Source organism: Coregonus lavaretus, assembly GCF_964263955.1.
Source record: "Coregonus lavaretus genome assembly, contig: HAP1_SCAFFOLD_4325, whole genome shotgun sequence".
NCBI classification, from domain to species: Eukaryota; Metazoa; Chordata; class Actinopteri; order Salmoniformes; family Salmonidae; genus Coregonus; species Coregonus lavaretus.
In genome coordinates, this window is record NW_028162052.1 from 1 (window position 1) to 51,533 (window position 51,533).

The following is a 51,533-nucleotide window of genomic DNA, read 5'->3' on the forward strand; positions in this document are numbered from 1 at the left end:
CGTCTGGGTATATTCCCTTAAGGGGATTGAAAAGGTGTACATGACAGTATCTATCAATCATTGGACTGTATTTTCTTCATGCTTCCTTCATACCAATTCCCTGAACTAACTTTGTATGTGTGTCTCTCGCTCTCTCTCTCTTCCCCCTCTCTCTCTCCCTTCTTCCCCTCCTCCTCTCTCTGTCCCCCCTCTTCTCTGTCCCCCTCTCTCTCTGTCCCCCTCTCTCTTCTTCTCCCTCTCTCTTTCCCTCTCTCTCTGTCCCCCCTCCTCTCTGTCCCCCTCTCTTCTCTCACTCTCTCTGTCCCCCTCTCTCTCTTCTCCCCTCTCTCTGTCCCCCTCTCTCTTCTCCCCCCTCTCTCTGTCCCCCTCTCTCTCTGTCCCCCTCTCTCTGTCCCCCTCTCTGTCCCCCCTCTCTCTCTTCCCCCTCTCTCTGTCCCCCTCTCTCTCTTTCTCCCCTCTCTCTCTGTCCCCCTCTCTCTCTGTCCCCCTCTCTCTCTGTCCCCCTCTCTCTCTGTCCCCTCTCTCTCTGTCCCCCTCTCTCTCTGTCCCCCTCTCTCTCTTCCCTCTCTCTCTGTCCCCCTCTCTCTCTTCTCCCCTCTCTCTCTGTCGCCCTCTCTCTCTTCTCTCCCCCCTCTCTCTGTCCCCCTCTGTCTCTTTCTCCCCTCTCTCTGTCCCCCTCTCTCTCTTTCTCCCCTCTCTCTGTCCCCCTCTCTCTCTTTCACCCCTCTCTCTGTCCCCCTCTCTCTCTTTCTCCCCTCTCTCTGTCCCCCCTCTCTCTTTCTCTCCACTCTCTCTGTCCCCCTCTCTCTGTCCCCCTCTCTCTCTGTCCCCCTCTCTCTCTTCCCCTCTCTCTCTGTCCCCCTCTCTCTCTGTTCCCCTCTCTCTCTTTCTCCCCTCTCTCTATCCCCCTCTCTCTCTTTCACCCCTCTCTCTGTCCCCCTCTCTCTCTGTCCCCCCCTCTCTCTGTCCCCCCTCTCTCTTTCTCCCCCCTCTCTCTGTCCCCCTCTCTCTCTGTCCCCCTCTCTCTCTGTCCCCCTCTCTCTCTTTCTCCCCTCTCTCTCTGTCCCCCTCTATCTCTTTCTCCCCTCTCTCTGTCCCCCTCTCTCTCTTTCTCCCCTCTCTCTGTTCCCCTCTCTCTCTTTCTCCCCTCTCTCTGTCCCCCTCTCTCTCTTTCACCCCTCTCTCTCTGTACCCCTCTCTCTCTTTCTCCCCTCTCTCTCTGTCCCCCTCTCTCTTTCTCCCCTCTCTCTGTCCCCCTCTCTCTCTTTCTCCCCACTCTCTCTGTCCCCCTCTCTCTCTGTCCCCCTCTCTCTCTTCCCCTCTCTCTCTGTCCCCCTCTCTCTCTTTCTCCCCTCTCTCTCTGTCCCCCTCTCTCTCTGTCCCCCTCTCTCTCTTCCCCTCTCTCTCTGTCCCCCTCTCTCTCTTTCTCCCCTCTCTCTCTGTTCCCCTCTCTCTCTTTCTCCCCTCTCTCTCTGTCCCCCTCTCTCTCTTTCTCCCCTCTCTCTGTCCCCCCCCCTCTCTTTCTCCCCACTCTCTCTGCCCCCCTCTCTCTCTGTCCCCCTCTCTCTCTGTCCCCCTCTCTCTCTTCCCCTCTCTATCTTTCTCACACACAGATGCTACAGGTGTCCTGCAGGTGAGAGCTCTGAAAGACTACTGGAACCTCCACGACCCCACCGCTCTCAACATCCGGGCCGGGGATGTCATCATGGTAGGCAGCAGGATCACACACACACACACACACACACACACACACACACACACACACACACACACTCTCTGCCCCCATGTTGTCTGTTAGGGCAGGTGTGTTTTCCCTGTGAACTGTCAGGCTCATTCTCTCTAACAGGTGTTTTAGTAGTAATGAGGGAGACAGGCTGGTGTTTATGTACGGGTGGCTTCACGAGCAGTCAGTAGGCACAGTATGTAGATATGTGTGGACTAGAGAAGGGATTTTCAGCTGTTCCATGTAGTTGAGCTATTCCACTGCTAGCACACCTGATTCAACATGTCAACTAATCACCAAGCCCTTGAATAGGTGAATCCGGTAAACTAGTTCAGGGCTACAACTAAATTGTGAAACGTCTGTGGGTCCCAGAGGATAGGTTTGAAAACCACTGGACTATAGGACAGTAAACAAACAAACAACCCATGTGTCCATTAATAGGTCTACTTGATGTGATCAACTTACAACCAGTCATACTGTAGCACATACAGTCGCTAGGGAAAGTCTACACACCCCTTGCACAGTCTTCACATTTTGCTGCCTTAAAATGTAATCTCAAAAGGGAATACATATCATTTTTTCCCTACCGATCTACACAACCTACTCCACGTTCCCAAAGTTAAAGACAAATTATATTATTTAAAAAATAAATAAAAATAAAATAAAAAATGTCTTGATTGTGTGTCTTTACACCCCAGAGTTAATACCTCATTGTAAAGCAGCAAAATGTGAAGACTGTGACAGGGTGTAAAGTATCACTGTACTGCACCTGATGTGTGATCTATCAATTAAAGGTCCCGTAGGTCCTTAGGGGTATGGCGTACAACAGGTGAACTTCACTACCCATATTCCTGAGGGGGAACTAGTTTATAAGGAGAGAGTACAGTGAGCCCCTATATCTGAAGGATGGATCTCTTTGAGCCCAGAGAGAGAGAGACGGGTAGGGACAGGCCCTGGTATTCATCTATCACTTCCTTTCAGCAATGACTTAACTAATACTGTCACACACTCATGGCTGTCTCTCACGAACCCTGGCCTGTTTTTCTTCTTGGGAGTGTGTCGGTCTATTCTGCTGCAGTGGAGTGTGAGGTTGCTTCAGTACCAGAGAGGGACGATTTACAAAACCTGCCCTCAGGTCATCCACCTCACCCATCAACAAGCCTTTAGCAGACGCTCTTATCCAGAGCAATTAGGGTTAAGTGCCTTGCTCAAGGGCACATCAACAGATTTTTCACCTTGTCGACTCGGGGATTAGAACCAGCGACCTTTCGGTTACTGGCACTACTACGCTCTTAACCACTAAGCTACCTGCCGCCCCAACACCTCACACACACATGTACATGTTAGATACTGGGCAAAAGGTTAGCTGACATCTTAGTAGGGACTGGTGCCGAACTAAAGCGCAAAACTCACCAGAAGCGGTCGGGCAGAGCAAGGCGGGTGAAGAGGACGGGACAGGCTGATAGCGATGTTGTGTTTACATAAGTGGATTCATTGGTCTAATTTAGCATGTATGGTAAAGCCTAAAATCTTAGCTACCTCTTCCAATTAGCAAAGAAAAAGTTTATAATTACCCCAAAAATATTATTTAGTGTTATTACAACACCAGCGATAAAAAGCAAAAATAGAGACACGTTCTAATTGAACGAGGTGTCAAAGCGGACAGCACGCCCGCCAGGCTTCGCTTGGGTTATTATCATTGAAAACAATGCATTCTAAAATAAATCGCATGCGTGCCTTGAGCGAGTTTAGGCCTTTAGAAAAAGATGTGTTGCCAACTTGAGCGGGTCAATGAATATCGAAGTATTTTTCTATAGCTGCCAATCTGGCCCATTCAGTACATGCTATTTCCCCCTCTACCCACAACTTTTACCAGACACACAACCCAACACCCCTCTTCTTCCTTCATACCCTCAGCCCCTTAACCCTAATGTCCCTGGCTTGTATCCTCTGACTAAGGCTGCTAAATTAGGGAGCAGAGACTATGGTCTTGGTATTAGCAGCTCATGTGGACAAATGGAACATGATCAGAAACACATGACTACTGTCATCATCTATTCATGTGCTTGACCTTTTGGTTCTCTCTTTGGTTTGTTATTGTGTGTCCATGTACTACAGTTGATCTCAGGGCTGCTTTTGTATCACCCTCCCAATTTATGTAAAGCGTCTTTGACATTCTGAAACCAACCATACAGAGACATAGATACACAGATTAAGTTGTTAACATACAGAATGTGTTTCAAGTTGGAACATGTACTTTCTGTCAATGTCCCCGATCTGCACACTCCTTTACACACGTTCATACACAGTGGAAATAACACCACGGTCTGACAGACCTCCTACCTGCCTCAATATGGAGAGACACTGGGTAATAATAGTCATCTGATTGGTTTAGACTTGTCTTAATGTTTGTTTTGATTGGCTGCCTGGCAGGTCCTAGAGCAGCACATGGACGGGCGCTGGAAAGGGCACATCCACGACAGCCAGAGGGGCACCGACCGGGTGGGCTACTTCCCCCCGAACATTGTAGAGGTCATCAGCAGACGCTCAGGTCAGTCACACACACAGTGTAATCATTAGCCATTCCCCCCTCCCATCTGAAAGCAATGGGCAAAGAGAGAGAGCCCTCTGACATTTGCCTCTTTCATTGCGTAACCGTGGCACCCACAACAAATGGAGGATTCGTAGCTTGTTGAGTCAGCATCCGGCATGTCGGAACATCTACACACAGACACACTCACACACTCATTAACTCACTCATCTCCCAGACATGTCAGCACACTCAGAATGCAGGATTAAGTTAGAGATGGAACTGGAAATGGCTTGGAACTGCAGGAGTCATCTGCTATTGTACATGATGTAAAAACTCCCAACCTTACCCACGCAGTCTACCTCTAATACCGGTTAGATTAACAGAAGGTGTCAGTTACCTACCTAACACCACAGAAGAAGAGAATCCGCCCCACACCACCTCTTTGATGTGCACTAGAGGGAGAAATCCCTGACTGAATAGGTTGGGGTGGTGACACTCATGGAGCAGCTTTGACAGAACAAGGAGCAGCTCTGCACTGCAGTCAGATGAAAATGACTCTCATGTTTCTGTCTTCTCTGCAAATCTGTCACCACAACAAAAGATCAGGGGAACGGGAGACCCATCTTAAATTCTCCCTCTGCACCTACTGTACCTTCAGAAAGTATTCACACCCCTTGACTTTTTCCACATTTTGTTGTGTTACAGCCTGAATAAAAAAAAGATTACATTGAAATGTTGTGTCATTGATCTACACACAATACCCCATAATGTCAAAATGGAATTTTGTTTTTAGAAATGTTTACAAATTAATAGAAAATGAAAAGCTGAAATGTATTCAACCCCTTTGTTATGGCAAGCCTAAATAAGTTCAGGAGAAAAAATGTGCTTAACAAGTCACATAATAAGTTGCATGGACTCAATCTGTATGTAATAATAGTTGTTAACATTATCTGTAAGGTCCCTCATTCAAGTAGTGAATTTCAAGCACAGATTCAACCACAAAGACCAGGGAGGTTTTCCTGTGCCTCGCAAAGAAGGGCACCTATTAGTAGATGGTAAAAAAAAAAGCAGACATTGAGTGACCTAGTTACAGTTTTGACTTAAATTGGCTTGACAGTCTATGGCAAGGTATGAAAATGGCTGTCTAGCAATGATCAACAACCAACTTGACAGAGCTTGAAGAATTTAGTACAATCCAGCTCTTAGAGACCTACCTAGAAAGACTGACAGTTGTAATCACTGCCAAAGGTGATTCTAACATGTATTGACTCAGGGGTGTGAATACTTATGTAAATGAGATATTTATGTATTTCATTTTCAATACATTTGCAAAAATGTACACTTTGTCATTATGGTGTATTGTGTATAGATGGGTGAGAACATTTTTGAATTCATGTAACACAACAAAATGTGGAATAAGTCAAGGTGTATGAATACTTCCTGAAGGCACTGTATCTCCCTTGGCTCCAGTGTATATGGTATGTAATATTGTGTTTAATGTATCTCTCACAGTCATCAATAAAGAAATCCCCCCTCCCCCAACACACACACACACACACACTGATTGGTTGTATTGCTGCACATCATCACTGCATTGGAAGAGCAGTGGTGGCCCCTCTTCATTACAGGCTGGCCACTCCAGAGAACACTCCATTTCCCAGACTGCCTTGGTTGGACTAATCCCTAATGCTTCCAATCCATCCCTTGCTCCTATTTGTCTCTCTTCCCCCTCCTCTTCCTCCAGCATCTCTCCATCCATACCATGTAATGTCCACCTCTAACCATCAGCTTGCGTTAACCTCCTTTCTGTCTGTGTGTCCTACCTGTTTGACCCTGTAGGGGGCACCCTGTCCCGACACGCCTCTCTGCCCACCCAGCGCCAGCAGCTCCTCTCCAGAGCCCCCCTCTCCTCCAGCCTGAGCTCAGCCCCCCAGATCGACGACTCCTACACACTGTACACCCCCAACAACCCCCACCTGGCCCTCCCCCACGCCAACGGCCTCAGCGCCAACCCAGGTATACACACACACACCCTTATACATGCACACAGAGGTACAGACACACATCGAAACAGGTATATGGTACTCAGCCCCCTAACCAGCCAGACAACTCCTCCACCACTGTGAACCGTGGTGAGGGCACAAGGACACCTATGTTCGCCCCTTCTAAACCCGTCTCATGCCCAGGCCCAGCCAATCCCCAGTGCTGCTCTGTGGACCATGGTACCCCCATGGCCCCAACAGAGTGTTGTTATGTCTGATAGGTCGGCCTCCCAGCAACCTCTCTCAGCCTGGTTGTCCCCTGGAGGACATCTGGGTGCTCAGGAACTCACACACCGCGGGTAAGAGTCCCTCCACTGTTCCCCAATGACAATAGCTGGCTGTCTCTGCCCCCTGTCCCCACGCTCTACCTTTGTCATGTGCCAGCTTCAAACTGAGCTTCCCATAGCTCCTGCTGTTCTCCCTGCTGCCACAAGATGGGACCACCACCAGGAAGCCCCTGTTCCAGTGACCAAAAAAAGTTACAATCTCGACATTCTACAGAACACTGCAAGCTTAATGGGTGCTCTGTGTACTCAGTGTCACTAGCTGTAGGAATTTTCCATTGTGTCCTACTACAGGACTGTAGTTGTAGTTTACCCCTGTAGTTCTGTACCCTTGGCTGTTGTTGCTCTATGCCTGCAGCTCCGCTCCGCTCCGCTCCACCATGCAACCATCTCCCTTGGCTTTGTATGGCAGCAAAGGACATCCTGCCCTGGCCTGTGCCACCCCTTGATCTATGATGACTTGGCTGGCTCAGTGACACAGTCCACAGCCCCAACCTCTGCCATCCTCTGCCAGCTTCAGTTAGAATCATGTGGATGTCTGTGTGACTGTATTGACGTGAGGTCTGGAAGGACACAGAGGGGAGGTACCTCATTTTGCTGTCCCTCTTGCTGTCTTTAACGTCCCTCACTTCTATCTCTCTCTTTCTCTTCTCCCTCTCTCCATCCTCCTCTCCTGTGGTCCTATCTAGCAGGTGACAGGAACAGTGTAGGGAGTACAGGCAGTGTGGGCAGCACCCGTAGTGCTGGGAGTGGACAGAGCACAGAGAGCAACAACAACACTGCCCCCAACGGACCACACCACCAGACCACTGCAGTCCCAGACACAGCCAAGGTACTGGACCAATTGTTATTTCAGGTTTGTTTATCCTGACTAGTCTTATTGAGATAATATTACAAGGGAGATCACCATGCAAAAATTATTGCAAATGTCACTCACAGATATGAACAGAGGAAATGTGATATCGTAATTTACTGTCTTAGTATGTAGTGCCAGTCAACAGATTGTTTATTCCTGTGCTCTCTGTGACTTGTCTTGCACTCTGTTTTGATGTGCAGCCAGCACCCTCTGCTGGTGACTCAGGGCAACCAGTTCTCAATAAACAGCCTGACCTGACTGCAGGTAGGAATACTAGCCCTTTCTCTCATTACTGTTGCATACCACAACATTTCTCCTGAAACTTTTGTGCTTATTGTTAGAAAACCTCCTAAACACCATTCATCTAATTCTCCATTGTGTGTTTTCCTGTGTAGTGGTTCTGGGTGCTCCTCGGAGGCCGATGGTGAACATACAGAGACCAGGGGAGCAGCAGTTTGTCTCCCAACAGTTTATACGTCCTCAGCAGCTACTGGAGGGCAAGGTGAGACTCAGACACAGGACAGGACAGACACAGGACAGGACAGACAGAGGACATAAACAGGACAGACACAGGACAGGACAGTCTATTTTTTGTGTTTGTCACACATTACAACTCATGATTGTCTTTTTCCGTGTACTCTGTATGCTACAATGAAATAAATGTAGCTATTAAAAGAAAGGAGGACAGTGAATAGGCCAGTGATTGATGTCAATGTGATACTCAACCCCTCCCCTCTGTGGTGTAGGATGGAGAGGCCATCTACCAGTGGCTGAGTGACTTCCAGCTGGAGCAGTACACCGGGAACTTCATCACGGCCGGCTACGACGTCCCCACCATCAGCAGGATGACCCCAGAGGACCTGACGGCCATCGGCGTCACCAAGCCAGGCCACCGCAAGAAGATCTCTATCGAGATAGGAAACCTCAGCATCCCTGAGTGGCTGCCTGAATACATCCCGGTAAGGTCTTACTGTATGCCTGTGTCTGTCTGTCTGTCTGTCAGCTTTTGTGTGCAAGTCAGGTTTTACATTACTTTCATAAAGGTTTCAACTGTGTAGGTCTGACTGTGACTCTTCTCCCTCCCCCCTACTCCAGGCAGACCTGGGGGAGTGGCTGAGTACCATAGGCCTGCCTCAGTACCAAAGGAAGCTGTCAGAGAACGGCTATGACTCCATCAGCATCGTACGGGACCTGACCTGGGAGGACCTGCAGGAGATAGGCATCACCAAGCTGGGCCACCAGAAGAAGATGATGCTGGCTGTGAAGAAGCTGTGTGACATCCAGAGGGCCATCCTGGCTGCAGAATCTGGCCAGGGCACGTTGCGCCGCAAGCCCCCTGGAGCCCTTCACCTGGTCACCATCGAGCCCCCCGACAGTGCCTCCGACTGCCACTCGCCCCACACCCCCAAGATGCTGACCTTCCAGGACAGCGAGCTGAGCGCTGAGCTGCAGACAGCCATGTCCAGCCACTACCAGGAGGGCCTGGCCATCAAGAGTGCCATGGGCATGTCTCGGAGCCAAGAGAGCATCGACGCCCGGTCCAGGGGCTCAGGGCGCTCCCAGGACCCACCCACGGCCTCCATCACTCCCCACAGCCGCTCACAGGAGAGCCTAGGCAGCAGCAGCACCTCCACCAGTCTCAGTGCTGACAGCAGCCCTGCCAAGGAGAGGAACATTCCAGAGGGCTGGGACCAGAGGTCCATACTGCAGCAGCAGCTGCCCAAGCAGGTCCCCCTGGGGGCAGCCACTGTGTTCAAGTACCCAGCCATCCCAGCCAAGCCTAAAGGCCCTGGGTCTCACTCCCTAGGCTCCTCTCCCCAGGGCTCCCCAGCCCAGAGGGGCTTCAGCTACCTCCACTCCCACTGTGGCAGCACCGACCTGGGCCATGGCTCGCCCACCAAGCCCTTGGCACACACCTACCACGCCATGACCCTGGCCCCGCCTAAGAAGCGCAGCCAGAGCCTGACACGCTACGCCCTGTCAGACGGCGAACCAGACGAAGAGGATGACGACCTGGCTCCGCCCTCTGGCACCCTAGCGTCCTACGCCACCTTGACCCGCCGGCCTGGACGCAGCCAGCTGGCACGCATGCAGACCACATCCGAAAAGTACGGCACTGTGGGACGCAGCCAGTCCTTCGCCGTGCGCGCTCGTAAAAAGGGACCCCCTCCGGCCCCGCCCAAGAGACTGAGCTCGGTGAGCAGCAGCCCCAGCATGGGGTCCACTGAGAATGTGGCGCCCTCTCCTGGGGGGGTGGAGACAGACAGCCCAGGGAGCGTGAGGAGCATCGCAGCCTGTCTGGAGGCCTCCACAGAGGGGAAGAGCCTGCCTAGGCCCAGGCTGGACCTCCTCCAACCAGAGCCTCCCCTCCCCAGCCTCACCCCCTCAGGACTGGAGCCCAGAGAGGCCTCCGCAGGGGTGAGGAGGAGGGTGCAGAGTGAATGTGTTCCAGCCCAGACCGATATCCCAGACCATTACCCAGACACAGAGCGAGGGGTGAAGTCAGACACTGAGGAGGAGGAGCCTAAGGCACCGGGGTTGGATGGCTCCTCATCCCCTCACAATAGCTCCAGCGAGTGCATCCCCTTCGCCGAGGAGGGCAACCTCACCATCAAGCAGAGGCCCAAGGTGGGAGGGCCCAGGGCCGAGAGCAATGTGGAGATCCCGGCAGACAAGAACCAGCCCACCAAGACAGCCCTGGAGGTGCCTGAGTTTAACCTGAAGGAGTCAGACACTGTGAAGCGGAGACACAAGACTAAAGACCATGCTGGCAGCTCTCCCACCAGTGACAGTGAGTGCCAGATAGGGTCAGACTCCAGTCCAGGCAGCAGGCCCCAGTCCCAGAGCTGTGAAGAGGTGAGTCTGGTCAGTCTGAGGATCAGTGAGGCCAGTCTGGACGGGCTGGAGAACCTAGCAGGGACAGGGACAGGCACACCCCTCAAACCTCCCGTCTCCCCCAAGCCTCACAGCTCCCACGGACCCCCCGTCACCGCCCCCAAACCGTCCCGACACAGTCTGGCTGCTGCTACAGGTAATGTATTACACATGTAAGCTCCTTATTATATTGTCATTTTGTTTAGGCTTTTATCATACATTCTGAGTTTCTGCTTTTGCTTCCTGTCTAACAGCCATAGTGCCGCCCACTGTGACTGTCAACGTGGTACAGAGTCTGGCCTTCTCAGCCCCACCATCACCCACACCCAGCCGGTGTCCCCCAGCCCCAGGGCCTCAGAGCCAGGCAGCTCAGACAGGCAAGCCCCAGGTCTGTGTGGTCGGCCCAGGCCCAGGGGTAGAGTCTGGCCCGGAGGTAGTGGTGGTGCAGCAGCAGAGGCTGGAGCAGACCAGCACCTCCCTGGAGGCAGCACTGAAGGCTGTGGAGCGAAAACTCACCGAGGAGGACAGCGCTGACTGGTAAGAGAACACGATAAACACCTCACCATTTCCAGTATGTACAGGCCATATACACTGTACTGTTTGTTATGTGAACTGAAGAAGCATTCATACAACATTGTATCTGTCCCATTATGGCGTCTGTGAGAGCATGGGCAGCTCCATTGAGGCCATCTCCATTTTGAAGTAGTCAACTTCTATGAGTTGGTAAACAAACTGAAAATGTGCATACTGCCACCTGGAGTGTGTTGTTTGAACAGGTATAAAGCCAAGGTTGGCGATTTACTGCCACCTGCCGTTATGGAATGTTTGCTCACGAGTATAATTCATTGGCTGATCCCTCCTGTTGACCTGGATGGAATTATGTGATCCTTCCTTAACCCATAGTTGACTACTTAAAAATGGTGAAAGTCCTCAGTGGCGCGCTGCCCATGATAAAACAGCCTTTTGAGCACTAGAGTCCTCTATCTATCTTACTAAACCCTGCTTCTTTTTCCACCTCTCCTGACAGTGGGGCTAACACAGTGAAGTCAGCGGGCAACATTCTGGATGACATTGGCAACATGTTTGATGACCTTGCTGACCAGCTGGATGCAATGCTGGACTAAGCCCTCTCCACCCCACTGACCAGCCCCCTGACCCTTGACCCTTCACCTCAGGAAGTACTAATGACCGTGAGAGGGAGGATGGAGCAGGTCACCCCAGCTCAGTGTTACCCCCAACACCCCTAAAACTACAGACCAACCCCCACCACCAGACTAACAGAAAACATATGGGACTACATTGTAGGATGTGCCATGGAGTGGGATGGTTTTAATGAACAGTCATGCAAAAGTGTGGATCCATCTCCCTCCTCCCTGCCTCCATGTTGCCACTTCCTCTCCTTTCAACACCAGCACTTAACTCTGCTCTACAGTGCTTTGCCATAAGTCACAACAAGCCTGTTGGTTTCAACACAGGGCCTCTGACTGACTGACTGTAGATACATGAGGGGTGGACAACATACTGTACCAGTACACCATTGTATTGGATCGTTTCATATTAAACTGTATTGTCCTTCTACCCATCATCCTCCATTTCTTCATCTTTGTTGGTGTGCCTTTCCTCCCCGCCTTTCTCAAACAGGATCCATCTCTGTGTGAAGTCATTGTTTGGCCACTGTAGCAGCAGAGAGAGAGAGACAATGGGGAGAAGTGGAATGTTTTTATACTGGCCTATAGAGAGGAACCATTCCTAGACATAATATTACCATACGATACCATTTGTATTAGACGCTGTATCTGTCATTTGACCTTTGTATTTTGCTATGTCTGACCATTTCAATTTGACCTTGTTGATATTTTCAATACTCTTGTATTTTATCCATTTTATACCAAGTGATGTTGACCACAATGAAACTGTGTTTGTGTCTTCCGCAAGGCATGGTGCCAGTACGTTTGTACTGTTAAAACAGTCATTCTTTAGTAATACAGAATGATTAGATGCTATGTTATTTCTGGTTTTATGAAGCTATGTAAAACATGTGCTCGATGATATTGTTTATACAAAAGGGAAGAAGACCTTTGCTTTTCAAAGCATATTTAGCGATCGTCACTGTCAACACTGTCAATATAAGGACTTATAAGTGCTTTGTACAGCCGAGGGATGACATGCAAGATATCAATAATGTACACTATTTTTGGAGAAAGGAGAAAAAAACATTTTAATGTAGATTAGTCCAACTAGTATTTAAATTAGAGTATCTAAATATGTATATTGTATACTTATAGGTATATCTGGGAGCAGAATCATTTTCAACCAAAGTTCTTTGTATAGATTTTGCCTAAATATTTTCATGATTTCCATAAAATATTTCCTTAAAATGCAGAACCATGGTTAAGGGATTCTGGTCTTCCTTATTGTAACATGAATGAAATGAAATAATTATCTACATGGTTTTCAAAAACTGTATAATACCTTTTGCTCTGTCTACCCAGCATTATATGGCTATGTTCCATATTTGGGCATGCTACAGTACTTCTAGCAGAGAGAATGAACTATTCTATGCTGTGTTTGTCTTCCTCATGAATGTTAAAATCACTCATTTGTATCATTAACCCTGACTTGTATGATTGTGTACTGTCCTCTGTACTGTAAATGTTTGTGTCGTTTCAGTGTGAACGTGATCCCTGGCTGTAACCTGGGTTTCATCTCTGTCGTTCTCAGGAATGTCCCACCTATTCCGTTCAAGCTGCTCTCACATTAAACACGTACACATGGCTTTGTTTTATGGAAGGGGGTAACAGAGGTTTTGAAGAGGAGGTGAAGGAGAGCCTTGTGTGAATGTGAAAGATGTGTCTGTCTCAGACGGCACTGAGACCTGCTAGATGCACCTTATTTAAGATGGATCTGTAGATATCTGTTATACTGTCTTGAGTTATCAACATCTGTCCTTTTCCATCCAGCTGGATCTTCATTTGTTTACAGTTAACCATTAAATATTCAAGTCTGATCCTGTTGACTTCTCTCCTTTATTTCTGGATTTAAATATCCAGAAGTCTTTAAGAGTGGGTGCATTTCATCTACGCCTTCATATCACAGAGATTCTTAACACTTATGTTACTGTAATGTTAATTTAAATGGAGAGTCGTGAGACAACAATGGTGTGATCTCCAATTTAATACAGTATAGAAATAAGAGTATGACACCCCCATACAATTCAATAGTCAAAATAGTGAATCTCATTCTCAATACTGAACATACACATAAAATCTAGTGAAGCGCAGACATATATATTCATATTAGAGAAACAAATTATGTTTAAGTACATCTACATAAACGTGTAAAAATCTCAAAGCATTTTGCCAATGGCAATTTAAAAAAAAACCACAAACAGTATCACAATATACAGTGGTAATGGCAATGCTTCGGTATGGACGTAAGATTTTCAGCCTTCACATTTATTGAAGTTAAGTAAGACTGGTATGGATGGACACTGCACCAACATAGCGTTCCCCAATGACTGACAGTGACTGTCAGAGTGGTTGTCGTATATCAGATTTTTGGTCCCTAAAAGGTTTGTAGATAATAGAGTCTACCGCACAGCCAGAGCTGATTAGTGAAGGTGCTGAAGGCAAAACTGGAGAAACATGAAAAGGTCTCCGCACACTTCCAGTCAGAAGCAACTGTCATTCATGTACCTGAGCTTTGGGTCAGTCGATCTTCATCAGAGCACAGTCTGATGAAGCTCGACTGACCTAAAGCTCAGCTACATTAAATACATTTTGCATCTGACTGGAAGTATTTGGTCCCTAAAAGGTGAAAAGTGATAGACTAGACAGGTAGCTGATTGTCAGGTATGTAAGTGGCTGGTCCCATTCTCGTTTAAGGCGAGAAAAGTATGGTAAAATGTGTTTGAATGACTGAATAACGTGTAGAGGAATGGCCATAAGAGAGACCTACTCCACTATATGTACAGGCACCAGGCTATGACCAGCAGGGAGTTCCAGGGTATTCTGGGCATACCCACTCAGGTACGCACGCGCGCACACACACACAGGAATACTTAAAAACTGATTTTCAAATCACAATACAAAAATTATTATCTGATCTAGCTGTTTCCTTTCCAACATTGGCATATTCGTCTATATATTGTTAGTACATAATTTATAGCATCTGGAATATAACACAAATCTGTGTGTATATATTTTACATACATATACCTGTATTCTCCCTCACCAATAGTTAAACTGCTGGTTTTAATTAGTCATAGAAAGCATGGGGCTTAGAACAACCCCTCTCTCTCTCCGTCCCTCTCTCTCTCCTTCACTGACCTCTATGTGAGTATCTACTGTATGTGGGTGTGTGTAGGGCGAAGTGCTCTATCTATAGGTTACTGAACAGTTCATTTTTCTTGCTCCAGTCCATGGGCGGAGCCCTCTTGTTGGAGCGTTTCTGATGAGCACGCTCCTTGACCTGCTGCAGGGACAGGTTCAGACCCGGGATGGCGCCCATGATCACTGGCTCAGACCCCTGACCAACCAGGGAGGAGAGGGAGGGGTTAAAAGAGCATGTGAGAGAGGGGTAGAAGAAGAAGAGAGAGAATGCACTAGAGACAGAAGCCCCATTTATACCTGGTTCTAACATGAGTCCTTTGTCCTGATCTTGTCCACATTCTGATTTTGCCAGCATATTTAGACAGGTGTGGACGATTAAAAGACACATTGTGATCTGATCTTCCAGACCACTTTGGGAGGTAGTCAGACATGCATTGTGTCTGGATATCTTTCAAGTGTAGACGGATCTGGACAGTGAAACCATTTAAATCATCATTATCCCACCCTCTAAAATGATTGACAGGTGACACCTTTGACTTATGGCATCAATGTGTCTTAAAATGAATCGATATTATTTTGAAAGAATATCTGTCAAATAATTTGCAAACAGGGAGGGACCAGGATATCTGGTCACAATGCGGACACAATCGTAGATGCAACGGCTACAATGTGGGCACTATCAGAATGTGGATAAGATTAGGACAAAGGACACATGTTAGCACCAAGTATAAACGAGGCTAGAGAGAGAAGAAATATATATTTTTATGTTGTAGTAAAGTCTATTTTACAAGAGCGTGCTCAACTACAGACTACTGCTATACATTACTGTGTCACTATGGATACACATTCAGATCATGAGACTTTAGCTGCTTTATGATGCTGCTTCAATGCTGCTTCATGTGTGTTTTCAGGGCGGGACTTACCTCTGTGGGTGGGGTTGTGAGAGAGGCGTTGGAGGAGGTGTTGCTTGGAGACGGGCTGATTGACAGCTTAGAGTCCTGCTCTACCTCTTTGGCCAGTTTTCCATTTACATTCACCTGCAGTGGACACACAGATAGCACGCATCCTTCATGACCTCATGGAGCAAAAAATCTAATCAAGCAACAAATCAAATCAAATACAAAGTAGCCAAAGTGGGGGTCAAGTTTGAGAGAACTCTCCATGGAGAGTCTGGCTGCAATATTACATTTGCCCACAGGGAGGCAGACTTGCCTCTACCTGTGCCCCATTCACAAACTGTCTGGCCATGCTGGTTGGGAAGTTGTATGGCATGTCTGGCAGCAGCAGCAGTTTACTAGAGCCTGATTGGCTCAGAGCATTAGAGAAGACGCAATCCCCCTGTCCTGCTATGACAGTGCCTACCTCACCCTAACCTAACATAGCGGACGTAAAATTACCCCACATCTGTTTTTCAGGGGAAACTGTAGTTAGGTTGAAAATACTGTATCCATGAAAACCCGGAAACATCCGCTTTCTGCCGACCCTGCGGAGAGTGACCTCACCCTAACCTCTCTACAATCTCTCTCTCTTATCTCTCTCTTCCTTTCCCTCACCTCTCTACCCTGCCTCCCCTCTCTCTTAATCCAATGTTTTGACTGTTAGACTCAGGGGTTAAGATGATGGTCAATGACTGAGGACTAGGGTCTCACACTACTAACCAGCACCTGTCTTCTTTACAGATAAAGTATATTAGCATAGTATTAACGTAGTAGAGTTAACCTAATGAAATGTTGTACTTCGGTTTGTTGCCAGTGGCCTCACTCTGGGTTTATCTGCCGGTTTGGCAAGCCTCCAAATCTCTGTGTCTCTCTGTGTCTTTCTGTCTCTGTGTCTGTGTCTGTGTCTGTGTGTGTGTGTGTGTGTGTGTGTGTGTGTTGGCCTGTCCCCTAACTAAGAGATTATGCCCAAATACCTCAGAGGGATTAACATGGTGCTACTGAATTCTCCATGCCTGAACAGCACAGTGTGGCTTTCAGATTCAGGTTATCCAGCAATACCATGTAAACCCTCTACACCTGTCTACCAGGCTCTGAGCACACTATTGAGGGCTACACTAGCCCTGGTACTGTATATCTTACAGACACCTGGACCTGGTTCTGTCAGGGTAGACTGCTCCCCTGCCTCCCTGAGTGAAACTGGAAACAGACAGTATGTTCTATTCAGTCATGAGAGTGCTGGAAGGAGAGAGAGAACCAACCAACACAAAGTAAATACACACACTCCACAGTCAAATAAAATAATACTAGTCCACTCCCTAGGAACGCTCAGCTGATAGAGTGCCAGTCAGTGCCAAAGCAGGAGCAGTGAGCCACAGTGTTTCAGTGACCTCCACAATACCAGGAAAAAAGACTTGTTTTGGGAAGTCCACTCTGTGGGAGCGCATTAGCGGCCCCCTCACTCTTTCTGTCTGTTTCTCTCTCTCTCAAATGTTCGTTTTGTATGATATTAGATCGATAAGGTATTTGGCATCCAGTCTTACCGTCTTCTCCATGTCTCCGTTGACGACAGGCTCAGGCAGAGATCCTGAAAGCAGAAGAGAACACTGCTCAGTCATGGACTCTACACAAACTCACACTCCCTCCTCCATAACAGCTTTTCACAACCATTCAACAACATCTATTCACAGCAATTCTCCAATCTTACAGTCAGTCCTAAATATCCTGTGACTGTCCCACCTCCGTCGTACACCAGAACAGAATGTCAGAGTGACTCATACCCTTGCTCCAGAGAACGGCTCCTATCCAGTTTGGGTTTCATCCCAGTGACACCTACTCTGTTACATAGCGCAGGTATGTGTAGGTCATCCATTATTCAAACAGGGTTGATCTTCACAAAGATGTTCTCTGACCCTGGTTACCTGCCACGCATCATCACGTCCAAACAAGCTGCTGCATATGAAACCCACTACCCTAGTAGCCTTCCTATATCAAATAGCCCTGGTAACAAACTCTCCCCTAACCCTGTCACAAGGGATATTATGGAATGATCTTCACTTGGCTTAATCAACCATAGAAAGAGACAATACACTATATCTAAACCTGTGTGTCTATCTATCTAAAACAAACAGATACAGTTGACTGATGAACAACTGACCCCTGGTCGGAGCTGGTGTAATACTAAGACGGACCCTTACCTTCCATGCTTCAGTTCCTCTCACACAGACAGACAGACAGACACACAAACAATCAGTGAGATAGTAACCTGTTATCATCTAAAGATAGCCTGACCCTGGTCTGCATCCCCCTGAGCTGTTCTGAGACCTGTTGGAGCTGTCTCTATCTAAGTACCTCTGTGCTCCTTGGGTCCCTCCTCACTGTTCTGAGACCCGTCAGAGCTGTGTCTAAGTACGTCTGTACTTCTTGGGTCCCTTCTCACTGTTTGCACACGGATAAGAGGCTCTTCAGTTCCAATACAGCTAACACTACAGGCTGAGAGGCCACTTGGAGCCAGCGCCTTGGAAACCAAACACAAGTGCTGGCCAGAGGGGTGGCGAAAGGGGAGTGTGGAGTGTGTGTGTCCATCCATGTGTGTGTGTGTGTGTGTGTGTGTGTGTGTCTGCCCGCGTGTTCGCGCACACGTGTATGTGTGTGTGTGTGTGCGTGTACGTGCTTGAGTGTGTACCAAAGTCACGGTGAGCAGGTACCCTCTGAGTGGGCAACACGAGAGAGCAGTTACCTGGGCAACGCCTCAATGGAATTTTGCTCCTGTTGGGCATTTTTCAGTCAGGTTTAGAAGCCGATAGCAGAAACCAAAGGAAGTTAGATAGGGCTAAGACCTGACCATATATCCCCCTGGATGTAACATAAGTTTCTATCTCCTTTTACTCCTTCACTATACTTATTCAGAGGAGTGGACATAGCATGTCAATCATCAGTAAACTTTGAGGTGTAACCATGGCAATGGACAGCTGTCTATCCAACCAGTGTGGACTCCAACTACAAGAACATTCCTCCATGTAAAACTGAGCAAATTCTTATCACAACAAAGCAACTACTGTATTTTTATTGGTGCACTAAAGAAGCATAAAAAACTCCCAGTTAGGTCAAATAGCATGAAGGACACTAACTGACTTATATTGTCTACTTCTTCCCACCTTCTTATTAATAGGGTTCACTCAGAGGCACAGACAGGGGCACAGACAGGTACCCTTTTTAATAAACAGTATCTTTGGCCTAATCAGGCAGCAGCGCTTCACTGTTGTTTATGGCAGAGCTTCAAGCAGAGGAAATATAAAGGCAGTCTGGGGCAGTGCGTTGTGTGTGGGGGGGGGTTGTGTGTTTGTAGCACACACACACACTGACTAATATGCATGTCCCAGACACAGAGGGAACCGCTTTCCTCCACACCCATATGGTTGTCATAGCGTCGGCTGGGCTGGCATCACTGTTCTATGAGGCCGTTGGCATCAAAGTGGCATTCAGTGTAGCCAGCCAAGTGTTACCATGCGCCATCGCCCTGTTTCAAAAAGTGTTACTTGGGCACAGCTGGCCTCCCAAGCCTAACACAGCTTGACGTTTATTGTCATGAATCTTGCCCTGGAGGCAGAACCGAGCAATTTCCGCTAGATGGGCCAGCTACAAAGTCATTATTGGCTATATTGTACAAATGTATGAAAGCAAAAATGTGCTTTTTGGTCTTATTTTAAGGTTAGGGTTAGCAGTGTGGTTAAGGTTATGGTTATGTTTAAAATCAGATTTTAAGACTTTGTGGCTGTGCCAGCTAGTGACTACTCTGCAGAGCTGCCTCCAGGGCACAATTCATGACAATAAATGCCAACCTATATCCAGACACTCCAGCACTGGAGTCAATTCACAGGCTGAGGCTCCCTCTAGGGGTTTACAGAGGTACAACAGCCTTCCCTTTGTGAAGAGCTCAGTGGTAGTTAGGGGACGTTGCCCCTAGACAGTTGGGGAAGTTTGCATTTAGCCCCTAATAGTGGTTAGCATTCAGGGAGGTTAAGCTGATTCTAGATCTGTACCTAAGAGTTTGGATTTTGTACCTCGAGCAAACAACGTGAGGGGACAGGAAATGAGATGTGCTCAGTGTCTGTGTGTCTCTATGTCTGTGTTCCTTGGCAGAGAGAGAGAGGAGCAGAGGAGCCTGGCCAAGCAGTCAGACAGACGCTTAATCTGCTAGTGTTTACCAAGGACAGGGGGACAGGGGGGTAAGGGATCTGGCCTGAGAGAGAAACCTCTGGGGACTATAGACCTTGAAGGAGGCTGTTAAAGGAGGACTAAGTGGTTGAATCATTATGAGGTGATTGCAGAGGCAAAACGCTCACTACACTGTGAGGCTGTCTCAGTTCTGATAATGATTCCCATGTCCGTCAATGATAGTGTGAGTGAAGGGCTTCAGAGGTCTGTCCTCACACACACACACAGTGAGGAACGTGCAGGCCGATAACATCCAGTGTGTATGAATGATTGGACATGTATGTCTACAGAAAGGATCACTAACTCAGCCAAACTGCATCAATAGAGTTCTGGCCCTTTCTTGTAGATGTTTCTGGTCTCACCTGTGACGTGTTCTGGGGTGGGAGCGACTCTGCACCTCCTGAAGAAGGCATCTGTGTCTGTGTCCACAACCAGTAGAGAGGTCTCCTCACCACCAGCCTTGATGGCTGCCACCACCTCCGAGTGCTGCTTCCCCTCCACTGCCATACCATTCACCTGGAGAGAGAGGGGGGGGGGGGCAGAGAGAGACAGAGAGAGCGAAAGAGTGTAAGGAACTTCAAAACACACACAAACACAAGAATCATGTCTGCACAAATCAGCTCATGAAGCATTAACTCCTTAGTTGTATAAGTAGTGTAACTATGGTTTACCAAGTCAAAACGGTGAAGGCTAGTCCAACAGCCTAAAACTACAGGTTTCCCTTTCATATCAGCATGATAGTTTGTTCAAGTAACTAACTATTTATGGGAAACTATTTATGGGAAACTATTTCTTGCATATTTCCATTGTTCTCACAAAGAGGACGATAACCTGTTTATCAAAGCAAGGACTCAGTTTGTAATATTATCAGTCTGTTGTCCAGCAGTTCCAAGAAAGGAAATCCTGTCTCTTCACACAAACACAAAATATGCTGCTGCACACACACAGAGAGGAACTGAAGTTCTCCTAGGGGCTTGGGAAACTGGTGTTAAACTCTTCACTGTTGCATAAGAATCTGTAGTACGTAGCCTGAATACAAAATGAAACATTGCTGAAGAGAACAGTGTACAATTCAGGGAAATTGACCAATTCAGGGAAACATAACGGAGTGAAAAAAACATTCTACTTTCCTTTCTCTTCATACAGCAGGTTACTGGATAGCAACAACTGCTAGAAGCTAGATAGTGCTAACAACACCATCTCAGCCATAAGGCCATTGGCCCAGCATCTGTCAAAAAGTATTCTGTTCCCCAGACAGCTGAACATTCTGAGGAACCACTGCTGAGATAGCATGTGTGTACTTTGTACGTGTGGGTTTTGTGAGCTCTGAGTGTGTATTTTGTGTGTGTGTGTGCATGCATGTTTGTGTGTATGCATGCGTGTGTATCTTTGTGTGTGTGCATGTGCGTGTATGTGTGTGTGCGTGCATGTGCGTGTATGTGTGTGTGCGTGCATGTGCGTGTATGTGTGTGTGCGTGCATGTGCGTGTATGTGTGTGTGCGTGCATGTGTGTGTATCTGTGTGGGTCATAGTGTGGAACTGCCTGTCTACCACAGTCCCAGGAAGGAGACCAAACAATACATGCTTGGGCAGTAACAATAGTTGTCCATTTAACACAAAAGAATCCAGTCCTCAGTGGGTGGTGGGTGTGTGTGGCTCGCTGGGGGCTGGAAACCTCTCTGACTCAAGGACTCAACTCTCATCTCTTTCCTCTCTCCTTTTCTATGGCAGCCTGACATGGCTGCTGGGCTATAGCAGCAACTCATTTACACAACAGTGGCTAGAGTAGTGAGGGCAGCCATACACACCTGTGACAATACACACACACACACACACACACAGCTCTACAGTACTGAGCACTGAGCAGAATAGACTGGGGTGGTGGAGTGCAGACAAGTCACCAGTGACAAAGCTGGATTATCCCTGTCTGAGCTAACTCCCAGTGACAGTTGGGTCCACCTCTACCCTCCTATGAGATTAGGACCCCACACAGAGACTTTTACTGCCCTTCACATTCCTCCCCACTATACACTTCAACTTGAACATGACTGAATTGTGCCAAGGCTATTAGAGACAAGTCCTGTAGTTTTAGAAAAGCTTGCATGACATACAGAAGTATTTTAATCAATACAATATGAATCAATTTACTACTATACAGTAATAATATTACTGTGCATTGAATACTACTAACAATAGTAATATAATATTACTGTGCATGGATTACTACTAACAATAGTAATATACTATTACTATACATGGAATACTACTAACAATAGTAATGTACTATTCCTATACATGGAATACTACTAACAATATTAATATACTATTACTATACATGGAATACTACTAACAATAGTAATATACTATTCCTATACATGGAATACTACTAACAATAGTAATGTACTATTCCTATACATGGAATACTACTAACAATATTAATATACTATTACTATACATGGAATACTACTAACAATAGTAATATACTATTACTATACATGGAATACTACTAACAATAGTAATATACTATTACTTTACATGGAATAATAATAATAATAATAATAATAATAATACAGTATGATGCCAGAGGTCAAAGGTGAGCTAGATAGTTACCTGTACTATCTTGTCCTTGGCCAGCAGGCCAGACCTCTGTGCAGGTGAGTCCTCGTCCACTGCTCTGATGTACTGGCCTGGTCTGGCCTTCTCACTGTGCAGGTTGAAGCCGTAGCCATTAGGCCCCTTCTTGATCACACACAGACGCGGCCTCAGCTCACTCTGCAAGTCCTGAGGAACAGATGAAGCACAGTTAGTTGAATATCAGCCTTTTGGAGAATCTACTTTCTCCTTCCACTCTCCTGTTTTCCTGTGCTAAGATAATGAATAACATTAACAAAACGTACATGAAATGATTCACATGCACAAAAATATGATTTTTTCTACCATTAATACCTAATACATCCCAATATGGGGCAGCAGGTAGCCAAGCGGTATTGGACCAGTAACCAAAAAGCCGCTGGTTCGAATCCCCGAGCCAGTGAGCAAGGCAGTTAACTCCCCAACTACAACTGCTCCCCGGGCTCCTATGACGAGGACATCAATTAAGAGGGGTTGGGTTAAATGCAGAAGACACATTTCGGTTGAATGGATTCCGTTGTGCAACTGACTAGATATCCCTTTCCCTTTCCCTATGTCCGGTATGCTGATATGGTATGAAATGCAGTAATAGGCTACATTTAAGACCATGACTCTGACATTCATGATCAAATAAGACTAAAATTACACCAGAGGAAGGAAAGGAGTCTGACAGAATAGGAGGGTGTACAGAGCATGTGACTGGAGCTGTGTTAGTGTAGGGAGGACTGGGATGGGCTGGAGCCAGGAGGCATGGAGCCACTACCCCGGCCTAAGGAAGGGCCAGTTCCTGAGGGCCAGTCCCTTGTGTTGTGTGAGCCCAGTCAGCCCAGTGAGCCCAGGGCAGGACAATAGCAGGCTGGGAGGTGACCCCTGTCCTCCTGCCTCTCTGAGATGACAGGAAGACATTGCACTGTGTCATCCAGGAAAAAACTCTACCAAGTCCAGCTACTCCCATCCGTCAGGTAAGAGAACACAAGCAGTTTCTTTTTTTAGTAACAGGACCTTTTACAGAGTTTTACAAAGTCCTCAGGGAATGTTAAAATGTAGGTGCAGAGCTAAATACAGCACATATATAAAACAGGAGCCAACAAATGACACATAATCATAATCAATGTCTCTCTGACCCAACAACCCCATACTGCCCCTATTGGCCAATACGATTATTGACGTAATCAGTTTTTCCAAATACACTTTTGACAAGACTTTGATTGAGGCCTATAATTGAGATTATAGAAACCATCAGCCAATCACACACACACACACACACACACACACACACACACACACACATCAAAGCTGAGCAGTAATGAATGCCCAATGGCCTTTGTCTTATGTAAGTTGGTTGCAGACTTAAGGAGGAGTAGAGAGCTGTATTAGTCAGTCCAATCAGTGCGTAAAAAAAAGGGGCAGGCTGCTGGGTGGAGAGCTGTAGTCACTGAGACTCAGAACGGAAGAAGCCTTTTGTTTAAGGAATCGCACACAAAGCCTTCCCCCCTCCAACGAGCAGCAGCCTCTCCCTCTGTGGAGTAGAGGTCCAGGAAAAGACAGGTTTCCTGAAGACTCCACCTGCTTCCCGCTTTCAGGAATGGCCCAGGCAAAGCCCCTCACCCACAACCCATACGGTCCCTCAGCCATCTCAAGACGCAACAGCCTGAGAGCTAACTAGTCTATCATAAAGAGACTAGACCGTTCAGTAGACCATTCTTGCTGTCAAAGACAAATACTGGTCCTCTCTGAGACAACATCAATAATGCTGGGGCTGGGCAGAGCTTCAATGAGGCTCAACTGCCCCCTGAATTCACTACATGTCTCTGTAGGAGGTTCTAGTCAGAGGAACAGAGTTGAACATGGCTAGGAGGATAGGGAGCAGCAGCGTGCCAAACACTGATCCTGCCAATCAGACACGCCGAGTGAAGTGGACCGTGTGTGCGAAATGTGCATCAACTTAAGTTGAGTCCCTCTGCATCTGATGAAACTGACAACCATCTTACAGTACCAGTCAAAAGTTTGGATACACCTACTCATTCAAGGGTTTTTCTGTATTTTTACATTGTAGAATAATAGTGAAGACATCAAAACTATGAAATAGCTCATATGGAATCATGTAGTAACCCAAAAAGTGTGCAAAGCTGTCATCAAGGCAAAGGGTGGCTATTTGAAGAATCTCAAATATAAAACATAATTTGATTTGTTTAACACTTTTTTGGTTACTACATGATTCCATGTCTTATTTCATAGTTTTGATGTCTCCACTATTATTCTACAATGTAAAAAATAGTAAAAAAATTAAGAAAAACCCTTGAATGAGTAGGTGTGTCCAAACTTTGGACTGGTAGTGTAAATGTTAATCTGGTCTGATTCTCCTCCATGTTCTTCATTCCAGACCTCCATATAAAATATACATTCCAAACTGTGAGTAAATCAAAATCAACTGTCACAACATATCAATAAAGATCAAAAGAGCATATTTAGAGGGAAAGTAGAAAAAATTGGAAAGTATGCAGAAAAAGGACATTAATTGGAACTAAATTCTCCCTGAGTAACTCTTGGTGTGGTCCCTCCCTACCCGAAGGCCAAAGTCCTGCTTAAACTGAAAAAGCTGGTTACAGTGGTTTCTCTGCTTCCTGTTTTTGGTGTGTAATCGCTATTTTGCTACATAATTAAACGCAAACTGCAAACTGTACACCACAAAGGATTTTCCCTTCAAAATGAAGAAGAGCAATCTAACGACCGAGGGTGCACCTGCATCCTACAAACTGAAGGCTAGAAACACGGGGTCATGGAGGGTCATGTAAGCTAAGAAAAATACAGCATGACTTAATGATGTCCTTCTGGTATGAAGATCCCATCGACTGTCCACTGCACAAGTCTTACCACACATTTTAGAGACGAGCACTAAGCAGTGTCTGACAAGGACAGATCCGTTTTAGTCCAATTGGAGTGCTATTACTCTTAAAGGTGCACTATGCAGAAATTGCTCTGCCATTTCCTGTTTGCTCAAATTCTAATAGCTCGCCTAATTTCAATTAATGTAACAAAACAAGCAAGTATAGCATAGAAAATCATTGTACCATCGAAATCGCTTTGAAATATATTTTCCATAACCACTATTTGAAGCTGGTGTACAAAACCGAAAGTAAAAGACGCAAAAATGTAACTTAAGAACGGGAAGCATAGAAATAGTGCACATAGAACAGATCTACTGCGTCTTAGACTTGCTTTCAATGAGAATGACAGATCTATAACTCAGATTTCTATGTGAATTTGGTCAGGTCTCCTAAAAAAGTTACATATTGCAGCTTTAATAACAGGCATTCACAGCAGAACACAGCCAGGAAGGATGAGGTCAACTGGCCAACGTCGAGCGTCCCTTCCAACCAACAGAAAGGGACCATGGCAGGGTGGCAGGGATAACAGAAGACAGTTTGTGTCGGGAGCAGGGAAGAATCTTCGGGAGGGCACGGAATCTGTGGAATCTGCTGCACACACACAAACCAGGGCCTTTTACTGGGGAGGAAACCATGCTTCACTCCTACTGCATGTCCTGTGTGTGTGTGTGTGTGTGTGTGTGTGTGTGTGTGTGTGTGTGCACACTCAACCTCTCCACTGCAGGAAGGGAGTAATGCATGGAAGATACCGTAAGAACAACAGTCACCTGCAGTGGTCAGCTATCAAAACAGTCAGCCCAAACAGACAGCTTTCCAGTCACCCCTCCGCCCGCGCAATAGCCTGGGCCCCATTCAGTAGGCACTAAACAGGAGAAAACAACCTAGCTTTGACAGAATATAGGGAATATCCATAGCAAATGCCATAGTGTGCTATTGGAGAAAATCAGGTGACTGTCTCTGTATTAGAAAAGTCTCCCACATGAAACCAATATTTATTTTAGATAAACTTAGCCCTGACATGAGTTCAGTCTCAGGTCAGAAATATTTGTATAATCTTTTCACTCTTTATTTTGTTTTGAATGGTTCCCTGAGCCTAGTTCTCTCTATCAAGACATAATATTTGGAGAATGTGGGAGAAGAACGCTGGAAAGTACGTCCAATTCGGGAGAGGTAGTTACTGGTTCCAAATGGGAAGGGTTTGGTCATGGTAACCACTCAGGTGGGGGAAGGTTGACCAACAATTACATAGTTAACATTCAATTCAATTCATTAGATCATATTAAGCCATCTTTCTATCTCGTTTTAAGAAATGAAACATTCCTGTGGTAAATATATACTGTAAATAGGAATATTGTGTGCTATAACTCCTGAAGAGTTGTCTCTAGGCCTATACCTTGCTCAACATGTTCCTTTAAAGCTCCCTGAGATCTCACATATGGGCACCTTGAGCTCCAATCATGTTGAGTTCAGTGACCTCTCAGGAATATCCATCCTCTCATCCCTATCACCCACACCTACATATCTACACCACCTTGTGTTGTTTGCTTGGTGGTGTTCTATATGGGGAGGTTTCTAACAGTCACAATCACTGGGGTCTGTGTTCCCACAGAGGAAAGTCATTATCTCCAGTCAACTGAGAAGCAACACCTCATGAATAGCAGTTTAATACAGGGAGAGAAGCTGAGACAACAGTTACAACACAGTTAGTATTAACATTTATGTGAATAAATGACAAGGTTTTACATATCCTGAATCATCAGAAATAACCATCTTAGTAAGCATTTTAAAAGCCAGAGAAAGTATTGTGCTTTGTGGACTATTTTAAATGCTTAGGAATAGATTTCATGTACAGTAAGGTTAAGAGAATGGGTTCCTAGCTGAACACATTCACTGGATGACGATGACACAACCTTTTCCATCATGAGGGAAGTGCGCAGCACAGCACAGGAACTGTTGCTACTTCTTTCCTGAAGCATACTCTTCCCTCTGTATTCAACTTCCTCACATAAAAGATAAATCAATATACAATACAAATACACACCCCTACACCTGCAGTCCCACTGGTTACAGCACTCACATCTAACACACAGAAGACGTGGAAAAAACAAACTGCCATTTTCCATCCTGCCCACAGCTTGACTGATAAGAATGAATTGGTTTGATTACGCTTCCAGTGTAAATTAGAGACGGTGACTAATGGGCATTTCTACCTGCTGGTTACTGAAACCATCAAGCAAATGTGACAGCACTATTTTACAGCTACAAGGATTTAGAGGCACACAGACGTACAGAGGCTCATCCCTTTCTAAAGCCGTGACTTACAGTAAGTCAGTGGTCGGAGCTGTTCTGACAGGTCGTTGGCTGTCACCAGAGAGAACGATAGAGGACTCTAGTGCCTGAAAAGCCCATTTTAGCATGGGCAGCACCATTGAGGACTTTCAACATTTTGAAGTTAAGGAAGGATCACATAATTCCATCCAGGAGGGATCAGCCAATGAATTATACTAGTGAGCAAACATTCCATAACGGCAGGTGTCAGTAAATCACCAACCTTGGCTTTATACCTGTTCAAACAACACACTCCAGGTGGCAGTATGCACACTTTCAGTTTGTTTACCAACTCATAGAAGTAGAAGAAAACTGACTACTTCAAAATAGAGATGATCTCAATGGCGCTACCTGTGCGCTCACAGATGCCATAATGGGACAGATGCAAAGAAAAGTCCTCTGTCATTCTCTATGGCTGTCACATGGAGGGACTCACTAACACCTTCTACATGGAGTTGACAGGAGGGAGGAGAAGCAGTACCTTACCAAGAACCATCTCTACTCTCTTTTTTTTTAGGGCAGGAAAATAATGTGATCACCATCATCGGTGGCCGCTGACTGTTGACACGTGTGCTCAACCAGAAACCTAGTTTCATATGAACAAGTGCAACACTTTCATTATGAACACATCAACCAACCTTGGGGTCTTACTTGAAACCGACTAAAAGCGATTGAGTCATAATTCAAAACCAGGCTTTCCCTTACTGACAATTGTGCCAAATGTTTTACTATGGCTTGATGCAAGAATACAACTGCAATCATGTCATCATCCAGTCCAAGTCTAGGAAGGGGACCTATGGAGCAGTTAGCTAATTGGAGAGAATGAGACATACAGTTGAAGTCGGAAGTTTACATACACTTAGGTTGGAGTCATTAAAACTCGTTTTTCAACCACTCGGAAGTTTACATACACCTTAGCCAAATACATTTAAACTCAGTTTTTCACAATTCCTGACCTTTAATCCAGTAAAAAGTACCTGTCTGAGGTCAGTTAGGATCACCACTTTATTTTAAGAACGTGAAATGTCAGAATAATAGTAGAGAGAATGATTTCTTTCAGCTTTGATTTCTTTCATCACATTCCCAAGGGTCAGAAGTTTACATACACTCAATTAGTATTTGGTAGCATTGCCTTTAAATTGTTTAACTTGGGTCAAACGTTTCAGGTAGCCTTCCAGAAGCTTCCCACAATAAGTTGGGTGAATTCTGGCCCATTCCTCCTGACAGAGCTGGTGTAACTGTGGTCAGGTTTGTAGGCCTCCTTGCTCGCACACGCTTTTTCAGTTCTGCCCACACATTTTCTATAGGATTGAGGTCAGGGCTTTGTGATGGCCACTCCAATACCTTGACTTTGTTGTCCTTAAGCAATTTTGCCACAACTTTGAAAGTATGCTTGGGGTCATTGACCATTTGTAAGACCCATTTGCGACCAAGCTTTAACTTCCTGACTGATGTCTTGAGATGTTGCTTCAATATATCCACATAATTTTCCTTCCTCATGATGCCATCTATTTTGTGAAGTGCACCAGTCCCTCCTGCAGCAAAGCAACCCACAACATGATGCTGCCACCCCTGTGCTTCACGGTTGGGATGGTGTTCTTCGGCTTGCAAGCCTGCCCCTTTTTCCTCCAAACATAACGATAGTCATTATGGCCAAACAGTTCTATTTTTGTTTCATCAGACCAGAGGACATTTCTCCAAAAAGTACGATCTTTGTCCCCATGTGCAGTTGCAAACCGTAGTCTGGCTTTTATATGGCGGTTTTGGAGCGGTGGCTTCTTCCTTGCTGAGCGGCCTTTAAGGTTATGTCGATATAGGACTCGTTTTACTGGATATAGATACTTTTGTACCCGTTTCCTTCAGCATCTTCACAAGGTCCTTTGCTGTTGTTCTGGGATTGATTTGCACTTTTCGCACCAAAGTATGTTCATCTCTAGGAGACAGAACGCGTCTCCTTCCTGAGCGGTATGACGGCTGCGTGGTCCCATGGTGTTTATACTTGCGTACTATTGTTTGTACAGATGAACGTGGTACCTTCAGGCGTTTGGAAATTGCTCCCAAGGATGAACCAGGTCTACCATTTTCTTTCTGAGGTCTTGGCTGATTTCTTTGGATTTTCCCATGATGTCAAGCAAAGAGGCACTGAGTTTGAAGGTAGGCCTTGAAATACATCCACAGGTACACCTCCAATTGACTCAAATGATGTCAATTAGCCTATCAGAAGCTTCTAAAGCCATGACATAATTTTCTGGAATTTTCCAAGCTGTTTAAAGGCACAGTCAACTTAGTGTATGTAAACTTCTGACCCACTGGAATTGTGATACAGTGAATTATAAGTGAAATAATCTGTCTGTAAACAATTGTTGGAAAAATTACTTGTTTCATGCACAAAGTAGATGTCCTAACCGACTTGCCAAAACTATAGTTTGTTAACAAGAAATGTGTGGAGTGGTTGAAAAACAAGTTTTAATGACTCCAACCTAAGTGTATGTAAACTAACGACTTCAACTGTAGATAATAAAGCATTTGACCTTTCCATTGTTTTAACGATGTAGGATTGTTTTTTTTCCAGATGAGTGATCAGAAGAGAACTGTCCAGCCCATCTGGTATCTCACTACACCCCCATATGCCATGTCTTGAAATATGCAGACAGACGGATTAAAAGTACATTTACATTTTAATTGTTCTGAAAGCCAACTTTCTAACTCTGGCCATAACTTTTGGACTTTATAGCATTCCCAGAAGGCATGGATTATTGAGTAATTGTTAGTTTTATAATTAAGACATGACTCTGCCATTGTGCTGTAGAATTTGTGAAGGGCTGGAAAACCACTGTAGGCCTACTGCACATGCTAACAAACCAGCCTGAACATGCTAACTAACCAACACACACGCCAACAAGCGAACCTGTAAAAAGGTACTATCTAGAACCTAAAAGGGTTCTTCAGCTGTCCCCATAGGAAAACCCTTTGTAGAACCCTTTTTGGTACTAGGTAAACCCTTTTGGGTTCCATGTAGAACCCTTTCCACAGAGGGTTCTACATGGAACCCAAAAGGGTTTTCTACCTGTAACCAAACAAGGGTTCTCCTATGGGGACAGCTGAAGAACCCTTTTGGAACCCTTTTTTCTAAGAGTACAGTCTATCTACACACAACTATTCACCAACATCCTTAAGCCTGATATGCTCAACTATCTGCAGCTGCTGGTGATGCTTCTTTATTAATCTATCTCTTCTGAAAGTTAGAGATCTGACAGCCCCCACCCAGAGCATGATGTAACCCAGTTCAACGTAACGTTACCCCCTCAGGAAGTACTACATGCCAGAAAGGTACAGTATCACCAGAGCTTCTGTTTAACTGGCACCACACAGCTGCAACACCTCAAACCACAGCTCTACTGAATACTCCTGACAAAGATCTGCCACTAAAACTGACTGACCTTGTTTATACCTGGTATACACAAACCAACCAAAATCACACCTGGAGAAACTGGAGAACACTTATTTCACTCTTCAGTTGATACTTACCTGATATGAATCCATATTTACTATTTACCTATACCCCTGTCATGGGCAGTAAGATGGAGGACCACAGAGCTTCACTGTCTCTTCAGCACCTGAGTCAATGATTGACAGCAGAGATGGCATCCCATAAAAACCTGATCTGATGTGGAGAGCTGTAAAACACCATGATGAGCTCTAGTAAAACATCTGAAAGGTTAATGATCTCACGCAATTTGCATCCTCTCATTCTCTTCCCCTGACCATATTTATAATATAATAATATATAATACACTGCTCAAAAAAATAAAGGGAACACTTAAACAACACAATGTAACTCCAAGTCAATCACACTTCTGTGAAATCAAACTGTCCACTTAGGAAGCAACACTGATTGACAATACATTTCACATGCTGTTGTGCAAATGGAATAGACAACAGGTGGAAATTATAGGCAATTAGCAAGACACCCCCAATAAAGAAGTGGTTCTGCAGGTGGTGACCACAGACCACTTCTCAGTTCCTATGCTTCCTGGCTGATTTTTTGGTCACTTTTGAATGCTGGCGGTGCTTTCACTCTAGTGGTAGCATGAGACGGAGTCTACAACCCACACAAGTGGCTAAGGTAGTGCAGCTAATCCAGGATGGCACATCAATGCGAGCTGTGGCAAGAAGGTTTGCTGTGTCTGTCAGCGTAGTGTCCAGAGCATGGAGGCGCTACCAGGAGACAGGCCAGTACATCAGGAGACGTGGAGGAGGCCGTAGGAGGGCAACAACCCAGCAGCAGGACCGCTACCTCCGCCTTTGTGCAAGGAGGAGCAGGAGGAGCACTGCCAGAGCCCTGCAAAATGACCTCCAGCAGGCCACAAATGTGCATGTGTCTGCTCAAACGGTCAGAAACAGACTCCATGAGGGTGGTAGGGGGCCCAATGTCCACAGGTGGGGGTTGTGCTTACAGCCCAACACCGTGCAGGACGTTTGGCATTTGCCAGAAAACACCAAGATTGGCAAATTCGCCACTGGCGCCCTGTGCTCTTCACAGATGAAAGCAGGTTCACACTGAGCACATGTGACAGACGTGACAGAGTCTGGAGACGCCGTGGAGAACGTTCTGCTGCCTGCAACATCCTCCAGCATGACCGGTTTGGCGGTGGGTCAGTCATGGTGTGGGGTGGCATTTCTTTGGGGGGCCGCACAGCCCTCCATGTGCTCGCCAGAGGTAGCCTGACTGCCATTAGGTACCGAGATGAGATCCTCAGACCCCTTGTGAGACCATATGCTGGTGCGGTTGGCCCTGGGTTCCTCCTAATGCAAGACAATGCTAGACCTCATGTGGCTGGAGTGTGTCAGCAGTTCCTGCAAGAGGAAGGCATTAATGCTATGGACTGGCCCGCCCGTTCCCCAGACCTGAATCCAATTGAGAACATCTGGGACATCATGTCTCGCTCCATCCACCAACGCCACGTTGCACCACAGACTGTCCAGGAGTTGGCGGATGCTTTAGTCCAGGTCTGGGAGGAGATCCCTCAGGAGACCATCCGCCACCTCATCAGGAGCATGCCCAGGCGTTGTAGGGAGGTCATACAGGCACGTGGAGGCCACACACACTACTGAGCCTCATTTTGACTTGTTTTAAGGACATTACATCAAAGTTGGATCAGCCTGTAGTGTGGTTTTCCACTTTAATTTTGAGGGTGACTCCAAATCCAGACCTTCATGGGTTGATACATTTGATTTTCATTGATAGTTTGTGTGATTTTGTTGTCAGCACATTCAACTATGTAAAGAAAAAATGATTTAATAAGATTATTTCATTCATTCAGATCTAGGATGTGTTGTTTAAGTGTTCCCTTTATTTTTTTGAGCAGTGTATAATATATAATATGCCATTTAGCAGACGCTTTTATCCAAAGTGACTTACAGTCATGCGTGCATACATTTTTGTATATTTGACCCAGAGGGCCTTTCTAATGGAACACTAAGGCAGCTGTCAAAGTCAACACCTCATCTTGAAAACAGCTTCATACACCATGCCAGCGGCTGCCACTCTGCCAGATGCCTGGTTAATATTTTCCCCATCTGAAGACAGTGGAGGACTGAAGTGTATCTACTGTGTATTTAACAGGACATCATCATACTTTAGCCACGTAATGTGTGTCATTATTAATACAGAATGCCAGGGTCTCTGAGTGACTCAACTACAGGGCAACATCCAGGAAAAAGACTAATGTTAAATCATGTTATTCTTAAGCAATAAGGCCCGAGGGGGGGGGTCGTATATGGCCAATATACCATGATTAAGGGCTGTGCTTATGCACGACGCAACACGGAGTACCTGGATACAGCCCTTAGCCGTGGTATAATGGCAATATACCACAAAAACCAGAGGTGTCTTATTGCTATTATAAAAACTGGTTACCAACGTAATTAGAGCAGTAAAAATACATGTTTTGTCATACCCATGGTATACAGTCTGATATACCACAGCTTTCAGACAATCAGCATTCAGGGCTTGAACCACCCAGTTTATAATTCATGATAACGCCATACAAGAGATATTCTACTGCAGCTGTAATGGACAGAGAATGTGTCTTGCTCTGCCTGATAGGCATTGGCTAAAGCAGAGTTTTCCATGCTGCACATGGCTGCATTTTGTGCCATCGATAAGGTCCAAAGTCTACGCACACACCTCTGCCACGCGCCCCGCAAATCATCAACCCAGGCATTCCACACGCATTCAGCCGACCTCTATATACAATAGATCTGTCATGCAGTCAGTCCACTTGCTTCTGCCTGCTATCACAGCATCTTTTAAACAGGGCCTCTAACTCCTGGGGTTTTAATAAGTGGTGGGAAGCTGTGCAACGCCCCTTTGATCAGGTGAAAGAATAACCTCAGAGATAACAAAGTCAAAAGCTCCATCGTTACTCATTGGAATAGGACAAATCCTTAACCTCGTGATTGTCATGTGTAATTTTGATAAGAGCTTAGTTTAGTGACCCTTTCAAACCCCTATAGGGGAGAGAGTTAATAAGGTCTGACTCTGACTGTTGTAAAGCTGTAATTTCAGTCAGTGTGGCAAAGTTGTCTTCCCTTGTGTAGATTGGGTGTAAGGACTAGGATCGCGCCACTGAAGCAGTGCGGGGGTGTTCCATTTCAGGATAGGCCATTGAGCCAGCTGCAGGGCAGGCAGGGGTGAACAATGCACCCTACTGTCCAGTGGTGTAAAGTACTTAAGTAAAAATACTTTAAAGTAGTATATATTTTTTTGGGGGGGTTATCTGGACCTTACTTTACTATTTATATTTTTGACTACTTTTACTTTTACTTCACTACATTCCTAAAGACAGTAATGTACTTTTTACTCCATACATTTTCCTTGACACCCAAAAGTACTTGTTACATTTTGAATGCTTAGCAGGACAGAATTTTTTTTTACTTATGAAGAGAACATCCCTGGTCATCCCTACTGCCTCTGATCTGGCGGACTCACTAAAACACAAATGCTTTGTTTGTAAATTATGTCTTAGTGTTGGCGTGTGCCCCTGGCTAACCGTAAAAAAAAAAAAAATTGTAAATTGTGCCGTCTGGTTTGCTTAATACTTTTACTTTTGATACTTAAGTATATTTTAGTAATTACATTTACTTTTGATACTTAAGTATACTTAAAACCAAATACTTTTAGACTTTACTCAAGTAGTATTTTACTGGGTGACATTCACTCGAGTCATTTTCTATAAAGGTATCTTTACTTTTACTCAAGTATGACAATTGGGTACTTTTTCCACCACTGCTACTATCCACCTCCATTTGAAGTTGGAACAGACTGGGTCTACAACGGCCACCTATGGGATGGCTCTGCCCAGGGTTCGAATTACAAGCTACTCGTGGTGGGTTCACTAAAAATAGTGGACCATTGTCAATCACAACAATTATGGGGGGTGCCAATGTTGATATTTTAACACTAATGGGTGGGTGTGCCTTGATTAGGTACTGAAGTGCCCGTCATCCCCGTCAATCAAATCTCTAGTTCTGTCTCTTCTCAGGACACACCTTTCCAAAGCAGCTGTCTCTCCTCCATCCCTACGGCTCTCTATCAGTGTGTTAGTATCAGTGTGTTAGTCCTACCTTATCAGGCACCAGGCCTGAGGAGTCAACATGGTTTATCTGTGAGGCCATGCTTCCTGTTTCTGACCTCCGCCCAATGAGGTGCAGGCACACAAAATGTCTCCCACAGAGAACCCGGCACTGCACAGATTGACAGAGAAGAGGAGATCATACTGCCAGCTCAGAGGGGAGAGGAAAAAGGGCTAGAAATGGATGAGAGGGTTGAATAAGTCAGAGAGAATGTTGTGACATCCTGTGTGGCGTCATTCAGGCTGTGGATGGTCAAAATGTGACAAACATTTGCCCACACTTTGCTGTCACACCGTAGTCAGTTTTGATAACATAACCAAGCTCACCAAAACTGCGGAAAGCAACATCATACACACGCTTGTAGAATAGATTATGCCCCTGGCCTTTCGTAACTTGATAGAACCACTTTCAGACAGTACACAGTGTCAACACTCTGCCTGTATATGTTGTATAGTCTGTCCTGGTCCTACTGTATGGTGTCATGGCTGGGCGCGGGTGAGGGAGAGTCTAATTCAGGGTCCCAGAGTGTCATTCATTCCTCCTCCCCCACCCCTATCCTTGGAGTGTGCGGCCCTCTCCCTCATTGTCAGGGAGGGGTTATGAACCCTGAGGGGTATGGAATGGGAAATGGAATGTGGCATTGTAGCAAGCCCCCCCCCTGCATCCCAGGGGGTTCCCCTCCCCATCATGGGGTCCACTTCCACCCCACCCTGACCTGGCCCTATACTGTAGGAGAGACAGTGGTGCTGCTGTTTTGGGCCAGAGTCACTGGCTCACTTCACCAAGCAGCTTTCACTGGTCACTGTACTACAAACCCTCTACCATCTACTCTTTCTTTCTCTCAACTTTCTCTCTCTCTCTCTCACACACACACACACACACAAACACACATACCGCTCTTCAGAGAAAGCCATTGGGGCTCAGGAAGAGGAACGTGGTGGGTGTGAATGTATGGCCAGAGCTCCACCCAGGGCCCCAGACGAGACTGTAGACAGAGAACACACAGAGCAGGGAGTCCAGTGACCTGCAGTGAGGGACTTCCAATGCACCTCTCTGTCCATGTGATGCCTACAACTATAGCCTACTATTTTGTGCAGTAGATCTAAGGCCAAAATCACACAGTCTGTATGATACAACTAAACGTTATTAGAGAACCAGATCTACAGGACTGACCCTATAGCCTAGAGGGGGTGTGTAAGACAGAGTTAGTTACATAATACACTCACAAGCTGCTGAACTCTTACCCTCTACAAACAAATACACACACATAAGACACACACGCTGGCAGAACACACACACACATACTGACTGCACAGTACACAAATAAATGGATCCTTCCATTGAAACACGATGAAGCCTGTGACCCTGTGTTTAGCCCTCCACCCTGTCTGTCTTGTCATGTGGACCGTTTCCTCTGGAACATACTGCTCAACAATCAACAAAGAGGAGGGAAGGAAAGGGTGACTCCAAAACATTCACTCACACACACACACACACACACACACACACACACACACACACACACACACACACACACACACACACACACACACACACACACACACACACACACACACATACATGATTGAGCAAATACACAAGACAGACGCCCTACACGTGACCACACATCACAAACAATGGAGTAATCGGGCTATATCAATTATATACTCTAGTCCTCAAGTACCCTCAACAGCATACAATTTTGTTGTAGGCCCAGACAAACTCACCTGATTCAACTCATTGAGGGCTTGATGATTAGTTGACAAGTTGAATCAGGTGTGTTTGTCTGGGGCTACAATAACAATGTGTACTGTTGGAGATACTGGAGGACTGGAGTTGGGAAACGCTGCTCTAGATTTGACCAAAGTTACATGAAATGCAGTTCAATCAACTACAGTAAGAGGTTTGACTTTGACTTAAACAGTCCACATTAGTTAGCATGTTATCCACTAGCATGCTATCCTATCAGTTTGATCAACACTGTACTGTGTGTATACTGTAGATCGGGGTACTCAACTCTTACCCTATGAGGTTCGGAGCCTGCTGGTTTTCTGTTCTACCTGATAATTAATTGCACACACCTGGTGTCCCAGGTCTAAATCGGTCTCTGATTAGAGGGGAACTATTGAAAAAAATGCAGTGGAACTGGCTTCGAGGTCCAGAGTTGAGTTTGAGGGCTGTAGACTGTAGTAATTGTAGAAAAATGACAGTTATAAAGACTAGGTGTTTTCATTGTGACCAGTAGAGGCAACCCATTTTGGAGAGAGCAGAAGAGGGGGATGAGGGGGAGGGAGGGAGGGAGGGAGGGGGATGAGGGGGAGGGAGGGAGGGGGATGAGGGGGAGGGAGGGAGGGAGGGGTCTGCCTGACTCTCTCTACCTTCCCCAACAACAATGACAGGAAACCAGCCTAAGCTTTCTGGAGTCTCTGTGCTGGCCAAGGCCCCAGGAAAAGATTCCCACAGAAGCAAGCTACGCTAAGGAGATTTAAAAAGAGAGTCACAAACTAAGGTGTGGCCGCCTGGTTCCTAAAATATTTATAAGAGAAGTTCATGAAGAGTTGACATATTTTCTTTAAATGGCATAGGACAATGTTATATTGAACAGCCATTGTGGATTATATGGCATCAGCGTCTGATTGAATAGTTGGTAAAGCTAACATAAATAATGTCAGGATTTGTGTCGTAGCTACTTGAACATGGTGAGGTACACACCGTGACTTGGTCTGAAATACATAACTATAACCCAGTAAATAAACTATTACCCACTATAGGTCAATAATCAAACCCACTAAATAATCCATCAGGAATGCTTAAAGAAAAAGCCTGGTTTGAAATCTATTTCAACTTCAAGCTTTGCCACACGTTGGGAACACATTGACTTGTATGTGAAATGTGGTCTCCTTTTTACGAGTTGCTCGCTCCTCGATCACCAGATTAAACCATTTAAAGTCATCGTCAACCCACGCACTCCATTCTGTGGGAGAAAAACCATTATAGAGAGTGAATACTCCTACACAGTCACTAAAGTGGGATATTCCGATGCCTGAGGAACCATGTTGTGCCATAACAAAAGCCTCTCCCCTCTACGGCACACCACAAGGGCCAAAAAGCCAAGTGGCAGTGGGTGTGTCAGTGGCTGACCCATGCTCTTTAATAAGCAGCTTTTATATGAATGAGTACATAACAGGCTTGGTATCCGGTAGAACCCTGGTGGAGACAGACAGACAGACAGCCCAGTGAAGACAGACAGCCAACTGGCATATGCCTACAGGCCTGTCTGCATGTCGCCTGCTCTCCGGGCGAAGTCTCTATGTTAATGTTCTCTACAGACTTCCTCCAAGACATGGAACACACACAACGGTCCCTCCCTGAACAGCAGAACTCTCAGCCTACTAGTCACAGTTGATTTCATCTGACACACGGAGGACTCTTTCTCTCCTGTAATTTGCCTTTAAAAACAGGCTTATGTAACCAGGCAGTCATTCATGAGGACTCCAGAAACCCCAAGCTGACTGGCTGGCTGGCATCCTCCTCAGTCTCCCAGTGGAATCTCAATGGACCAAAGCCTCTGTTGATGTGGGCTTTCCTCAAAAGCAAAACGGAGTAAATTAGGCGCCTCACCCACACAAAACAATAACACAAACAGATAAGATAGATACAGTGGATAGAAAATAAATTTGGAGGCTCAACTCAAGCCATGCATCACACCCTTATTTTCATATTTTATCAGATGTTTAGAGTGGCTTTAATGACAGATTTTCCCATAGGATCCAGTCAATATGACACGATGCACCTAAATCTGTTAAGGGTGTAATAAGGGCAGCCAAAATATAACCTGTTGTGACTTGTGTGCTGGTTTAGACCTCTCTTTCTTATTGGTATATTAACAAATTTACCATCTGGTGATGTCACCAGGCAGGCCAAAACTCCATCCCACCAAAACAGGCTGAAATCGCAGGTGGTCTTTTCAAACAGCTCTTACACTAAAAGGGCAGTATCATAATTTTCATAAATACACAGTATTATTCCAACCTCAGTGTGGAAATATTTAAAAAACACAGATAAATTACGTTTTTCACTGCACTGGGCCTTTAAACTGTCAAGTAATGTATTCTCTCTAACTAGGCCTATATTTTGTGTGCATTTTTGATTTAGAAAGCAAGCAAGCACACTAGAAACCAGGGAAACATTAAATGTCCAATATGAAAACTATAATTCAACCAATGAAATATGAGCGGTACAGAAGTGGTCTTGTTTGTTCATGGAACACTTCCTTCTGAGTTGCGTGCCAGCGTTAACTATAATACCACAACTACATTAGGCCATCTGGGTGAGCTTGAAAGTAAACAGAGGAACAATCTGTGTGTATTTCTAAGACAAACAACGTAACTGTGCCTGTTTTTCTATGGTGCTTGAGTCATTTTCCAGGACCTGTAGATGCTTTACAAGAAATGCCCAGACAAGTGAGGGCAATTTACAGTAAGCCATTTACACTAATATACAGTACATTGTTTCCATGAGCTTCAATTGCTCTAGTCTATAGAGTTAACTAATGTGATATTGTGGCCGGCTGGGACTCTGCCTTGTAATGTTAACACACAGCAGTGATAAGAGATGAGGCAGACACAGCATTTAACTACCCTGCAGACACCGTGTCACAGCCAGGACACAGCAGGGCCTATAGGTGGGGTGGAATTGCTGTGTTTTGGATATTGGGACGAGACATGGAAGTTAAGGGTGGAGGTGAGGGAAACAGGGTTCTCATAAGGTTTCTTAGATGGCCCCCATTACCTTCCCTGCAAGTTCAGATTAAACCCTGTTGGAAATCCTGCTCATACTATTGATTAAGTCAATGAGATCACATTGGGTTACTGCTCTATTGGAAGTGTAATACTGGAGGAGTTCAAGTCACAAACATGTCAACCGTATACGGTACATAGCATACATTTTCACATAGCAAACACAGGATATGCATGATGTCAAATCAAATCAAATGTTATTTGTCACATACACGTTTAGCAGATGTTATTGCGGGTGTAGCGAAATGCCCCTCGAGCAGCCCGTAAGATGCTGCACATGTGTCTGGCTGACTGCATCCTGTCCAACACATGAGTAGGCTGCTCATGGCTGGGCACTGCATGGTATGGTAGTGAGACTGTTGTTTAGACTGTTATGGTAGCAAATCACTCAGCAGTGAGATTCACTCGGAGCGCCACATTGGAACACAGAGACCCAAACAGACACTGCAGTGTCAGTGATGAAGTCTGGGTTATTACACCACGGCAATAGAGGAACCAGAGAGAGGGGCTGAGAGGGGCTGGGAGAGCCCCAGGGGTAAACATCCGGGACACGCCAGGGGGCACAGATGTTTTGGAATGCCCCTCTTTTCTTCAATGTTTTAATGAACCCACGTCATGTGCATGCTGTTGGCTAGAGGGTATAAAGAGGATGTGAAGACAAAATGTAGTCCCTTTAAAGAATAAATAAAGTGAGAAACAGACATTGAACAATGTGAAGAGATTAATTCCAAAACGCTTTATCCACACATTTTTCACATTTGTGTTTTTTTCACAAAAAATGATTGCTTATTGGTACCTTTGTGTGTGTAAAATATTACTGTTCTCAGATAAATAAATACAATGTTTATTCAAATGTGTTATTTTAAAAAACGCTATATATCCATTGTTTCGCTGGAATGTTTGTATACTGTATATTTAACTGTGATATAGTGCCTTCTGAAAGAATTCACACCCTATCACGACTTCCGCCGAGGCTGCCTCCCCTCCTTGTTCGGGCAGGCTTCGGCGTTCGTCGTCACCGGCTTACTAACCAATGCCGCCCCAATCATCATCACAATTGTCTCGTCTTGTAAATCACACACACCTGGTTCCTATCCCCTAATTAGTCTGTGTATAAGTGTTCCCTCTGCCCCCTTGTCCTTGTGGGTGATTGTTAATTGTGAGAGTATGTAGCTCGGTGGAGCTACTCATTCTTGTGTTGCCAGGGTAGATTTTCCCCTGTGCCTATGTATTATTGGATTCCGTTACAGTGTATTTACTAGGGATGTTGGTTTCCCCTGTGCCTGTTTCGTTGATCGTTATTGGAGCGCATGTGTGTGTCAACGAAGGAATAAACTCTGTATTCAGTGATTACCCTCCTGCGCCTGACTCCTTTCACGACACTCATCACACACCCCTTGACTTTTTCCACATTTTGTTGTGTTACAAAGTGGGATTAAAATAGATTGAATTGTCATTTTCTTGTCAACGATCTACACAAAATACTCCAATGTCAAAGTGGAAGAAAAATTATAATATTTGTACAAAAACATAGGAAAAATAAAACTAATATAGATCTTCATTAGATAAGTATACAACCCCCTGAGTCAATACATGTTAGAATCACCTTTGGCAGCGATTACAGCTGTCAGTCTTTCTAGGTAAGTCTCTAACACCTGGATTGTGCAACATTGGCCCATTATTACTTTCAAAATTCTTCAAGCGCTGTCAAATTGATTGTTGATCATTGCTAAACAACCTTTGTCCAGTCTTGCCATAGATTTTCAAGCAGATTTAAGTCACTCAGGATTTAAGCCACTCAGGAACATTCACTGTCTTCTTGGTAAGCAATTCCAGTGTAGATTTGGCCTTGTGTTTTAGGTTATCGTCCTGCTGAAATGTGAATTAATCTCCCAATGTCTGGTGGAAAGCAGACTGAACTACGTTTTCCTCTAGGATTTTGCCTGTGCTTAGCTCCATTCCGTTTATTTTTTATCCTGAAAAACTACCCAGTCCTTAACGATTACAAGCATACCAATAACATGATGCAGCCACCACTATGCTTGAAAATATGTGGTACTCAGTAATGTGTCGTATTGGATTTGCTCCAAACATAACACTTTTTATTCAGGACAAAAAGTTAATTGCTTTGCCACATTTTTTGCAGTATTACTTCAGTGCCTTGTTGCAAACAGGATGTATGTTTTGGAATATTTGTATTCTGTACAGGCTTTCTTCATTTCACTTTGTCCATTAGGTTAGTATTGTGGATTAACTACAATGTTGTTGATCCATCCTCAGTTTTCTCCTATCACAGCCATTCAACTCTTTAACTGTTTTAAAGTCACCATTGCCCTCATGGTGAAATCCCTGAGTGGTTTCCTTCCTTTCCGGCAACTGAGTTAGGAAGGATGCCTGTACAGTGAGGGAAAAAAGTATTTGATCCCCTGCTGATTTTGTACGTTTGCCCACTGACAAAGAAATGATCAGTCTATAATTTTTATGGTAGGTTTATTTGAACAGTGAGATAATAAATCCAGAAAAACGCATGTCAAAAATGTTATAAATTGATTTGCATTTTAATGAGGGAAATAAGTATTTGACCCCCTCTCAATCAGAAAGATTTCTGGCTCCCAGGTGTCTTTTATACAGGTAACGAGCTGAGATTAGGAGCACACTCTTAAAGGGAGTGCTCCTAATCTCAGCTTGTTACCTGTATAAAAGACACCTGTCCACAGAAGCAATCAATCAATCAGATTCCAAACTCTCCACCATGGCCAAGACCAAAGAGCTCTCCAAGGATGTCAGGGACAAGATTGTAGACCTACACAAGCCTGGAATGGGCTACAAGACCATCGCCAAGCAGCTTGGTGAGAAGGTGACAACAGTTGGTGCGATTATTCGCAAATGGAAGAAACACAAAATAACTGTCAATCTCCCTCAGCCTGGGGCTCCATGCAAGATCTCACCTCGTGGAGTTGCAATGATCATGAGAACGGTGAGGAATCAGCCCAGAACTACACGGGAGGATCTTGTCAATGATCTCAAGGCAGCTGGGACCATAGTCACCAAGAAAACAATTGGTAACACACTACGCCGTGAAGGACTGAAATCCTGCAGCGCCCGCAAGGTCCCCCTGCTCAAGAAAGCACATATACAGGCCCGTCTGAAGTTTGCCAATGAACATCTGAATGATTCAGAGGAGAACTGGGTGAAAGTGTTGTGGTCAGATGAGAGCAAAATCGAGCTCTTTGGCATCAACTCAACTCGCCGTGTTTGGAGGAGGAGGAATGCTGCCTATGACCTCAAGAACACCATCCCCACCGTCAAACATGGAGGTGGAAACATTATGTTTTGGGGGTGTTTTTCTGCTAAGTGGACAGGACAAAAACACACGGCCAAGGCAACAAAGGAGTGGCTCAAGAAGAAGCACATTAAGGTCCTGGAGTGGCCTAGCCAGTCTCCAGACCTTAATCCCATAGAAAATCTGTGGAGGGAGCTGAAGGTTTGAGTTGCCAAACGTCAGCCTCGAAACCTTAATGACTTGGAGACGATCTGCAAAGAGGAGTGGGACAAAATCCCTCCAGAGATGTGTGCAAACCTGGTGGCCAACTACAAGAAACGTCTGACCTCTGTGATTGCCAACAAGGGTTTTGCCACCAAGTACTAAGTAATGTTTTGCAGAGGGGTGAAATACTTATTTCCCTCATTAAAATGCAAATCAATTTATAACATTTTTGACATGCGTTTTTCTGGATTTTTTTGTTGTTATTCTGTCTCTCACTGTTCAAATAAACCTACCATTACAATTATAGACTGATCATGTCTTTGTCAGTGGGCAAACGTACAAAATCAGCAGGGGATCAAAAACTTTTTTCCCCTCACTGTATCTTTGTAGTGATTGGGTGTTTTGATACACCATCCAAAATGTAACTTCACCATGCTCAAAGGGATATTCAATGTCTGCTTTTTTATATATTTTTACCTATCTACCAATAAGTGCCCTTCTTTGTGAGGCACTGGAAAACCTCCCTGGTCTTTGTGGTTGAATCTGTGTTTGAATTTCACTGCTCAACTGAGGAACCTTACATTAATTGTATGTGTGGGGTACAGAGATGAGATAGTCATTCTAAAATCATGTTAAACACTATTATTGCACACAGAGTGAGTCCATGCAACTTATGCGACTTGTTAAGCAAATGTTTACTTCTGAACTTATTTAGGCTTGCCATAACAACGGGGTAGAATACTTACTGACTCAATAAAGGTCCGCTTTTAATTTTGTATTAATTTGTAAAAATGTCTAAACACATAATTCCACTTTGACATTATGGGGTATTGTGTGTAAGCCAGTGACAACAAATCTAAACTAAATCAATTTTAGATTCAGGCTGTACAACAACCAAATGTGGAAAACGTCAAGGGGTGTCAATACTTTCTGAAGGCACTGTATGTGGTTGCACTAACTGTATGTTGCTCTGGATAAGATTACTAAAATGTAAAATCTAAATGTTTTACATACAGATCTCATATTACTGCATTGATTAACTAAATATTGATGTCACAAATGTATCATTTGTACAGTTCTTTATAAAAAAAAAACATGTTATTTGTTACATTTGACTGTGTAAAACCTAGCAGTACTACTTATTTCTCTGAGAGTGAGGCGGATATATAGCGTTTTGCTAAAAAAAACATGATTATTTGTCCCTCTGAAATGAAACCATCAAGTGATAGATAAAAAAAAAAAATACATGTCTGTCATTGAACAACCTCATGGCATGATAAGATAGTGGAAAAAACACACCAATCTCTTTCATAAGTTCTTTAAACAATAAAAGCAAATTTACCAACATTTCTAAAAATTTATATGTAGCGTTTTGGAATTAAACTCTTCATTTGTTTTCATAGACAGCGGAAGGTCATAATCAAGGACTAAGAATTGTATTTTGATTTGTTTCTTGTGTTCCATTGTGGGTGCATTAAATTGCGAGTAATGAAAATATGAAGAAGACACCAGAAATATGTTTGATGTGGTCTGTTCAAAGACATCTGCTTCAGTAAACCTCAAATTATTTCTCTTCAACACCAATGTCAAGTGTCAGTTATTTCTCAAACCTCAGAACAACAACACACAAAACATAGTTGCCCTTTCCCCCGAATGTGTGTGGTGTGCAGCATCACTGTCAAATTCACACACATCCAAGCATGTATTTCACATTCCATTACAGGAGATAGTGAAGGAAGTTTGAAGGTGGCAGATGTTTTCCCTGGAGACCCTTGTTGCCAGAGACAGATCAGGATGTTGGTGATTAGCAGAGTAAGAACAGGTGAATAGAGTTCCAGTGTTCTGGAAACATGCCAGGGATTCTGTAACTGCAAGGGAGTTAAGCATTCTACAGCTGTCTGAAAATGAAAGTGTGAATTCTTAGAGCTGAAAAGATGGGTGTTAATACCATGATGTATAATAATTTAATAGAAGTTCATAAACAGGACCCCTGGAGCCACAGTGTGTTGTGTGAGTGAGTGAGTGAGTGAGTGAGTGAGTGAGTGAGTGAGTGAGTGAGTGAGTGAGTGAGTGAGAGACTGACTCCTGTCCCAGTCCTACAGTAATGTTGACTTGAACTCGAGGCTGAAGCAGGCTGTTTGTCCTTCCTCTCCTATACCCCCCACCACCCACAACAAATGTGCAGCCAACTGACTCGCCTACGACCTGCTACCTCTGCCAAAACTGCTACAATGAAGAGAGTGGGAATACTGGGCTTTGCAGCTGACCATATTAATGATGTTATTTTCACAGTGCACTTATATAACAGGAGACTGAAAAGTTAAGATATTGTAATTACATTGTTGGTGAATAAATGGATGAATAAAAAAAAACATCCCATTCGTTTAATTGAAATCCCTAGGACAGTGTCAGTGGTATTATTACGCAAACTGTAACGGAATCTGTGTTGTATATTTGCGGAATATACCTTATGTGGCCACCAGGCTTTCATAGATTATTCTGGTTTTGCACTTTGGCACACTCACCTTCTCAGAGTTGATGCTCAGCTTTTTCTCAACGTGGCTATGGATCTCTACGTGGCTATGGATCTCTCCGTTATTTTCCGGGACGGGGGTGGATTCTCTCGGTGTCCCGCATGGTGTCCCGTTCTCCTTCACATCTTCGCTTTCTGACTCGTCGTCGCTGGGTAAAGGAATGCGCTCCGTGACATATTCTTTGAGACACTTAATCTTGTGTTTTTTCAACAGTTGCTCAGTGTCCTGGTCGATAACAATGAGCTCGAGCTGGCCCACGGTGGCTTTTATCCGGGACACAACCTGTTGATGGCTCTCGCTCTCCACGTTCTCCCCGTTCACGAACACTAGTCGGTCCCCCGCGCGAATCCCCGAAGTTTCAGAAGGACTGTCGGGCTCCACAAGCCGTATAAACTGCCCGGTCTTACCCTTCTCACCGTGGAGATGGAACCCATACCCATTGTCCCCTTTCTCCAGCACGCAGAGTCTTGGCCGATGATCTTCGCTTTTGCTGGGCATAGTTTCTGCTATTTATTTCACCAATTCAACCTGTTGCTTGTGAGAAGGATCGTTCAGTAGCTGGAAATTGCCAAGAAAAGTCAGTTTGAGATGCTGAGCACGAGTGGTACCCGTCAACAGGAATCTCTACCGCTCTCAAGGAAGAGCGTCTGGAATCCAATCCGTCTGTTTATAAGGCGCCGTCCGTGGTGACTGGATATCAACCGCAGTCGCAACTCACTTTCAAAAGCAACTCCTACAACTTTGTGCATACAGGGGACTTATGCCAACACGAGATGTGTTGTCAAAATCTCAAGTTCTACTAACTATATGTATGCGATGACTCTGCTCCAAAACTATATTCTCTACTCTGACACTGAATTAAACTCAGTAGACTACTTTATAAAGGACAGTGACGTAGGTGCAGAAGACAGATAGTAACACCAATCACTACTCAAATACCCCAGGAGGAGGGAGGCGCATAAATCATTGGGGCATGCATGCTATTGGCCCTAATGATGGACAAGTGCATGCGCAAAAATGATTGCTGCTACTGCAGCCAGCCAGCTGCGCCATATTGTGACAAATGCATGTGGTCCTTCTGTAAACATATGGCATGTATCACAGGAGGTTGGTGGCACCTTAATTGGGGAGGATGGGCACGTGGTAATGGCTGGAGCGGAATAGGTGGAACGGTATCAATAACAGGTTTGATGCCATTCTATTCGTTCCTTTCCAGCCATTATTATGAGCCATCCTCCCCTCAGCAGCCTTCACTGTACTGTATATTCCTGATGTTGAAATAGGTTTACTTATAGATTGCATATATTATGCTCAGGAGAGGACATCTGCATTCGCCACATGTGCTTGTTCTCTCTCCCTCCCCCGCTTGCTCTCTGTCTGTCTGTCTGTTTGTCTCTGTGAGAACACACACACTCACTGACAGACAGACACTCTTCTGATAAAGGCCCTGCAATTCTGAAGAAATGCAAACCTTTATGTGGAAGGAAGGGGCCTACACCCTCCTTGAGAAAACATGCTCTATTACATCAACACTAAAACATCAAGGACCTCACTGACCCAAAACCACAGCAGAGTCTTTATTTCTCTATACTGGGACATTTGCCAGGTACACTTATCAATGCATGGACATGTCCTTATTATAATCTATTGATGACTCACTGTAGTCTATTGATGACTCACTATGGTAATAATAAAGTAATTGGTCATTTAGCAGACACTCTTATCCAGATCGACTTACAGGAGCAATTAGGGTTAAGTGCTTTGCTCAAGGTCACATCGACAGATTTTTCACCTTGTCAGCTCGGGGATTAGAACCAGCAACCTTTCGATTACTGGCACAACACTCTTAACCACTAAACTACCTGCCGCCCCTATTGATGACTCACTAATAGGCCTATCATCTCAAACTATGTATACAGAAAGTCTGATGATCAGGTGCTTTGTGATGTTTCTGAGGAATGAATGATTCTTGTTTGTGATTGATTTAATCGTTTGTACAACTGTACAACTGTGTGGAGGACGAAGTGTTCCTAGGAGGTTTATGGTCTGTGTGATTGATAGACTGGATGGGAAGGGGAGAGCTAGATTCCAGGTACACAGCTGAGCCAGGTACAATGAGTAATGAGTGTTCTGCCTGGCACCACCATCTCCACTCCAGACTCCACCATCCAGGTTGATATAGCCCTGCAACTCAGCTCAAATTGAACCTCTTTTGTACAGTACCGGTAAATAACCCTTTTCATATTCCAGGGCTGTGAGGATTCCCATAATCTCACATTTCCAGTTTCATCTCTATCTGTGGTGGTTTGAAATAAACATTTTTTTGTCACTCTCAATAAGTGGATGCCTTACTGGCTTATTTATTTTAAAATATATATTTTTCAGGTGGATGTATTTCACAAAACAATCCAGTCCCTTTGTGCCTTTGTGTATGTTTGGAGCTATTTGTGTGAAACAAATAAAGAGTGGTGATATTAAAGAGTGACTGCCTTTAAAAAGCAACTAATCCCTTTGAAAAATACGAGTCAGAAACAGCGTGTCAAAATTGACTATAAAGTGTAAATATGATACTTTTTTGGTCATAAAGTCAGTCTTTATTAAACTGAGTTTGGAACATCCGTGCGTCACAACTGGTAAATGAAGGTTGGGTTTTGATTTGACGATGCCCAGTTGCCTACTAACATGGGGTGAACAGCTGCAGTGATTGCTCTCTATCCAATAGCATAGACAGTCAGACAGACCTGCCCAGCAACTCCGACATGTGTTGCATTTTTTAACTTGAGAAATACTGCACCAAACACCTTAGTTAGATGTAAAATCACGCAACTAAAACATCGTCGGCAAAAACGTCTAAATGATTTACTGATTCCTTGAGTTATCTTAGATTCATTATGGGGATTTTCATGAAGTGAAATAGGCTTGTCATGGGGGACAAACTTCATTAACCAAACGCGGAATCGGTCAGGAAACACACCCCAAGACTGAAATATTGGTTTTCTACAGAAAAACACACTTACCAATCAGCGTGTTCAGTGGCGATTTAAAAAGTGCAATTGAACTAGCTGTGGTAAATAGCGTAACGCCCTATTATTCTTTGAAAAGCAATGCTGCCACCTGGTGGGAGGCAACCTCAGTACATCATATCCCATCCACCTATAACAGGGATCATCAACTAGATTCAGATGATGGCCGATTTTTTCTGGAGCCGTTGGTCGGGGGCTGGAACATAATTACAAATAATTTGTAGACTGCAAAAAGCCCAAACACATACAATGTTTGACTAAAACATAATAATTTAAACCTTGCTTGCATTTGTATACAATCACGTTTCTCTCTTATGTGTGGGAATACTTGGGTACAGATTTCTTAAATTAAAATCACATAAAGCTGGTTTCCTGGTGTTTTTAGTATTTTATGTCCAACAATTTTTTATTTATTTTTTTCCTCAGAAAACTTGAGGGGCCAAATAAAACCACTGGCAGGCCGCCAGTTGGGGAACCCTGACCTATAACCTCCTCCCCAGGAGACTCAAAGAAACAGATATACAAACACACACTGCACACTGCAATAAACACCACCATCTTCATTACAAAAAATAGTTTTTATATACTGTACGATAACAAAGCACTTTTCCATGGCACGTTGTGATCACTGTGACACCTCCATAGAGAGTGACAATAATTGTGACATCAAGCCAATTCAATAAGCAAACATTCATAACCAAATACAAAGGAACATGTTACACAATGCAACCCATGTACAGTAGAGCCACAACAACAACAACATCCATTAATGATGACTGATAGAGGCTCCACAACAACAGTCTCAGAGGGAACTCTCTCATTGGTCGAATGTGTGGTGGATGGCACGTTTAAAAGCAAATCAAAACTCATGCTGGAACTTCTGACCACCACCTCAATTAACGTTTGACCACAGCATTTCAGAAAATAATATTAATTTGGGGTATAATTACAAAATCACTGTCATTAGTCTGCTTTTTGTGCATGACACCGCAGTAGTAGAGGGTACTCCTCATACAACATGTACTGTATAATGGCATTTAGTCCTGAATAACATGTGGTGAAACAAATGAAGCCATGAGCCCCCCAAAAATCTGTGTTTTATTCCACCTAACATCTTTACATAAAGTGATCAGATCATTTCATAATTTCTTTGTAAATATGGCAAAATTGGGGCAAGAAATTCAATTTGGATTTCCAATCCTTCCTTATGGCAATAATGAGTAAGGCTGACAGGCTGCAGCTGCAGCATGTGATACACATGAACTAAATTACCAGAACATGTTTCAAATATCAATTCACATTTTAAATACACTGGTAATGCATTTCTATCCAACTGAAAACACTGACATGGTTTTTCTCCTGATAGGGGTAGAATGAGGGTTGGCTAGTTGCCATAGGCCTTCCAAGCAGGTGGGGAGCAGACCAGGTATTCTCTTTTTCACAAGTGGTTGCACCTGCTCTTTTTAAGACTGCTCTCTCTGTCTGATGATGGTATTTTAGGGGGACTGTCTCCCTACTGCTCTATGTCCCTCTCTCTCTCTTTATTTCTCTCTCTCTCTCTCTCTCTCTCTCTCTCTCTCTCTCTCTCTCTCTCTCTCTCTCTCTCTCTCTCTCTCTCTCTCTCTCTCTCTCTCTCTCTCTCTCTCTCTCTCTCTCTCTCTCTCCCTCCCTCCCCTCCCCCTCCCTCCCTCTCTCTGTAGATGTGTGTGTCTCTCTCTCCCTCGCTCACTCTGTGGCCTGGTGTGGTATAACACTTGGTGAGAGATTTAGCTACATGTAGCCACCACAGCAGCCAGACTTCTGCTTCTCAGACGCAATGTAGTCGTGGATCTGGAACTTGGGCTCATTGGGCTGCTGGGCAGCTCTGTGCTTCAACTCCCTGGCAGGCAGGCAGGCAGGCAAAAGAAAGAAAGAAAGAAAGAAAGAAAGAAAGAAAGAGATAGAGATATATATATATATATATATATATATATATATATATATAGAGAGAGAGAGAGAGAGAGAGAGGGAGAGAGAGAGAGAGTGTGGGATGGAGCAGTGCAAGGGCAGAGAAATTGAGAACATACGGGAAAAGAAAAGGAGAGATGAGGAATATAATTGGCCAATTATGTCTTTGCCCTTTCACATACAGTGCAACTTTCATTTTGAAATAACATGAGTCGTGACTTACTTTGCTACAGCCAGGAAGGCCAGCTCTACATTGACTCCAGTCTTGGCACTGGTCTCCATGAAAGGGACTCCATATTCCTGAAATGCATACAGTGCTTTTAATGGCATTACTCAAGTACACCACATTAATCATATGAATGAACTCACTACCAAACACTCAGAGTGATAAATCTCTTCAACACTTGAGGGAACATCAGTTCACAATTTTAGTATATAAATCAACACTTCAAGCTTATTTTT

General features: G+C 44.8%; 2 protein-coding genes across 2 annotated transcripts; one reads left to right on the plus strand and one right to left on the minus strand.

Annotated features, from left to right (window-relative positions):
- Positions 1-1,600: 1,600 nt before the first annotated feature.
- On the plus strand, positions 1,601-13,319 carry LOC311116559 (caskin-2-like; the record flags this gene model as incomplete). Its single annotated transcript, XM_084191641.1, has 10 exons — positions 1,601-1,708; positions 4,157-4,274; positions 6,096-6,272; positions 7,272-7,414; positions 7,639-7,702; positions 7,834-7,940; positions 8,185-8,397; positions 8,534-10,469; positions 10,567-10,849; positions 11,340-13,319. Coding segments are annotated over 10 exons (3,246 nt in total), but the record flags the coding sequence as incomplete, so codon positions are not given.
- Positions 13,320-13,468: 149 nt separating this feature from the next.
- Positions 13,469-46,953, minus strand: LOC311116560 (Na(+)/H(+) exchange regulatory cofactor NHE-RF1-like). Its single transcript, XM_084191642.1, has 6 exons — positions 46,093-46,953; positions 22,407-22,577; positions 20,159-20,312; positions 17,123-17,166; positions 15,567-15,680; positions 13,469-14,839 (listed from the first exon to the last, which is right to left on the minus strand). Exons 1-6 carry the CDS (start codon positions 46,597-46,599, stop codon positions 14,693-14,695), a joined length of 1,137 nt encoding a protein of 378 aa, XP_084047768.1. The 5' UTR covers positions 46,600-46,953; the 3' UTR covers positions 13,469-14,692.
- Positions 46,954-51,533: the final 4,580 nt, after the last annotated feature.

What these genes read in the sequence shown, in the direction of transcription:
- LOC311116560 (XM_084191642.1), bottom strand. Translation starts at nt 46,599, where the DNA reads ATGCCCAGCAAAAGCGAAGATCATCGGCCAAGACTCTGCGTGCTGGAG. An exon ending in CACCCCAGAACACGTCACAG is followed by an intron (nt 17,167 to 20,158) that starts GTGAGACCAGAA and finishes TTCTGCTTTCAG; the next exon opens with GATCTCTGCCTGAGCCTGTC. An exon ending in TCACAACCCCACCCACAGAG is followed by an intron (nt 14,840 to 15,566) that starts GTAAGTCCCGCC and finishes CTGGTTGGTCAG; the next exon opens with GGGTCTGAGCCAGTGATCAT.